The 72,089-nt window shown below is 37.3% G+C and overlaps 3 protein-coding genes across 3 annotated transcripts; 1 reads left to right on the forward strand and 2 right to left on the reverse strand.

The window, feature by feature from the left end:
• Positions 1 to 56: 56 nt before the first annotated feature.
• On the reverse strand, positions 57 to 2,527 carry LOC132607697 (uncharacterized). Its single transcript, XM_060321781.1, has 2 exons — positions 2,189 to 2,527; positions 57 to 62 (listed from the first exon to the last, which is right to left on the reverse strand). The coding sequence occupies exons 1-2, from the start codon at positions 2,525 to 2,527 to the stop codon at positions 57 to 59; spliced, it is 345 nt and encodes a 114-aa protein (XP_060177764.1).
• Positions 2,528 to 20,917: 18,390 nt separating this feature from the next.
• LOC132607698 (uncharacterized mitochondrial protein AtMg00820-like) lies at positions 20,918 to 21,286 on the forward strand. The gene has a single exon (XM_060321782.1). The coding sequence runs from the start codon at positions 20,918 to 20,920 to the stop codon at positions 21,284 to 21,286; it is 369 nt and encodes a 122-aa protein (XP_060177765.1).
• Positions 21,287 to 27,891: 6,605 nt separating this feature from the next.
• On the reverse strand, positions 27,892 to 49,990 carry LOC132607699 (MLO-like protein 3). Its single transcript, XM_060321783.1, has 16 exons — positions 49,562 to 49,990; positions 36,459 to 36,516; positions 35,825 to 36,036; positions 35,628 to 35,744; positions 34,811 to 34,862; positions 34,398 to 34,427; positions 33,116 to 33,204; positions 32,211 to 32,285; positions 31,506 to 31,594; positions 29,816 to 29,865; positions 29,606 to 29,646; positions 29,325 to 29,498; positions 28,943 to 28,978; positions 28,766 to 28,833; positions 28,588 to 28,648; positions 27,892 to 28,223 (listed from the first exon to the last, which is right to left on the reverse strand). The coding sequence occupies exons 1-16, from the start codon at positions 49,706 to 49,708 to the stop codon at positions 28,023 to 28,025; spliced, it is 1,500 nt and encodes a 499-aa protein (XP_060177766.1). The 5' UTR covers positions 49,709 to 49,990; the 3' UTR covers positions 27,892 to 28,022.
• Between the last annotated feature and the right edge of the window lie 22,099 nt (positions 49,991 to 72,089).

Raw genomic sequence — 72,089 nt, forward strand, 5'->3', positions numbered from 1 at the left:
CAAACTATTCAATTTGTAAAAATTTCGACAGAGTTTCCTCTATAATTCTTACTACCTCATCCCTGCACACAGCTCAGAAAACACATCCAATGCCCCACAGAGCAATCACAAATACTAATAATATCTTGCTCAAGTTCTTATATCAATATCTATCCATATTAATAAAACAGGAAACATACCTTTCGAATGAACAACTTCAATTCTCAGAAACTTCCTCGTAGCGGCATAATTAACTGTTTATCCATGATCAAAACATTTGGGTTAGGATCAGGGACATCATATCCTATGATTTAGCTCTATGGCACGATCTAAGATAAAAAAGAAACGCCAATGGTTCCTAAATGCCCTGCAGCCACTTGTTTATAAGTGTGGCGTGCTTCATACCCATAAACAAGACTCTACTGGACACGGCTCGTAGACATTCCCTAGGACGAACTGCTCTAATACCACTTTGTCACACCCCTACCAGGAGTATGAAGGGCTCCGACCCGTAGGCCGGGAACCACCTGACTTATCCGTTACTTTGAACATTATAAACCATAACTCAAAACCACCTGCACGCAGAAAAGGCCCAACATAGGAATACACGATCGTTCAACACATATGTTCATATGCCGACCGATAAGGTCGCCGCAACATAACGTATATCCGAAAGCCGGAAAGGCTAACAGTAAAGTATCAAGGGCTCAAAATAAGGCCGACAAGGCCACCAATATATTATACAACAGTATCTGAACCGGTGGAGCTATGACACAACCAACCGTACACACACGTCTACGAGCCTCTACATAGAATACAAATGATCATAAGGACTATACCAAATAGACAGTAGCTCCGAAATAAGCGGAGTGCTCCTGGGAGTTCGCTAATAGAACACCTACGGGTCTGATCCGTCTCTCTGCCTACCTGCGGGCATGAGCGCAGCGTCCATAAGAAGGGACGTCAGTACGAATAATGTACCGAGTATGTAAGACATGAATAACAACATAATATAGATATGAAAGGTAACATGGAATATGAGAGATAACTTGTTCATCTAGATGCCTCATAAGGCGGTGTCATGCATGCCTAGCCTTTTAAAAAAAATATTTTTATACATATATATAGTTCCATGCCCAGACATTAAGGCTCAGTGTCATATATATATATATAGTATCATGCCCGGCCATTACGCCTCGATGTTATCATCATTAGCCCGCGTCCGGGCCTTCTGCGTCTGGGGCAATATCGCAACATGCCTACTGCAGTGGTGTGCACATCTACGTGCTACGCCTGGCCGACTATAGCACGACGCAGTGTGAGAAAATAGATACATATATATAAAGCATTCGTGAGATCCCAATCAAAAGCCATAACTATATCGGAGTGACGTAAGGTCGGTAGCCTCTGATTATATTATGGATCAATCATCATCGTTTATCCCACCTTGAAGGAACAAGGGTCATAAGGTGAGATTACCAACAATGAAGGAAATAAAGAAATTGCAAAGTAAGCTCAATCACCTCATAATAATATATAGCTCATGTACTTGGAAATTTTTATGAATAAAATCATCTCAAAATATCTTGTCACTGTAGCAGTTACTGTAGCACGCGTTTCTGCTCTGTCATCTTGACTTGTAACATCCATAATTCTCTACTCCGATGTCGTATCAACGAGCGGTTTATTGCGTTGAACAATAGACTCAAAGAACTTCATTTTAGGCTTTTAAAACACCTTAAAACTCCTAATATACTAGGAGATATACCCCTCTAACGTTGACTAAAAATCTGCCCAAAATCCTGCCAACTTTTTCCAAATTTTTGTCTAACTTATTTTCTTCGATTTGCTTGATCCCGAAATCTTCCGAAACTCTCCATACATGATATTTATCACTAATAATACTTGATAATAGTCATGTCCTTTGGTTCCAAGGTTGTCCTTCCCGGTTACGACTTACAAGATCATAATTCATCCTTTACTTAAACAATATACTTAATAATGCTTCGTTCCTCACACTCCAAAGTTGTTTTACCTAGCCATAGCTCGACATACTTACATTAAAATTTAACCAGTCCTTCTCCGAGGTACGGGGTGTAACACTGAAAATGCGAGGTGTAACAATGGTCATCGAGTAATTACTTGTTCTTAAGATTTTTTTTGCTAGCACGAACCCATTCATGTGAGGCCCGCAGGTTCCAGCATGCACTTCTTCAAGCAATCTTGTAGCTTCAACAGAGTCAACACATCTAAGCAATCCCAAATCCAGGGTTCTTTTGTACAGGACATTCTTGTTGAGAAAGAAACCATTTGCCAACTTCCTGATAGTTTTCTTCTGGTTAATAGTGATTTCTTCGGGATATTCTGCTTTCTCTAAGAACATTTTAATGTCAACGTACCAAGGTTTTCCATCAATCTCTGCCTCTACAAAAGCACAGTGAGTCGGTCGATCTTTGATTTCAACTTTGATAGGATCAATGTATCTACTGTCAGGATGCTGAATCAAGGATGTTATTGTTGCCAATGCATCAGCAAACTCATTTTCCATTTGGCTAACTTCCCTATAGGCATAGTCTGGCGAAAGATGTACCTTAGGGGATCCATTCTTGAGATCAAATGAGTCGTGTACGCAGCCATATAATGTCTCAACTTCTGAGACACCCAGGTCAGAGTGCAACGCGTCTTTTCCACCAAGGAATACCTAGATTCACAGGGTGTGAACTTCTTACAGATGTAATAGATGGCTCTCTCTTTCTTGCCTATTTTATCATTTTGTGCCAACATGCATCCAAAAGCATTTTCTGATGCTGACATGTACAACAGCAAAGGACTTCCCAGCCCTGGCTGGACCAAAACGGGTGGATTTGACAGGTATCTTTTGATGGTGTCAAAGGCTTTCTGACAGTCCTCTTTCCATTTAGCTGGAGCATCTTTTTTGAGGAGTTTGAGAATTGGTTCTATAATTACTACGGACTGAGCGATGAAGCATCCAATGTAATTCAACCTTCCCAAGAAACTCATGACCTCTTTCTTTGTTCTTGGCGGTGGGATTTATTGGATTGCTCTGATTTTTGTGGGATCTAACTCAATACCACGACAACGGACTATGAATCCTAGTAATTTTTCAGCAAGCACTCCAAATACGCATTTTGCAGGATTCAACTTCAGATCGTACTTGCGGAGTCTGTCGAAGAATTTTCTTAAGTGCTCGAGATGATCATCACCCACTCGAGACTTGATAACAAAATTATCCACATACACCTCAACCTTTCTATGGATCATATCATGTAAAACGGCGGTCACCCTCATGTAAGTAGTGCCGGCATTCTTGAGCCCAAAAGGCATTACCCGGTAATGATACACTCCCCATGGTATGATGAATTCCGTCTTTTGAGCATCTTATTCATCCATCAGTATCTGATGATAGCCCGCATAACAATCCACAAATGATTGCACCTCATGCTTGGCGCAGTTATCAATAAGTATGTGAATGTTCGGGAGTGGAAAACTATCCTTTGGGCTAGCGCGGTTAAGATCACGATAGTCCACACAAATCCTTATTTTTCCATATTTATTTGGTACCGGGACTATGTTTGGTAAACATGTCGGGTACGGTGTCACTTTCACAACCCCTGACTGAAGCTATTTTTCTACTTCTTCTTTAATTCGAATGCTGACGTCAGGCTTAGGCTGCCTGATTTTCTGTTTTACCGAGGAAAACCCTTCAAGGATTGGCAACCTATGGGCAATAATGTTTGTACTCAAACCCGGCATATTGGCATATGACCAAGCGAAAACATCTTCATATTCTTTCAACAAACTCCGATACCTTTCTTTCTCAGTTTCTACCAAATGCACACTTATTCTAGTTTCCCGAACCAACTTTTTATTTCCTAGATTAACTGCCTATGCTTTCCTCTAGGTTTGGCATTGGGCTTTTCTCGTATTCCTCCTCGACATCTATCAACCCTTCTGGTTCAGCTACCTCTTCTTCTTGATCGTCATTTGTTCGTCGTCATTTTTACTTGTTTCATAACATGTCATGACATTATTTGTGGCCTCGGTATTATTACTGTAAAACAAAATAACACGGTCAGCAAATTAATTATGTATTTATATATAATTATATATACATATACTTATATAGTTAGAGTAGAGTGATTTTGTCTTATTGTAAACTTTGAGGCGTTTTCATTGAAATTTTAAAAGGAATGATACAAACTGTGGTCCTGACTCGGAATTGAACATCAAGCCATTTCCATTTTTAAACAACACGTAATAAGAAAACATGAAAAGGCGACAAACCGAGCCTCAAAGCCGACTTTCACCATTTTTTCTGAAAATGAGCATTCTTTCTACCGCAGAGTGAACAACGGGGTAGAAGTCCATCCACTTGTTGTTTCCCCTGGCTCAGCTTGGCGAATCTCCAATGCTTCAAAGCATTCTTTAATGATGGTTGCGCATTCTTCTTCCCAAAACAACGTCCTTAAACCCTCTTCTGGATCTTTGTTGTTGTGGCTCAATAGGCATGCTGTGAAGGACTAGTATAGATGAGGGAAAGGCTTTCTTATTTTAACGGGACCTCTTGGTCCATATTCTGCTTCTTCCTCTTCTGCCTTGCATGGCTCGTATCCAACCCCAAATCGATATTTCCCATTTTTTATACTCACTAGTTCTTTGATTCCTTGTAAGTACTTTCCCAGACCTTTCCCGGGCTCAAACCCACTCCTTATCATAGTCGTAGCCACCATTTTGTACACTAGTGGCATAGCAATATCTTTATCATCTCCTCTACGATCTTTCATGGCTAGCTCAACAGTGTGAAAATCAGCACCAACTAGTGACCTTTCTATGACTGGCACAGAGTTTTCCGAATAGTTGTGGATACTTCCTTTACCGTGAATCACGACTTCCTGGTCATCCCATATGAATTTGAGAGACTGGTGTAACAAAGATGCTACAACTCCAGCGGTGTGCAACCATGGTCGTCCCAATAATAAGTTGTAGCTTGTTTTGATATCCATGATGATGAACTCCACTACGAACTCTGCGGGACCAATTTGTATGTGCAGATCTATTTCTCCAATTGGATCGCTGGTTGCGCCATCATAATCTTTTGCATTTGTTCGACTCTGGTGGATTTTGCCAGCATCATACCCGAGTTGTTTCAAAGTCATCACAGGGCATACATTCGACCCCGCCCCTCCATCAATCAGCACTTGAGGGATAATCTTGTCGCGGCACTTGACTGTTATGTGTAAGGCCTTGTTGTGGGTCTTACCCACTCTTGGTAATTCGTCATCAGAAAATGATAGCCTATGCGCTTGTACAACATACCCCACTATCTCGGCCAATGTTTCACTTGTAATGTCGGCAAGCACTTGGACTTCATCCAAAGCTTTCATCAAGGCTAAGCGATGTTGAGATGAACTGAGTAATGATGACATCACTGATATCTTTGCAAGAGTCTTATGCAGGAGCTCAAAAATTGAATAATCCTTGACTGGCATTTGCCACCAAAAGCTTTCGGCTTCGCTTGCAGTGATTGGTCTTTTCTGAGGGTTCTCGCGATGTGGCGCTTCGACAATAGGCTCTTCTAGAGCATAACCCCTTCCAGACCTGATCATACCCTAAACTACAGCGGCTACCTCTTTTCCTTTATTTACCATTGTCAGATGCGGTGGTTTGATCACAAAGGGTGCATTCTCAACTGGTCCTGATGTTTTAAGTATGAATGACTTGTTCTGAATTTGAGCGACTGTTGAGGGATATTTAAGCATGAAGGGCTCTTTCTTAGTTGCAATAGATGTCTCATATTTCTTTCCAAAGGGTCTAACACTTCTTCTCGCTCTTGTAAAGACAACGAGGCGACTGTGCTTTCTAACCCTTCAATATTTGGACAAATTATTGCAGGGCTCTCTTCCCATTCATCGCCTCTTCCTATCATGTGAATTTGGTTCCCACCATGTTTCGGAAGAGGATTTGTGTCCACATTTAGAGGTGTTGGTTCCAGGATAAGCTCATGATTTTCAATCATATCTTATAGTTTGAGCTTAGGTTTATGAAGTATTCAGTAGTATGGCCAACTTGGTTAGAATGAAAGGCGCAAGTGAAATCCAACGTGTACCATCGATCTGTGGGATTAGCAAGTTTTAGTTGAACAACACTCATTCGCCCGACGTCTCTTAGTTTGGCAAACAAACTAGCCCTTGATTCTAGTAAAGGAGTGATTACTCTTATAGGTTTCTTTTGGGGTGCCTTATAGTTTGCTGGGGAAGGCTGGTTTTTGAAAGTCTGGTTTTGTGGAGCTTGGTTATTGGGTGATGGCATTTGATAATCTGGTCGTAGAGCTCGGTTGCTAGATGCTGCTATTTGATAATTTGGTTGTAGAGCTTGGTAGCCAGGTTATGCGTAGCACACAGACATTAGGATATATTGGGGTGAAGTGGTTATATAGTTGGTTGGTAGAGGTGATTGGTAGTTATCTTGACTTTTGTGGGTTATCTCATTTTCTCGGCTTTTTGGGTTAGTAGTTCAAGAAACATAGGCTATATCTTCTCTCTTCTTTTTGCCACGTGTGGCGCAAGATGCACCTGATCTGTTTAGTACACTAACAATCCTACCGATCTTGAGGCCATCCTCGATATCTTCCCCAACAGCGACTAAATCTACAAAGGAACTCCCTTTCATAATTATCATTTTGTCAAAAAAATCAGCTTTCTGGTACCGTATAAATGTAGCTACAAGCTCAGCTTCAGTCATGGATGGTTGCACACGTGCTACCTCGTCTCTCTAACGACTGGCATATTCTCTGTAGGTTTCAGTCGATTTCTGACGAATTTTCTCCAGTGAGAAGCGATCAGGCACATTTTCCACATTGAAGCGGAATCTTTCCATGAATGAACTTCCCATCTCTTCCCATGTCTTCCATCAACTGATGTCTTTAGAGATAAAGCATTCCATGGCTGTTCCTGGCAGACTTCGACCGAACAACCTCATAAGCAAAGCTTCGTTTCCACCATTTCTGACCAACTAGTCGAAATAGGCTCTTAATTGGGCTCTGGGATTTCCCGACCTATTGAAATAGTCAAATTTGGGAATTTTGAAGCCTTCTGGAAGACCCAGGTCTGGATGCATGCACAAGTCAGAGTATCTTAGCCCTTCTTTCTTTTTAGATCCATGTTCTAGTTCAGCGATTTTCTTCCCCATTGCCTTCTCGATTTTGTCTATTCTTGCCTCAAAGAGCATTTCCATATTGTCCAGTTCGGGAGAAGAGCCGATATGGGTGACATGGTCATGAAAAGTGACATTTGGTTGTACGGGATGGATCACAGGAGCTCCTGTTGCCCGAGGGACTTGATAAGCATTTGTGTTTGTAGTGTGAGCGGGTGTTTGAAAAGCTGGTGTTTGGTGGGAGGAATTCCCCACATGGGTGGTATTTTGGCGTAGTGGAGTTTGAAAAGTATCCCCAGTCTGGGTCTGTGGGAAATGGTCAGGAATTGGTAAGTCCAGGTTTAGGAAAGCAGGTGGAGGTCTTCTAGCCTCAGCATTAGTAGCATTTTCCTTTTCGGCCCTCAGGCGGGCTGCTTCTTCTCTAGCTTCAGCCAATTGCCTCATTAGCAAGTTAACAACCTCTTCCAAAGGCATTCCAGTTATGTCAGTTGTTGGGGTACCTTCGACTAAAGCAGTTTTGTTTGGTAGCAGAGTCTCAGGCATGTTTTCTTCTTGAGGGTTTAAGGATATTGCGACAGCTTTCGATCGAGTAACTGGTGCCGCGAATCGACCCCTGTCTATAAGGGAAATATCTCAAAAACTCCAAGTTATCGTTAGATTTAAGCACGAAACACAAGATATCACGTTATTTGCAGTTTGTAGCACATAGATTCATATATTTTATTTCAACTCTTGACTGATTCACATTCCAAGGGTATTTTGGTCTTTTTGTGTTTTTGGGGATATTGATTTTTGGTAAGTGGTTTTCATGGTTGATTTGCTTCTACCCATCCTGTACTAAGGGGGGATTTGGATTTTTATTATAAAAGGACTGAGTCTTAAATAGACTGCCTACGTATCCCACCAAAGGGAAATCAGGTCCATCCGTAGTTCAGGCATACACAGAAAAGGTTTTTTTTTCTATGCTACCCAAAACTTAGTTTTCCTACCCTGAACAGGCCTTAAGTAGGCTTCCCACATATCGCCAATCGGACATCAGGTTAGCATGATTCCGTTTACATAAAAAGGGAAAGGGATACTCTATCTTATTGAAGCAGTAAAGGGATACTTATGTTTTTCTACCCAACCATACTGAGCAGGTCTTCATTGTCTTCTTTATCTCCATCTTCTATCCTAGTCTTCCCGCGACAATCCAAACAAAGCCTTCATTCACGAGGCATGCCAATTCACACTTGAAATCCACACATTCTTCAATGTCGTGGCCAGGGCGGCCATGGTGATACACACAAACCCTTTCTCTTAAAGATCCTGGGCGACCCTGATAAGTTTGTGGCACTTCTCTTATCTTCTTCGCGCTACATAGTAGGGAGTGAATCCTGGCATATAACTCCTCGAATTTAGAGAAGTCGCTCCTCCAGAACCTAACCTTTGATATCTTTTCTGGATGATTCCTTCCTTGGTCATGGGTTAGAAAAGAATGGGACCCTATAGTTGGCTAATTCTCCCTTGGTCAATCCATTGGATAAGTTTCGTTCCTCCACACTCATTGTTTGTATGGCCTGACTGACTTCGATGGTAGAGGCATTTTCTGTAAATCATAGAAGGAGCACATAGCGGCAACAAATTTGGGCTTTGTGCATACACTCTAAACTTCCCAAAGTCTCCAAGAGTTCTTGTTTGGACAATTCTACTGGCGCACCCCAATTGTGTGATCTTGTGCCCTTAAGAACAATTGTGCATGAAACTGGAGGTTCCTCTAGCTGCAATTCGTGCGGGTCTCCATAGACTTTCAGATTGGGGATAAGCAGTTTGTCATCTCCATATGGTATAGGGTCAATCCCTTTTTGTTGACTGAGTGGGACATAACTCCCAAGTGGTGCTTCAGGCGCTTTTCCCCGCTTTACCCGATTGGAAGGGTGCTGCTTAGTAATCTCCTCAACACAAGCTAGGAGAGTTTCTGCTTCATTCATTTTCTCATTGGCTGCCTTAGTAGTTTGGACCGCTTCTATCATTCTAGCAGTGGCCAGGGCCATTCTATCGTCCCATTGTCAGTTTTTCTCACTTGTCCCATTCATGTTCACGTCATCACTAACTAGGTTGACGTAAGGAGAAGTTTCACCCATGTTGTCTGAAGTCTCCATTTCCTATTAGCAAATCAAACTTTTAAAAGTGGAGCTAAATTTGTTTTAGGGATGTTTCCTTGGTTTTCCTTTTAGGCAGTGTCCGAAATATGGACCAATCAAGAGTTTTAACAATATATATGATTTTCACACAAAGCAGCTATATCAAGTAAGCATTTAGATAATATATAATTCGTTTTCCTATAACTCGTTGCTCTGAGGCTACTAGCGTATGAAGTAGAATTCTGCCATCTGTAAAATAAATATATTGTTCCCAAAAAAATTTCCAGTGCTTTTCATTAACAGTATCTTCCCAAGTGGGATTACAAGGCTTTTAAAGTAAAATTCTATAATCAAAAGTCCACTCCACGGACAGAAATCTGCTCTCTATCATCTCGCGCCTTCTTGGCCCTTCGAAGGGCGGTCTGAATGGCTACATTGGCTGGCTTCAATGCTATCCCGATCCGCTGACCGCTCTGATCGTCAGGCAATGACGTCCCCGTATCTATGGCCCTTTTAACAAAAGTGTCTAGCCATTCTAAACTCTTCAATGAGGTATCTGCCTCGTCTGTTTTTGCTTGATGATCCATTTCTCTTCCTTCTACTGGTCGTTTCATTCTTCTAACCTGAATTGCATTCACTGCTTCCCTATCCTCTAGAAATTTGTACAGATACGGTCCTGGAGCGACAGTACCAACTATCTCAGTCCTAAGCCACTCGTAGTAGTTTTCGTCATGACTTGGATCGGTTGGATCTCCATCCAACTTATCATCCTTTATCACATTCTTCCAATCTTTCTGAGCATCTTTTATACCTTCGATACGACCCTCTTCATAATCTCGTACAAACTCACCTCTATTACCCAGATTTGGAATAACCTGTCTCATACCAAACTGTCTAAGTACTCTCAATGGTACGTAGGGTCTGATTCCCCTAATGCCCACAAGCGGTAGATATGGACGCCTACGGCTCTTAACACAAACAGTCTTGGGATGAAAATCAGGTACCCTCTACCTAATATGTTCTTCTCTCGGTCTGGAAAAGATGTGAGCCCATCCTCTTTTATCTTGAACCCCAAAAGGCATAGCAGTGACTCCCAAGTCATTCTCTCTCAGGGCCGGATCTAGGCGGGTAGATAAACTGTTCCTATCTAAATACTTAAGTATCCACCATTGGACTAAGAGGTTGCAACCTTGGAAGTAGTAATAATGGTTGCGGCACTTTCCCAAAGCCCGGTATATATCTGATAAGATAATAGGGATGATGTCAAAATATATGGTAAGCTCATTCATTGTAACTCCCCTAAGAACAACATGGGCAACAAAGACAACTCGGGTGTCAATAGCTAGGGAGGCATTTTGTGGAAACACCATGGTTCCCAATAGGCAGGTGATAAAGGCTAGTATTTGATTAGCTTCCCAGGACTGGGGTGAAGAAAACTCAAGAATGTGATTTTCGTACCCGAGCTTGGATGAATACCTCCTGTAAAATCTCTGAAGGCTATAATGGGTCCTTGTGCCTAATCAGCCTTGTCGATAGCAAATATGTCTTTGATTTCTTTTGGGGTTGGTTTGTGAGGGATAAGGATATTTTGAGCTACCTTCTTTCTGGATCTGTTAGCACTTCCTACGCTTTCCAAGACATCTCTAATTTCTTCTAAAGTAGGAGTCATCTCTATTTCTCCAAATCTGAACACCATTCTGTCATTGTCCCAATAACCAGTAACAATCTCTAGCAGACCCGGATCCCCAGTCATATCCATCAACGAAGGTAGATGCCCTATACAACCCTTTATCTTTTTCTTTTGATCATTAGTGAAATCTTCCCACCACATCACTAAACCTGGTGGTGGACCCACAACCATATCAAATTGCATATCAGGAGACATCTACAAGACAGAACACTATTAGTTACGCGCCCCCAGGAACCGTTTTTTAATTCACACATGGCACAATAATGCTTCCAACTAGCAAATAGTGGGATGCAGTGTCTTCAAGTTTTTACACCGTCTGAACACAGTAAGGTGTCTTTCCTGTCCGATTCAGGTAGGTCTGAGATATTCAAACCGGTCTATGGTCAGCATGCGCTATATCAGTAAGGATTTGGCTTCGCTCTACGCTAGTTATTCTAGAGTGTTTTTTCAAGAAAATGACACAAGTTACCCAAGCGGACAAGCAGAGGGCGGGCTCTCTAAGGCTGTGGGATGACCGCATGCCCACTCGACCTTAGAGACCTTCAAAGAATATAGCAAAAGGCTTTTTAGTGAAGGTATAACCACAGCTCATCCCGCGTCGTCACCCTTGGAAAAAATGTAAAATAAATGTCAGGAGTGGAGGAGTATGCATGCATGAATGACAGTTATATTTTGAGGAAATTTAAACACATAAAAAATTTATATCACTTAAACAATTTATATCATACAAGACACACAAATTATTGGAATCTTTATGGTTAGAACCTTAAATTTTCCCTAGCGGAGTCGCCATCTGTCGAGGTTCTATTTTTTCCAATTCCTATTTGCACTTGCCTCATTTTAAAAGGAAAGTGTCCCGGGGAAGTACGGTTGTCAATCATACCGGGAAAAAGGAAAACATATACTTCTACTTGGATGGTACTCTAAACGGATATTATTTTAGAGTCGCCACCTAATTTTTAGGAAATTAAGAAAAACCAGTTCGAAAAGGGTTCATTTAAAACGGTTTTAAAAAGAATCCTAATCTAACCAAAGTTCGCGTAAGGGTTCTGGTGATCCCTCGGGGAAAGTGTTAGGCATCCCGGCATTAAGGATCTGTAAAATACGGTTGACCTACGGGTTCTAATAGTATGCCTTTGTAGATATAAATTGTTTATGGTGAAAAAATTGTTTCAGTTTTATATTTCCATAACAAAAGATTTTAGTCATTCATGCGGAATATATCACGTTTCAAGAAAACAAAAGTGGTAAAATTTTGCCCAAAATTGGGCATTTAGGGTGTCGGACCAGAATACTTAGGCTAATACCCGAAGGCTCTTAACCTAAGTAGGACTCTACGTAAGTCCACCCAAAAATAGTTTGGAAAAATATTTTTTAAGTATAGAAAATAATTTTTAGAAAAATATAATTTTAGGCATACTATTATAGTCCATATATTAATAGTATTCTACATATATAGTTCATTTTTACTCTATCTTTTGCCAAGTTTTAGTCAAGTTTTATTTTTTAGTCTAAGTCTAAATAATGATAATTGGTCCCACAAGTTCTGAACATTAGACCAAATCAGTTCATTCGTCAAAGTTCATAGGTTTCATAAATGTTCAAATCAGTTCACAATTTATAAAATTCGGTCGTTTTAATCCAATTTTCTTGCTAAAACTGTCCGTTATTATTTAAAAGTTGCAGGTTGTATTAATTTCCCAAAATCGATTTTTGCATAGTATAAAAAGTGAGTTTTGGAAACTTTAGGCATGGGATAATCTTTAACGGCTCCAATTTACATAAAAATTGCACCAATAATAATTTAAAGTACATAATAAAATAAAGATAGAGAGATTGGGCCGACCAAGCCCAAAATGAGGGGGTATTTATGCAATTGGGTTCATCTTAAATCCAACGTATGCTCCATTTCGCACCAAGAGAAAGGTTGACTCGATCTATATGCGTTAATGAGCCCCGTTGGGGCCCACCAACAGATTTTAGGTGGACAAAGACATAGAAGGGTACACTTAACATTAGAATACATCAATGGATTAAATTAGGTAAAAGAATTAAAAGGCTACAATAATTATTACAATGCCGAAAAATTAATTACAACACTATTGGGCCAAGCCCCAAATATAATGATCAAAAACATCAGCTAAAAGAGATAATAGGATAACCCAGATGAGATGCAAGCCCTACAGTAATGGTAATGGCCCAAAGGAAATACCTAAAAATTTCTAAGTGTCAAGAGTCATTATACACTTGATATACACCCAGTATATGCCTAATGGAGAGCAAAACCATAATGGCATACCCTCCTTGTATACTCAGTATACACCTTACTTAATCACTTTAGTTTCCAGAATCAAAACTAGAATGAAATCCGCAGGAACTTTGTTTTCTAACCAAGAACTTTTGACTACTAATTGGTTCTAAGGTATAGTAAATTTCCGCTAATCAGTGATCTACAACACCCAAAAGGACTAATTTATTCACTTATACTGCACTTAAGGTCTTAACACTGATGCACACATAGGTCTAGAGGGGTGTCAAGTCACCAAGTTAAGCAAAGCAAAGTGTTTGAAGATTCCAAATGACACCGCAGCCACAACAACAAGAATATAGTCACAAATAGAGGGTTCAAAGTGATAGGGGGAAAGCAATAAAAATGCCAGAAAAGAGCAGAGTAAAGTCATGTCAAACCAAAGCCAGAGAAAACCAGGGCAAGGCATGAATCCTATGCTAGTTCCCAGAAACAAAGTCAACAAATGCACATAAGATTCAGGGCACTTGAACTCTTGAAAGATTAACTAAGTAAGCTACAAATCTTTCATATTCTCATTTTAAACAAATCCTCAACCTAGACAGTCTCAAAACTCACCAACAGGTTCAAGAGGCTTTTTTTTTTTATCTTCATGTACTTAGCAGGATTTAGAAATCTTACGTCACAAGGGTCTCAACTAATCACAAGAATCATTTCAGTAAATAGCCAATCTCATAAAGCATTAACAGGATTCTCAAATAATGGTTTATGCTTAGTCTTATTCAGAATTTGAACACAGAAGTCCAACACAAAAGGTAGAAATCAAGTAGGGATCACACTAGGGTACAAAGAGTAGTCAAGACAGGATCAACAAGTTCACAGAGATCAGGAGGGAGCATGAACCTATCCTAGGTGTAGATATGAGTCAATTAAAGTAACAGCAAGTCACATATAATGGGAGGTTCACATGGAAACAATTACAAGTCCGAAGAGGCTTTAAATTGTGACCATAAAGGGTCATAATACTATCCCAAGCACAAAACATCACACTTAGTCTAAACAAAGCAAGAAAGAGTAGGAATCACGTACATGTATGTCTGTGGAATTCCCAAACAAGTAACAAAGCAGGTATAAGCAAACAAGTACTTTGTTTATTTTTTAAAGCAACTTTTAGTCTCAGTTTTAGCATGATACTAAGTTCAATAAAATTCAAATCTTAATCAAACTCATAGCGCAGTTTCAGAAGGGAAGTTTAGCCAAGGATCAAGTCTCAAAGAAATCAAACACACAGAGGGGAAAGAGAAATAACATGAGATGCTATTAAGTTCAAAAAAAAATTATACTTTCTAGGTTCAGTTAGTCTTCTTACATTTCTACTTATCCAACCAACAAGAGCACATTAAATCTACTTATTCATCCCTCAAATTCCAAGTAAAGACATAAAACAGTTTTCATGATAATCTAGATGAATGACTAGTAAAAAAAAAAAAGAACAAGTTATTGTCACAAGAAATAGATCTACACACAATAGTTTAAGAGGTTGATCAAGTGAAAACACTTTCATAGATTCCAATTAATTTCAAGTATAAACCTAATGAAAGAAAATAGAAATTCCAAAACAGAAAGCTACATCTAGATGATCATGGAAAAGTATTCTTATAACATAACAGCTTCCTTCAAAAAGAAAGGGACAGAATTAAGCTATCTCCTATTAGCTTTCTTAATTAGTCAAACTTATCAGTCCAAACAAGATTCAAAGAGAGTTCGAAACAGTATCATAGAGGTTTAAAGGCGAGATCACACACTAGATAAAACTGAGAAAAGCAGCCAAGCTAAACAACAAAGGTAGTTTCACCTTTCCAAAATGCTTACAGTTCTCTTTTCAAGCTCTTGCAATCAATTTTCCAGAACAGCAATAAGTTTCCAGTCTTGACTTAGCATCTCTTATAGGGGCAACCTAAAGACCAAAGAGGGATTCAAACTCCAACTCCAAGTAAATACATCCCGTTTTATCTTCAAAAACCTCTTTCTAATACTTTCTTTTTTATATATATCTACGTATATTGACTGAATATCTATAGGATTTATAGTATTTTTCCCCGGAATGTTTTTTGCATATATAGTGTGTATATATTGTGTATATAATTTGGTATAGCTCTTAGGTTTTACGCTTATGCTCTTAGATTTCAGAAAAAATGGAAGACCCCTCTCTTCATCTCTCCACTCTCTATTTATAGATTTGTTTTAGGGAATTCTAGGAATGGAAATGGACACCTAGCCCTAGATTTTCCCCCCAAAACCCCCATATTTATGTATCTCCAAAAAATTCGAATTTCCAACAGATAAGACCACAAAAAAATGACAAGTAATTGTACCCTATAATCCACGAAATTCAATAAAAATCAGAAATACTAGGATAGTACGAATACAGCAAATTTTGTACCATTTTAACGGTACAATTGTACCAAATGGTACTATGAAGATAAAATCCCCAAATTTACACCTTAACCGTGAAGCATCTAGGAAATTCCCCCTAGATTCCTTATTTTAAATGCACATGGTACAAAAGATGGCCTACAGTTCAAGGCCCTGCCCATGGCAACCATGTACACATAAGGAATCCGAGTAAAAACCTAGTAATTCAATTTAAGCATAAAAAAATAAATTCGAATGAAAATAAACCTGAAAATCATGAGTATTCATGATTGGGCATAAAACCCCTCAAGAATTTGGCCAGAAATGGCCGAAAATCACCGTGAAACACCACCAGGGGCGGCAAAACCCTAGCCCTAACAAAATCTCCATTGACGAAGAGAGAGACAGAGTAAAACAAATTGAGACTGCGAGGGGGGGGGGGGGCTAAAGTTTATCTTATTAAACTTCCCCTACCCTTTTTAATAACACCCCCCCCCCCCCTCCCCTTCCCTCAATTTAAAATAAATAAAGAGTAAACATTATGGATACACATATAACTAAATAAAATACTTATTTAGGCTAATTAAATTTAGAACCCGTTAATTTAAAATATTAGCTTCAAAACAAGCCTAATATTGATATAGTTCCGAGGAATATTTAAAAATGTGAAAAAATGCAATCAACATGAGCGGTAATCTATACGTCATCTTAATTAACAATTTTCTCGTATTAGACGGAGCGGGATATGTATTTATTTTTAAATGACTAGTAATTTTCTTACAATTGTCAATTTTTACAGAATAATAATTAAATGTCGATTTTTGCAATTTTCTCGGGATTTTGAAATTTTAATTTTTTGAGGATGCATCCTTGCTCCATCTTTGACTAGGGAATTTTGAAAAAATTAAAATACGCTTCTTATGAGGCTAAAATTAGGTGTTAATATGGAGCTCATCGTACCAATCCACGAGACTCTACTAGACATGCTCTTGTATTATAGACCGGGTAACCTAGGGCTCTGATACCAACTTATCACGACCCATTTTGACATAAGTCATGCGGGCACTTACCTTTCCCATCTTAGTAAGCGAACCTTCAACCCAACGATAAATAAAGACCTGAATAAATAATCTATCAAGCGGAAAAGAATAAATACGTAAGTCTCACAATATTATATAATAGAATAGTGCAGAATAAGAAATACCCCCAGGGTCTAGTCTAAGTCATACAAGAGCTTTTAATGAAAATTATACAAATCCAGAATAATAATACATAGATGTCTATATCTTAGAATAACAAAATAAGACATATAATGGGAAGAGACTTCAAGGCAGTGAACGTCTGTGCTCACCCTGGGAACTCGCAATAGTGATGAAGATGATAATCAGCCACGAGAGATGGACGCAGAACCAACCTGATACTTTGCATTCATAAAGGAATGCAGCAAGTGCAGGTCAGTACAATACAACGGTACTGGTAGGCATCATCGGCCGACTAAGCATAGCTAACACAATATAGATAATAAAGCAAGATAGGCAGATGAACCAACAAGTATAAGTCACATATAATAGAAGCCAAGTATGCGTCAACGCCTAAGTAGAGCATCTAACCCCAAATGTGCCAAGTCTCAATACATCAAGTCTGAATCCAACATCACAAGTACAACATCAAATCATCTCTAAATCAAGACGTGATGCAATGCAATAATATATGGATTCAATGCAATGCCATGCAAATGTTGTGTACACATGTACTCCGGACAGAAATATCGACATCTCAGTAGCACAACCCAAAGTGACTCGCGAAGTCTAAGTGCCACTCGTCCAGGATCTTTGCCCAATAGACAGACGAGACCTCACATCTTTACCCATGGGGAGTTCTCACCGGCACCACTCTAGAGGACCCACGGAGTCCATGCACTCACTCAATCCACGATTCCGGAACTAACATCGGATATCGGACTCTCACGTCACTCTCATTTATAATCCTAGCCCAGCTCATCACAGTGTTTCATCATTTACCAACAGTGTCTCAACAGTATATCATGAAGAATGAGACTGCATGCAATGCATGTATCAACATCAATAATCATGTTCAATATCACAAGTACCAACAATGGCACGCCAACAATATATCAATATCGCAAGTACCAACAATGGGTACGCCAACAATATCATAATCAATATGGGAAAAGAGATTCCAATATCTACCATCAACACATGGCTTCAAGCCAACATAATAGAACAATCAATCACAACACAATGGGATGGCCAGCCCAAATCACGCAACAGGGCCCAACCTAACACGATATCCAACCCAACTTCATACCCGAAGGTTTACATGTTTTCCCCAATGATATAATCTAAATATATGCTTCGCTATACGAAGTCTCACCAAGGGTAAGCCATAACCTACTTGAATGGCTAAACAGCAAACACCAACAAATTACTCTTTCGCCTTCCCCTTCCGCTGAGCCTCAAGATCAATAAAGTCTAGGCATATTCGAAATCTAGATTAGAAATCATGAAGAACGATACTAATATTGCTATCTTTTAATTTAGGTCAAATCCAATCTTAGAATTTAGGAAAACGGGGCCCATAAGGTCAAAATGGGAAATTCGGGAGCAAAATATCAAATTAAGCACTAGGTGATCATAACCCAACCACTAATTGATGATTTAACTCATGGATTAGCCTAATTTCTAAATGGAAGCAAAACCCCCAAATTTGGGTATATACCCTAACTCTTTGATTCAAGAATTCAATTCTAATAATGGAAAATATAAGATTAACAATCTTAGATTCATCAAAATCTAGCATAAACCCCATCAATTTCACCATTAATAAGCTTAGATAGAACATTCATTATCTTCACTTTTATCTTCTATTACTAAGGGATTATTAAAGGAAGGAGGAATCTATGATGATTAGGATTAATGAAATAGTAAAAGGATTAAGGGAATTTACCACCAAGAATCTTCACTAAAAATCTCCAAGAGTAGATCCTAAGAGTTCTATTTCATAATGGCAATAGATGATAGACTAAGGGCTTATTTAAACACACTTAATGAAGTAACAGGCCCGTTATCACCACGACGGTAATGGGATCGCAATGGCGGCGCCGAAACAGTTCCCAACAGACCGCCCCAGCAGTTTCGGCCAAAATATACTTGGTCGCCCTAGCGGTCACTCCATCGCATCGGCGATGCCATTGGGACGGCACTGGTGCCGCCATTACGAGCACCAGGTACCAGAAATCCCACAAGATTTTTCTAAGTCTAGTACGAAATCCCAAACCACTCCGAAGGCTATCTGCTCATAAACCACCTACACAGACCCACACAAAAATACGCTACGAATGCACTCGTGGCCTCGGAATTTCCAACGGAAGTCTCATTGACCGAGTCTACCCCCGATACCTCATTTTCAATTTCCCAACCCAAGTCCCAAAATGCATTCGAGTGCATTGGGAACTAAACCAGATATACACATAAGTTATAAACGATCATTCGGACCTCTCAAAATTGACGAAATTCCAAAAAAGGTTCGTTTACCCAAAAAGTCAACTTTGGGTCAACTCTTTTTCACTTAAGCACAAAAAGTCACCGAATCAAATCTAGACTCCTCGGGAAGTGTGTCAACAGTCTCCTCATGCCAATAGTGAGCTAATAAATGCTCGAAAAGGGGCAAAAATGCCAGAAAGACTATCACGACCAAACGGGTCGTTACATTTCTGTCTTGCAGGAACAACCCAAGGAGACCTTTAAAAAGGTTATATGGGTAATTGATAGTGGGTGTTCCAGACACATGACTGGAATAATGGAAAATTTTAAATCTGTGAAAAAGATAGATGGAGGCCAAATCAAAGTTGGTGACAATGCAAAAGGAGATGTTGTTGGGGTTGGATGCATCACACTGAACCCCTCATATGACTTAGTGGATGTATACTTGATGAATGGACTCAAGTATAAACTTTTAAGCATCAGTCAACTATGCGATGCAGGTTTCAAAGTACTATTTGATGCTATCAAGTGCATTCTGAGTCACGCTGCAGGAATCCTTAGCATCTTCAATGAAAGGGTAGATAATATGTATGCTCTGAGTAATGTTGATTTTCCTATTCTTACTTGTCTTGCATCTATAGCTAATGATCCATGGCTTTGGCATAGAAAACTAGGACACGCTAGCATGCACATTCTTGAAACACTTTTTAAACTCGATTTAGTTCTTGGTCTTCCTAAACTAAATTTTTCAAAATATCATATATGTGATGTATGTCAATTAGGAAAACAAACTCATACTTCTTTTAAGCCCAAGGATAATGCCAGTACCACCAAGCCTCTTCAATTATTGCATATGGAGCTGTTTGGACCTACTAGAACTGCTAGCATAGGTTGTAAGAAGTATGGATTTGTTACTGTAGATGATTTCTCTAGATTTACATTTTTATTTTTTTAACTCACAAAGACGAAACTTTTGCTCAGTTTGAAATTTTCTGTAAAAAATACAGAGAGAAAAAGGATATTTCATCTCTACCATTCACAGTGATCATGGAAAAGAATTTAAGAACAGGTCATTTGAAGAATTTTGTGCCAGACAAAGATACACTCAGACCTTCTTATCCCCAAGATCTCCTCAACAGAACTGAGTTGCAGAAAGAAAGAATCGATCTCTGCAAGACACTGTACGAACAATGCTCCTAGAACAAGGACTACCAAATCAATTCTGGGCTGAAGCTATAAGTATCGCGTGTCACATTTTGAATAGGTTTCTGATAAGGCCAATGCTAAAGAAAACGCCATATGAGCTACGGAAAGGAAAGCGTCCTAACATAAGCTACTTTCATCCCTTTGGATACAAGTGCTTCATTCACAACAATGGTAAGGACAATCTCAGTTAATTTGATCCTCGCAGTGATGAAGGTATTTTTATGGGATATTCACCCATGAGTAGATCGTTTAGAGTTTACAATAAACGAAACTTATCTATTGAAGAAGTGGTGTTGTATTTATTGATACTAACCCCAGTGTCCAAAATACCAGCTTTACTAATGATGATGCAGGATAAAAGATTGACTTAACAAAGTTGACTACCGAGAGCGTGACAGAATCTACAAAATAAAATAATGAGTCAAAGGATAAATTAGTTAAAGATAATACTAAACAATCGACTCAAGAGGAAAAGAATGCAGATATTATTTCGGGGTCTCAAGTAGTAAACATCCCAATAGAATGGCGAGGTGAAGCAAGCTCCCCAAATGAGTACATTCTTGGAGATCTAAAAGCAAAAATGCAGACTAGATCATCTCTGAAACAAATATCGGCATTCACACTTGTATCAAAGCTTGAGCCCAAGAAAGTTGATGAAGCGCTAAATGATGAATCTTGGACTAAAGCTATGCAGGACGAACTTGATCAGTTCGAAAGAAATCAGGTATGGAAACTTGCTCCCAGACCCAAATATGTTTCTGTTATTGGAACAAAATGGATTTTTCGGAACAAAATGAACGAATCTGGACAAATCGTTATAAACAAAGCAAGACTGGTAGCTGAAGGTTACTCTCAGCAAAAAGATATTGATTATAATGAGAATTTTGCTCCCGTGGCAAGGCTAGAATCCATACGTATTCTCTTGGCATATGCACCTTTCAAACTGTAATGACCCGTTTCGTCGTTACTGTAAAAAATTTCGAAATACCCCTAAACGTGTCCTCCTAGACCCTTCCTTTCGGTAAAATATTTTTGACGGACATATAACCTGGTGGTACCCATTGCATGGAAGAGAACCAAGCATCGAAATTCAATTCAAGGACCCATCTAGACCGCCCTAACGCCCACCTGAGCGCTACAGTGGTGGCGCTCTAGCGGCAGTGGCCCTGTTGAAGCGGTAGGTTGAGGTAGCATTGTTCCGCTGCAGCGTCCCTGAAAGCGCTGCAGTGCTGCCGCCGAAGCGATTGGTCAACCGCTGAAGCAGTACACGCAGTGAAAATTCCCTATTTAAGAAATCATTTCGGGAATTGCCCTAATTTTTTAGTACCCCAATTTCCAGCCGCCCAGTTTGGGAGAAAACCAGAAAAACCTAACATCTAGTCTTGATAGACCCTTCTAATGCCTTCAATTTCACCTTCCATTTAGTAAAATTACTCCTAACCATTTAATTCTTATTACCTAGAGAAGCATCAAGTGGGTGTTCAAGTAATCTAGAGTTGGAAAGATGAAAGGTTAACAACATTTCCACATATCCCCTCTAAACAAACCTTCTGTATTCTTCATCTAGAACAAATTTATAACCTAGATCTCTATATTTCTTCACCTTAAAAATAAGTTCTTCCATGGATTTGGAAATGGCACTTTCTCAAATAAGCTTGAAATTGGAAAATCACCTAGCCTTGTCATGGATGGAATCTAGAAGTGGGTTCAGATCCAAAACCTTCCTTTGTAAATCCAAAGTCTCTTATGAAGGTTATAATGGGTATTTCTATTCTTGGGCCTCACGGTTGTCTCCAAGCTTTGCGTGTGGGTTACGATATGGTGACCAAGTTAAAGGATCAACGGATGTTCGTGGCACCCTCTCGGCTATGAGGTAGGTTATGGATTCCCTTCGGTAGACTCCGATTAGTTTCCCATATCGTTGTGTTAGAAGAAACGGAGATTGCATGTGTAGAAAATCGGAGATTTGGGATGGAATTATAGGATGGTATTGTTGTGTGACTTGTTTGTTTGGGCTTGTGGCCTATAGATTCCTTAGGTGTAGATGTGGTTTTCTTGATTATCGGTGGATTTATGTGACTTGGGAGTAGCGGACGAAACCTATTTTGTGTCTAATGATGAAAACTTCCTGTAATACGTGAATTACTTATGTTATGTTATTAATGGTGAATCTAGCTGCCAAACGAGAGAATAAAATATACCCACGGCTGTGATTGAGTTCTAATTAAGTTGTGACGAACGACTTCGAGTGTAGGGTGAGATTTTTGTCCTAAGCTAATAGGCTGAGTTAAGGAATTGGTAATGATGTATATCAACTGATTGATCTGTTATGTGTAGGGACTAGCCACCCCGTTGTGTTGTGTTGACCGCTTTATTGTGTGGGCTTGAAGCTATGAGTTGTTGGTAGATGTTAGATCATGTTATTCCTCTTGATTTGGATATATTATTGGCATATCCACTATTGGTATTGTGATTTAGATATACTGTTAGCATGCCCACTGTGGGTATTGTGATATGATATGTTGTTGGCGTACCCCATTATTGGTACCTGTGATATTGAACTTGGTTGTTGATGTTGATACACGCATTGCACACATTCTCACTCAGTCATGATGCATGGCTGATACCCGGTGATAATCCAATATCATTGATTGAGTGAAACTGGTATTTTGATAAACTCTTTTACTTGAGTTATTGTGAGAAGGCCGATGTCCGAAGATCAATTCCGGAATCGTTGATTGTATGAAACCGATATTTTGATAAACTCTTTTTACTTGAGTGATTAGGAGAAGGTCGATGTCCGAAGATCAATTCTGAAATCGTTGATTGAGTGAAATAGGTATTTGATGAACTCTTGAGTGATTGTGAAATGGCCGATGTCCAATGATCCATTCCGACATCGTCGTTGCATGGTCGATTCTGATGATATTTTCAAAATCGTTGTTAGTGCATGGACTCCGCTGGTCCCCCAGAGTGGTGCCGGTGAGAACCCCCCGTGGGCAAAGATCTGGGGTCCTGTCTGTCTGTTGGGCAAACATCCGGGATGGGTGGCACTTAGACTTCGTGAGTCACGCTGGGTTTTTCTACAGAGATGTTGATATTTCCATCCGGAGTACGTGTGTACATCTCATTTGAACAGCATTGCATTGCACTCATACACTATTGCATTGCATTGCATTATGGATTGATTCTGAGATGTTTTGGTGACTATACTTGTGATGTTAGCTTTGGGCGTGATTTATGTATACTTGGCACCTTTTGGGGATTAGATGTGTTTCTTAGGCCAGGACGGGTGTTGGGGTCTTGATTTGTTGTTGAACTTGTGAAGTAGCCATAGATCGTCCGGAATATTAGTTACATGTTTAGTCTCTATGTGTCGTAGGATCATGGGTGTTCTAAGATGAGTTGACCGCTAGATTAATACGAATGACTAAATGACTTGCGAATTGTGAGTCTGACTGGTGATTATTGGTGTGAAGTTAAGGATTGAGGGTATTGTTGTACATTGTGTGGTAGATGGACGTATGAATTGGTTGAGTTGTTATCATGCTTGTCTGTGAATTCTATTACCAATATGTGTTACTAACCGTTGTCGGCCTTTTATATAAAACAAAATAAAAGATTTTATTTTCGTCTTTTCTTACCTTAGACAATTTTACACGAAATATGCTTCTCATTTTTATCTTTTAAAACTTCATCGTTTCCCATACCCTAAAATCTCCCTGCCTTCATCATTACACCTAGTCCCTAGGATTGAAGAGACATAACTCTTCAGTCACGTCCTTTCATTTTTTTTATTACCCCTTCCACTTCTTAAAAACTCTACTTAACCCCTCTCTTTCTCACTTCTCTTTCCGCACCCTCTCCTCACTTCATTCTCTCAAAAACCCTCTCTTTCTTTTCTAATCTATCTCTCCCACAATGGTTCAAGTAAAAAGGGAAATTTCAAATTATCGTCGATCAAGTCGGCTACTCCAAACCATCTCTGAAGAGCATGTAGATCTCACAGAGTCCTCCGACGATGATATCATTGGGACTTATTCCAATAATAAATTAAGCATCTCTGCAAGTGCTAAGGAGAATGCATCCAAAAAGACCAAAATAGAGAACCCCGATATTTTTGCACCCGAGGACATGCAACACTTTTGGGGGTTTGCTGAAAAGACTCGTTACAATCTCTTCAAAAAGCGTCGCATTGCAACTGGTAGAATCATCAATCTTGAACAAATTAAGGACATGCATTTCAATGTAAGTTCATTCATCAAAGCCCAAAAATTGCCCCTTGTGTTTCTGCTCTGTGAAAATGAAGTTTTTGAGGAACCTGTTAGTATGTTTTATGCAAATATTCATATGTCAAATATAGTGGAGAACTTGAAATTCTCGTCATGGGAACAGGGTTTGTGATTTATGAATTTCTGTTTGAAAAAAGTTTTTGGAGTTAAGTTTTCTGGAAAAATTGAGCAAGAAAATGGCTGGCCTAAGAATTTTGAAGTCTCTCCTGAGGAAGCTCGTGCTTTTATATTTGAACCTGGCTCTGATTCGTTTGATTTTGGTCCATCAAACCTGTGTTTTATCAATTGCATTCTTGCTCACATTACTGCTACCACTCTATTACCCTGAGTTGGCTCCTTAAGCAATATTACTAATAGGGACGTGTATATGGTATACTATCTACTTAAGAAACACAAAATCAATTGGGTTTTATGGTTTAAAGAATACATGTTTGAAAGTGATGAAGACCCCTCCCCTACTGCTAGCCTTCCTTACAGTATGATTATCTCTCGCATTCTAAAAGACTAGTTTGTGGATCTCATTGACTATCCTACGCAAGAGGTAAACTCCACCTATAATAATCGTGCATTTGCTAGCATGAATTTTGTGCTCTCTAACAATGAATGGACCAAGAAAGATGTATTCAAGGTGAAGTTGAACCAGGTCATGCTCCACCTCTCCCATATGTGGCACAGGAAATTCCTGAGATGAAGCAGCATTTGGGTGTTATGGAAGAAAGCCTCTAGAAGATTCAGAGCTCTCTTGAGAAGGTGATAAGTACCACCAAAGAGGTTGTTAGTGATATTAGTAAGCTGCGGGTTAGCATGGAAGGACTGAAGAAGGATGGTATCAGGACTGTGAACAGGCTGATTGAGTGAGTCGACTCCTTGTCCAGAAACGCCACTACACCCAACACTGATCTCGCTGTGGCCATTCAGAATGCCTATTCAACCCTTTCCAGAAAGGTTGAAACATCTTACAACTCCTTCTCTGATCGCATCATTAATACCCTCAAATACTTTTAGAAGCGGTCATCTTAAGATTGTTGTTGTGCCTACCTGTTGGACAATATATTTTTTATTGTTTTGTGTTGTTCACTGCTGAGGACTTGGTATATCCTCAAAAACTATGATTTGGTTTCTTGGGGATGCTTATGTTCCCCTGACTAGGACAACTTAACTAGTGTGCTGCTTTATGCTATATTATTGTCTGTCTCTGTGTTATGTGACTTTGTATGTTTGTTTGTTTGTTTGTTTATGATAATGCCAAAGGGGGGGGGGGGTGGGGGGGGGGGGAGTACAACCAGCATTAGAAAGCAATCATCACTTGCTCAGGGGGGGGGGGCATTAAAAGAATGCAACAAAAGAATCATTGGAAAGAAACCACCATATGCCCTGGGGGAGCATCAGAACTTTCCATCATATGCTCTGGGGGGGGGGGGGGGGGGGGGGCATCTCCAGTTTAACAGGGAAGTAAACCGTCATATTCCTTTTTGGTTGTCATCATCAAAAAGGGGGAGATTGTTAGCTTTTGCTATATTAATTTATAATATTGGTAGTATTTTAATTATGACATTCTTTACATGTAGGAAAATTCAAAAAGGAAGAAGAAGTCTTCATATGGAAAGAAGTAAGACTCATCACAATCGTAGAACACGAGTCAACTACAAAAGGAAACAAGATTGGTTGAGCCCCACACCAGAAGAAGAAGAAGAGTGCTAGAATCTCTCCACTAAGAAAGAAGACTAATCAAGTCTAGTTGATATCTCTCCACAAGGAAAGAAGACTAATCAAGTCCAGCTGAAAGATGCAAAGCAATAAATCAAATCTCTTCACAAGGAAAGAAGATAATCAAGTTCAGTAAAGGATACAAACCAATCAAGTAAATTTGTACACCGTCTACAGAAAAGGAAAAGAAGTAAAGTACTGTTCAGTGAGCTGAGTCAAGACTACAAAGGAACAAAGAATAAAGATCAATCAGTGGATACCCACAAGATCCCTGATTGAGACAAACTCCCTTGGGTTACCTTAGAGCAAGCAAATTAGAACCAATCAATGGAATGCTTGATTCATTATCATCTGTCAAGATCGCAAAGCAGGACTACTCACAAGTATAGATACAACCCTCACAAGCCGAAGACACTTACAACTTCACTTGGGCAAAAACAACTACTTAATCTTCATCTTGTAAAAGCACTATAGTTAGTCGAGTGTTACGTGTTTAGAAAAGAAAAGAGAGAATAGTTAGCTATACAGGTAGAGGCTGTCATTAGAAGAAAAGTTGGAAACTATCAAAGTTAGAGTCACGATTCACATTGAACCATCTCTGTAATCAAGTTACAAGGGGCTAGATTAGGCACCACACCGGTGATCCGAACCAGTATAAAAACTCACTGTGTTCATTTAGTTTTTGCATTACCTTACTTATCGAACACTGATCACTAAACAAACAGTTTACTTTAGACTAGAACTATCTATCTCTGGTATCAGACTGAGAATTGCAGGAAAGTCAACTATGTCGCATTAGCAGTCGACTTATATACTACTAGCATAATTTACAATTCACCCCCGCCCCCCTCCCCCTTGTGTTTCAATCATCTAGTCAACAACAGGTCAGCTAAGAACCCGGATGAAGATTGAAGGACAACCCCGAAAGTCTATTCTGAGTTCAAGCTCATTTATGATTTCGCCATACCAGAGATAGATAGTTCCAGTCTGAAGTAAACTGTTTGTTTAGTGATCAGTGTTCGAATAGGATAAGCTCCACACGTCAACAGACTCTGAAATATCTGAGATTCCCTGCGGCTGTTACAAATCACATGCATGACGTATGAAATATGTTGATAATGCTCATGATGGATGGGCGTGATATTAGAAACATTTACTTAGTGTTGTAGTACTGTAAATGCTACCCTGTTTCCTCATTACATCTCATCTGAATTCTGCTCTCTTATCACTTATACACTCAAGTTATCATAGTTGCTCAATTAGCAACATTGTTCATCAATTCAATCATGAGTTCTTCGATAAGAATTCTCTCCTCTTTGTTTACTATTATTTCATTATTCAAATCGAAGGACTAATTATCTATGAGTTAATTCATTTGCATGTGGCCCAAAATTATAAATTCAATTGTTAATCTTTAATCTAGATTTTATGTTAAACACCCTGAACAGACAATAATCAATTTCTAGATTCAATTTTTTTAAAATTCAAATTCAAATTAAATATGTAAATAAATTAATAAAACTAAAGGTAAACAATTTTGACATTAAATTAGGCCCAAGTACAAAATATCAAGTCCTCCTTTCTGTATTCTATTAATGATAACTTGTATTCTCTTCTCTTTTAAAAAACTAACTACTAGATTGATTTTGATGGACTATTGTTACTTCTACTGGTTCTTCATGTTCTTCAGGAGATCTCCTGAATTTCATGAGCATTAGTACTAAACTCAACTAAAGTTGTCATTCTCTGGTGAGAGGTGAATTCTATTTCTGGTTGCTGCAGCTTATTCTTTTGCTTCTTTTTCTTCCTCTTCACTTCTGTGTGCCATTGCTTTATGACTTGCATTATGCGTTCTTCCAACAATGCTCTTTTGAAATGTGAACCCATCTGAAACAAAAAAAAAAAAAAAAAAAAAAAAAAAAAAACAACAACACGGCGTTTCTTAGAGTTTAACTTCTATGTACTAACAATCAAAAGAACATTTACATTATCAGTTCATTGATAATTAACCGTTCATATGAGTAGTCTCTGTCAATAGACCCATCATAAAATGGAAAAGAAATACATTTGTGATGCAAGTTAATCAACGTTGCACGAATAAAAGTTATCATAAAGTTTCGTTGTTGTTCCATCGATTAACCTATCATTCAATTAAATTAATTCCTAAATTTATTATTTTCCCTTAATTAAATAAAATAGGTTTGTAAAGTGAATCAAATCGTTATAGAAGTATGTTTTTGGGAGTACAAACCTGCGTAACGAGGGCATAGAGAGGCAAAGTAATGTAACTACAAAGTACTTGAACCATCAGCCTGCATGGTCCATATGCAAAGAAATTATAATTTTATTTAGACAAAATTAAATACAAAAATGTTAAGAAACAAATTTATTCTAATAAAGAAATTAAGGAGGATGGAATTATGACTTACGCCAAAACCACCCTGATAACAATGATCTCCACATGCTCATGATAACATGATCTTATTCCAAATTGCCACTGAAATATTTAATTTTACATAAAAATAAAAAAAAATAAAAACAAACAAAAAAAAAGACGTGCGTAAGCTAAATAAGAGAGTTTGGCCAAAATTAGGATAGAGATTTACCGTCACCCAAATAAAGAAGGCCAGCTCAAATGCATTCTACAATCAAGTCATGAAACACAAAGAAAATAGATATTACTATGAGTTAATTGTTAAGGAGATAAAAAAGGAAAAATTTGTGCTTTAATTTGCACATAAGCCTAGCGACGACTTTAACTTTTTTACATTGATAATATCAAAAAATATTTACGATCATCTAAAAGATAACTACCTACATATGAGTTCATAGGAAGTCAAGTTTATATATAATTGAAGAAATACAAGAAGTTATCAGCTACAACATATTAAAATACACTAACTCTTTATACTAACATGTTAACTCCATAAAACCTATATATAGTTGATTAAGTTACATAAAAATGAATTGAAAGGAGAAATTGCTTACTATGAAAAGGGTATAGGGGAGAAGTGTCAAAACAAATTGAGGTTGATTAAACCAAAAAAGATTATCATTAGGTTGGACTACTGGGGATCCTATGATGACAGTGTCTTGAGTTTCGAGTTGAAGGGCCATTTGAGCTACAATTGTCTCCAGCTTAGTCCCAATCACCAACACTGTCTATAAAATCAACCATTAACAAATTTTCATGAATTGCAAGTATTAATGAAGTTTTTGAGTGACTATTAAAACTAAAGCAAATTAAGAGCAAGTTTATGTATTCTTACAAGGAGTGAGAGAAATGATACCCAAAGATAGATGTTCCAACCTGTTTGAATTGAGACAAAGTTCAGCTGGAAGAACCAATTATTTGTGATAGTTCAACTTATGCCTAAATGGTGAGACATAAAATATACATGCTCTCTAAGTGTTTGTAATTTTTAGATTAGATAATCACACACTTTTAACGCTAAATAAGAAGATGTAGACAAACGTACCATGAACGTCAACCAGCAAGAAGATGACCATCACTAACCACATGAAAGGGCTGTTTTAACAAAGAATAGGGTACTGATAAATTTGATGACATAAATTATTCCGTATATAAAAAGATTCATATAATTGAACCCGACAAACTTGCTTTTGATTGAGACATAGTTGTTGCGTTATAAATCATATCTTATACACATCATTGTTTTAAAAGGCAGTGTCGAGCCTCGGGGCAGAGCAGTGGCAAAACGCCTTGGGGCTAACGTGCGGGGCTTAGTTTCTATAAGGCTTACGCCCTAAGCGCCCAACCGTACGCCCTAAACGCGCCTAACGCCCAACGCCCAGGACTCGCCTAACAGTTCTTACACAAATTATATTTTAAATTCCTTAATTAAAATCATTCACCCTCATAATTGTTTAACAAAATAATGCTACTTAATAGTTTTTCATCTATAGAAATAGAAGATTGGGTGTAACTCATATAACAAGTTGTAGTATTGGATATTTACTATTTGAGAACGTCGTGAGGGTGAATATCACTTAATTGTTTTAAAAAAAAACACATAGCGGAATTGTACATTTTCACTTGTCATTGATCATAAGTCCTATGTATCAGAATTATCATATAATTTTATTTTTTGTTCCTGAAGAAGTTATGTTTTAATTGTAATATTGATAAATTTTATTGATTATTTGCTTATAGGGAGATAAAATGAATAGTATGATAGTAATAGTGTTTTAAGAAACTGTGTTTTTTTCCGTGTTTGAAAGTTAAAATGTTAGAATTGTTTTGCATTTCATAATAACTTTTATTTCATTGTATTGATACTAAAAATTAAATACCCATGGGGCTTACGCTCCGTGCCTCGAGGCTTACGCCTCGTCGAGGCGTATGTAAAACGCCCCGCCTTACGCCCCCGCCTTTTAAAACACTGATACACATAAAGGCGTATTCCAAATGAGAAGTATTTTCACCCTACATGGTTGATTATCGTAATGGTTTTGTGCGGATCAAGCCTATTGCAAGTAATCCAATTGTACAATAGAAGTGCACTAGGGATGTTCATTATAAATGTTAGCACTTAACTCACTCAGACAATAATTGTTATTGTGAAATTTCATTTGTTATGTGATTAGACGATGTTGAGTATATAATTAAATAAATAAAAATGTGCAATCTCACTTGAGAAGCATAAAGTTAATAAATGAGAAGTATTTTCCTTCTACATGGTTAATTAACATAATAGTAATTTTATATAGGCTAAGCCTACTGCAAGCAATCCAATTTTACAAGAAGTGGCACTAGTGGAGTCATGATAAGTGTTAGCAGTTACTATCTCACTTGAACGATGATTGTTTCACCAAATCTCACTTGTTATGTGATTAGATGACCTATGAAATACTGTCAACGCTTCTGTCGTTCCACGTCTGTAACAGTGCCTAGATTTTTTTCCCAGCAGTCTTCGCTAAATTGTGTGGCAATCTATTATGTATTTGTTGTATATAAAGAGATTCTAAGGATCGGAGTAGGTTATTATATAAGTTCAGTGCATAAATTGAATTTCAAATTTTACGAGCTAAACAATTACTACGTATGTCATATCGAATTTAAAAGATTTGGAGTCGAGTACAATTATTTTAAAGTCCTTCAATTAGTACGTAGTTATATTAAATTACTATCTCTAAATAGGGGAATACCTGATGCCAACTTTGACTTTGAAATCATCATCCAAAGATCGTTCAATGTACTTCTGAAAATTGAAGGCGTTGTTTGAAGATAAATGAGCCTGTACATTTTGATTGCGTAAAATAAAAGGAAAATACAATAATAGTGAGACAGTACGTTTTATAATTTGTTAATTGGTTACACTCAAATCATTTAAATATTACTACTATATCCAATCCAAATTATTTGTCATTTAATATTTTCGTACACTATTAATTAAGATAGATACAATATTTAATATCTGCACTATCACCTTAGTTTACTAGACCTTGAGGGATTGACTAGTTACCTTCTCTTTTTGTGGCAGTCCATCTACGTTTTGTCTGTTTCCTATAAGGCCTAGTTTTTCTAGCCTTTCTGAATCACCTATTTTTGAAAATTATTCTTGAATATTTCGCTTTATATACACGGAGACCGAATTGCCTAAATCACGAATATTATATATTGTGTTACATTTACTTCATATAGATGAAAGTCTAGAGAACAATTTTTCTACATACCCTTTAATTATCTTAAACATCTCACTTAGTTAATACCGTATCAATTGAAACAATATGGATGAAAATAATAAATGACTTACAATTCTTTTAGAATGTTTTACATTTTAAATAATTTTAATTTATCAAAACGATTAAATATTTGAAACCGGAGAATGGGAAGAAGAAACGAATACTCACCGTAATGAAGCCATGGCGTAATGTAAGATAGTCAACTTTTGCTACAGAATGGAAGAACTGCCGAAAGAAACATTTCTGTCTCATTTGCAAAAAGAGTATTAATAGTAAATAGCAAAAGAAACAGTCCTTAAATATTTTTTTAGCAACTTTAGTTTTTAAGTTTGTCAAAAGTGAGAACTTTTGGTCTCAATCAAGTATTTCACAAATATTGTCTGTTAGATTGACAAGAATTGTGAAAAAATAATTTAGCTTGAACTCACATTTGGAGGTGTTATTTTGTCGTTTCTATTATTTTTTGTCTATTTTATGAAGTCTACTGCAGATTTTGTGGTGTAACTTGTATCATTTGTCTGTGTAATTCGGTGTCTAGTGTTGTTTTTGTGTTGTAATTTCTAGAATTTGATGAGACTTTCATGGTATTTCTGGTTAGTTTTTTTTTCTTGCTATTCTTCTATCTAACAGAGCTTGTTCAAATATTTGACAAAAATCAAAATTGTTCACTTTTGGCAAATTAAAGGTCAAAACTGTTCAGTAGTACTCCCTCTTTCCCAAAAAAATTGTCCTCCTTTCCATTTTAGTATGTCCCAAAAAGATTGTCCCCTTTCTATATTTAGAAAAAATTTAATTTTATGAGATGATTTACCACCACATAAATATTTAAGGCTTGTTTTGGACCACACATTTCAAAAGTCTTTCTTTATTTCTTAAACTTTGTGCCAAATCAAAAGAGGACAATCTTTTTGGGACGGAGGGAGTATATTTGAAGGACCACTTTGAATATTCCCCATACATAAGGTACCATTTTTGTCATTTTATCGTCCAAATCTGAAAGATTAATACTCAAAAAAGGTTTCTCCTCTTGCCCAATAAAAATGCCAAAAAGAGAAAAGAAAAGTTATACTTACAATCCAGAGCTGACTAGGGGTAGTTGTAAACTTGTTCATGTGGCGTCGACCAAATGTTGTTTCTCTTGTAAATCTGAATCGACTAGGATCTAATAGGTGGATACATTTGATTATAAATGTAGTGAAATTAGAATTCAATAATATAAATCAGATATGGATATAGCCACAACGAGAGTAGCTTTCTATTTTCAAACTTTAGAATACGATATATTTTGACTTAAATTTTCCGAAAATGGTCGATTGTCAAATCACTCCTGACATTTTGTTCTGACATTCAAATAAGATTGTTCAAATTTTGCAGCTTCACCTGATAAACACATACTATGACATCAAGCAATCACTCCGCCCTCATTCATCCCATTTTACTTTTATATAACAAATAATAGAATACTAGCGTCAAACACACCTAGTATATATTTTGGAGTTTTCAAACCTAAATTCTTCAACTTTCTTGGAATTAAAATTTACATATATATTTGCAAATTACGTATAAAATATTAAAAGTTGTAGTAATTGTTTATAATTCAAATATTTAAAAGAATTGAAAAATAATATAATGAAAATTATTTAATTTTTTAAATAATAATTGCGTCAAACCACAGGGATGGCAAGATGTTTGACAAATATGTGCATCGTTAGATGTTTTGATAAAGGGAAGTCTTCATATAGGCGTGTAATATATAGGAGTACTAGTAAATATAAGTCCTTGAACTCATTTCTTAATCCTTTCCGTATACTTAAATTTTTGTATGGGTTGTTCCGGAGAGTTTAAGTTTACCATTAACAGTGTAAAAAATATCTTTTCAATCAAATTAACATCTTAATTACTGTAATATATATATATATATATATATATATATATATATATATATATATATATATATATATATAGAGAGAGAGAGAGAGAGAGAGAGAGAGAGAGAGAGAGAGAGAGTATGAATAGTAATTGGTAACATAAAATGTCTCGTGGATATAGATTACAAAAACATAAGAATTGTCCATAAAATTCGTTGTTAATTAATCTATCTCTGAAGTGCATAGCTAATTGGATTTTTGATAATCCGTCCTTAATCCTTCATTAAATATAATTAGCAACAGAATTTTATTGCTTAGTGACAAAAGTTATCCGTGCTAATTCTTATTTGTTTTAATATATCAGTTAAATTGCAATTATTTTGTTAAGAAAAAATAAAAAGTATACCATTATCATGGATAAATTTAAACTCTTTTCAAAATTTTCGATCTTGATCTCACGTAGTATCAGCAAGTACAAGGTGCATACCATTGGCTGCCATATATTCAATCGTTTCACCTATTAATTAAATTAATCAGAAGAAGATTTATAGAAAAATGTAAATCAAAGTTTAAGAAAGTAGTTACTACTGTTAGTAATTATCAAACTATTTTTAAAATGATTTGACAGCTGAAGCGATCTACTGGTCCAGACAATTCTAAGCATCGACCCATCAACTAGGCCAATTTTTCGTGTTATTTTTAATTTTTCTGCTCAGTGTTCGGTATCTTAATATGCGTCCCGATCAATTCAGAGTTGTATAAGACCCATTTAAGAGGAACGCACTCCCTAATAGATTTTTTTTCATGTAATAATGGGCGAATGAATATTATTCATGGCACCGCAACCCTTAATGATAATTCTCGTGTTATGCACTTCCCTGGGTCTAAGAAAACACCGACGTTTTCTAATCATGGCTATTGCTACATCAAATGCCACAAATATTTCTTCCCCCTTCCAAAAAAATTAAAAAAAGAAAAAGTAGAAAAAAATAAATTGCAAAGCTCGATGGTCAAAACATCTAATTCTTGGACACTAGGGCAGAGCTAGCATATTCCTGGGGTTCGATCGAATCCAGTAACTTTGGTCTAAATCCCATATTTATCTTGAAAAACTTATTGAATATGTATAAATTGTTAATTTAGAAACCAGTAACTTAAACGAATTAGAATCCCGAACCCACTAACTTCGAATCCTGACTCTGCCTCTGCTTGAACATTGGTTTCTCAAATTTTTGAAATACGATTAAAATATTTTTTTTAAATGTAAAAGTTCTTAAGTCACAGTTTTAATAATAATAGGTGTTTAAAACATGTAGTGATTTATTTTTAACTTTCCAAATAAAATAGGATACCAAAATAAAGTACTGAGGCAGGGGTGCACATATTTCTAAAATCGTGGAGTTTTTATTATTTACTCTCTCCATCTCAAATTATTTATCGCTCTTTCGTTTTACACACATATTAATTAGGAGAGTTATTTGACTGACTTTACCGCGTTATTTATGTCTAAGTTATAATCTCTTTCCATTAAATGTTTACTTTGATTATGTCTCATTTCAATTAATGACAAAATTCTACTAAGGCTAAAATGAGGGGAAAAAATAATTATTTGTGTCTTGAACTTCTAGAACGATAAATAATTTGAGATAATTATTTTTAGTAACCATAATAGATAATTTGAGACGGAGGGAGTAAGATTTAGGAGTAGCGTGCGTACCTTGGCTCTACCTAAAGCCATTGTGACAACACTGTACACAATCTGCATGATTGCTAGTACAAATATGAAGTTGTTTAGCTGATTGATTCCACTTTGTGACATGAAAGAAGTCATCGCCTGGAACAAAATTAAGAGACAAATTATTAAAAACAATAAAGAAAGAAAACAAATATAGTATCATTTTATTTTCTTCATACTCTGGAGCCACAGTGATCCACAGAGTTTTCAACAGATGGCAATTCCTTTGAATTTGAGAAGTGTTCGAATCCTTTGATGGTTTTTGTAGAATCCAGTACAGCACGATTACAAGGAAGCATGGAGTTTGACATTCTATTTGGTATGCATATTTTGGATATTGGCCTTTGTATCACTGCTAATAATAGCGACAAAAATCCTAGTTGCATCAGTACTGCATATACAAAACAAATAAATAGTCAAGATTTAACTTTTATGCATTAATTATTTAAAACTTTTTATATTATAAATGTACGTAATTTAAGAAATAACTACATGTATCATTTAGGGATGAACAATGCAAGTGACGTATTTAGCAGAACTTACTAACTTTGATTGATCAAACCCAATATTTGGGTCAAGAAAAAATCATTTGACATGTATAAATAATCTATTCAGAACCCAATAAGCCAAACGAATATATTCCTATGTAATCTTGACTATTTATTTGTTTGCTAAATAGCGGTAATTACCTGAAAAATAAAATATGTAATCTACTACAATAGGTTAAAATATCGTGATGGTGCCTCTCAAAGTTAGTCAATTTGCTAAATTTCTGGAGTAGGTGAGGAGATGTAAAAGGATATGAGAAGACACCTGATTTGAGTTTCTCCACAGCTTCAAACAAAGCGGTCTTCCTATGTTTTTTGAGCCACTGCATGAATATTTCAAATGAACCAATAAAACTCATATATTCCAACTCAGTGGCGGAGCCGCTCATGGCCAAGGTGGTCACTCCTGCACACCCTTGGTTAGAAAATGGTACTAGTATACAACAACATACCTAGTGAAATCCCACAATGTGAGTCTGGGGAGGGTAAAGTGTACGCAGACCTTACTCCTCTCTCGGAAGATAGGGAGGTTGTATATGAAGTAAATATTATAGTTAACTGGATATAAATTAAATTTTGAACACCCTTAAAATAATTGAGATATATAGCTTAGAGGTAAAGGGTGTTCAATTTTACCTAAAAGTTACGATTTAAAGCTCGCGTCAAACGCTGGTCATCTTCTTTTTTTAAAAGAAAACATACAAACATTGTCTGGAGCTACTGTCTTGATTTGTATTTGCACTTATTTTCTTTCATGTTCCGACTAAACTTATTTGTATTTGAATTATGATTTTGCATTTGGTTTATTCCTATGTTGGTTTGGAGTTACGTTGGACTCATTTGTTGAAGTTTCTTTAGTCTTTTTTCTTTCCTTCCTATTTCCTAGAAAAGAAGAAGACGACGAGATCTAATAGCAAGTTAGCTACCACTTATTTTGTTCTCTTTTCTTTTTTAATTGCTTCTGTGAACATTTTAATTATCCAACTTTGTTTTCTTTCTTTCTTTCTTTTCAAATAAAATTAATTAGTCGTTATTTCTCGCTTTATAACATTCTCGGAATGCCCTTTGTTGTTTTCCACTTGTGGGATTACGTACATTGGGTATGTTGTTGTTTGTTATTGCTGTCATTTGATACTGTAATCACCGTAAGAGTTTTCTATCAATAAAATTTATCAAGAATAACTTGCGAAATCAAATGGACCATAAATTTTGAGTGTGCAGTGATGATGTTAAAAAAAAAATTGTTGCACTCATTCATCGAAAAAAAAATTATATACTTGTCAACATTTGAACAACCTTACTAAAAGTTTTGGCTCCGCCACTGCTCCAACTTGGTATAAGTTTTAAATAAAAACTATGTTGCTCGGGCTCTTCAAAAATATTATTTAGTGTGTATAGATCCTTAGAAAATTATATATTTTTAGAAGATCTAACACGGAAGCACAAACATTTTTAAAGGATCCGAGCAACATAAAATAAAATAAAATGAGGTCGCTTACATGACAAAGACGAAGGTGGGGCCTTTTAATTATAGGTGACAAATGGGTTTTAAAATTGAGTTGGGGTAACTCTACTTTTTTTAATTGAGTAAAGGTGATAAACTTTGGATTAGTGATTAGAGAGTTTTGACTCACCCCAAAGTTATATTTTTAACACTTTGACCCCAAGCTTTAGTTTTTACACTTTGGCCCCAAGTTTTATTTTTAACACTTTCACCCAACCCATATAAACCCTACACAGCCAAAAAAAACGCGCCAAATTTTCTGTTTGTCTGCGCCGTTTCCACCATTTTTTACTCTTCTTTTTTGCTTCGTTTCTTCTTCTTGCTTGCTTCTTCTTCTTATTATGCTGCTCATTTCTTCTTCTTCTTCTTCTTCTTCTTCTTCTTGACTGGATTTTGCTCAAGAAAGAAAAAAACAAGACCACCTGATTTTGCAATTTTTTGACTGGATTTCATTCGTGTAGCACTGGGAATTACTTCATAACTCATTCCATTGTTCTGCTTTCTTCTTCTTCTTCTTCTTCTTCTTCTTCTTCTTCTTCTTCTTCGTCCGCCATTGTTGCTCAAGAAATAAAAAACTGTGACCACCCGATTTTGCAATTTTTTGACTGGATTTTGTTAGTGTAGCACTGGCAATTACTTCATAAGTGTTTTCCGCTCATTTGGTAAGTACAACAATGTTGTTTTATTTCAATTTTTCACCTGGGTATAAATCTATTGATTTTCCAACAACTTACAGTAGTTGTTGTAGTTGTTGCAACATATAATGTGGTTGTTGCAACTTCTACAATAGATTATGAAGTTGTTGTAATTGTTAAATAAATAACCTGCAACAACTGCGTGAGTTGTTGCAACAGGTATTCCACTTGTTGCAACAACTCAACGATCTGTTGGAGTCAGCTTCAGTTTTTGTCTGAAACAGAGCCCAAAAACTTGAAGCCGCTTCCAACAGATTATTGACTTGCTGCAACAAGTTGTATAGTTGTTGCAACAGGTGTTCCACTTGTTGCAACAACTCAACTATCTGTTGGAGTCAGCTTCAGTTTTTGTCTGAAACAGAACCCAAAAAACTGAAGCCGTTTCCAACAGAATATTGACTTGCTACAACAAGTTGTATAGTTGTTGCAACAGGTGTTCCACTTGTTGCAACAACTCAACTATCTGTTGGAGTCAGCTTCAATTTTTGTCTGAAACGTAACCTAAAAAACTGAAGCTACTTCCAACAGATTATTGACTTGCTGCAACAAGTTGTATAGTTGTTGCAACAGGTGTTCCACTTGTTGCAACAACTCAACTATCTGCTAGAGTCAGCTTCAGTTTTTGTTTGAAATAGAACCCAAAAAACTGAAGCTGCTTCCAACAGATTATTGACTTGCTGCAACAAGTTGTATAGTTGTTGCAACAGGTGTTCCACTTGTTGCAACAACTTAACTATCTGTTGGAGTCAGCTTCAGTTTTTGTCTGAAACAGAACCCAAAAAACTGAAGCTGACTCCAACAGATTAGTGACTTGTTGCAACAATTTTATTACTTATTGCAACAAGTAGTTTACTTGTTCCAACAAGTCAATAATATGTTGGAACAACTGCTGCAGCTGTTTCATTTTGTTATAGATTGGTATGTACTCTCATGACCAATTTTTTGTTAAACAAAATATCTTCAGGTACCTCGAACACTTCTAATGGGGGACTCAATAACAATAGGGGTTGATTGCCATGGTGAATGGATCGAGAAGAACAATCGATATATTTGGCGATGGAAGGGTAGTGACACATTAGAGACGATAGCGATGACTGTCCAAAGAGATGTTATGTTCGATGATTTTGTGAACCTAATCATCACCTATTGCGAATTAACTTGTGAACCAAATGATCTTACCATCACTTACATGCACAGCTTTTTTGAAAATCAGAGGGTCCTGCCATTTAAGATAACTGATCAGGTTCGTTTGCGTGCTTATTTGAATGATGTAGCTAGGCCCATTTTAAGGGTATACGTTGTTGGAAGCCCGATAGAGAACCAAAATTTATCTCAAGACCAACAAGATGTGTTAAATGATGAATTAGATGGGGTGGATGTGGATATCCCAGATAATGGAAGTGGGGCTGACCCGATTCCTATACCCGAAGTTGCGAGCAATACATTGGGCACTACACAATCAATACAATCTAGCCATGTTCAAGATGATGAAACAGGTTTTTATAAAGGAATGTCATTCAAGAACAAGGAAGAACTAGCCACTTGGTTGAAACTTGCTTGCTTGAAGAAAGATTTTAGAATCAAGAAGGTGATTAATTCGCGTACTGTGTATTGCTTCAGATGTGTACATCCAGAGTGCAAGTGGTGGCTTAGGGCTGTGAAGCTTTTAAGTTCTGACAGATTTTGTATCAAAACTTACATAAAGCATCACACATGTGGTTCTGAGCACATTATGAGCCATAATCCACACGCTACTGCGAAAGTCATTGGTGAATAAGTTTCCTTACGGTAAAGGCCCATCTACAAAAGATATGAGTCAATCAATCGGTACAGATTTGGGTTGTAAGGTAAGTTATTGGAAGGTCTGGAAGGGCATGGATATTGCAAAGGCTTTGACAAGGGGGACACATGAGCATGGGTATGCGGTGCTTGATGCGTACCGTTATATGATTCGTTCTGCAAATCCAGGAAGTAAAACGACATTGAAGGTTGATGAAAATGGGAAGTTCAAGTACTTTTTTGTAGCCTATAAGGCTTGGATGCTTGGTTTTGCGCAAATGAAAAAATTCATAGCTGTCGATGGGACATTTTTGAGGAGCAAGTACGAAGGAGTGTTGTTGTCAGCAGTTGCACAAGATGCGGAGAATCATATTTTTCCAGTGGCATTTTGTGTGGTGGACAAGGAGTGTGATGCTTCATACAAATATTTTTTTGAACAAATGAGAAGCTATATAGAGGATACCCCTGAGTTGTGCATAATTTCTGATAGACATCCAAGTATCAAAAAGGCGGTTTCAATTGTCTTCCCTATATGTCATTATGGTTTTTGCATGAGGCACCTAGGGGAAAATCTGAGAACCACCTTTCACAATGGGGCGGTCGTATCTATATTTTATAAAGCAGCAAAAGCTTACAATATTGATGTCTTCAATGACCATTTCAATCAAATCAGAGATTTGGTTCCTGGGCCGCCGAACATCTTGAACGTGCTGGATTCCACAGATGGAGCAGGGCATTCTGCCCCGGAAATAGGTATTTTCACATTTCTGTTTCCAACAAGTAACGTATCTGCTGCAACTAATAGGTAACTTGTTGCGGCAGATATTGTACTTGTTGTGATTTTTGACACAGCTGAGCCTCAGCCACATGTTCCAACACTAATATGTTTGTTTTGTCAGGTATGATTTTATGACGACAAACGCTGCTGAGTCGGTGAACTCAATGTTCAATGTTGAAAGAGAATTTCCCATTACTGCTCTATTTGATTCCATAAACAGGAGGTTTACTGAGAAATTTCATGAGAGGTGTATGGAGTTCATCGACTCACCAACCATCTTTGTTCCCTTAATGGAAAAAAAAATATCAAAATTTGTCAACTTGGGTAATAAGTTATTGAACCATCAAATTGCCAACTACAAGTTCAGCGTCATCGGCAACGGTTCAGTTGCAACAGTCGATCTGCAAAGAAGATCTTGTACTTGTAGAGTTTTTGACCTGGACAAAATACCTTGCCCACATGCTATGGCAGCGCTTCGAGTCCAATATGGTGAAGACTTTGGAAGGCGGATTTATGACTACTCATCTCTATATTACAGGGTGGAGAATTACATAATTGCATACTGTGAGGAAATGAATCCTGTGCCTTCTGAAGAATCTTGGAAAGTTCCTATGGAGATTTTAGAGAGATAAATACCTCCTTCACATGTTGATCCGAGCAAACCGGGAAGAAGACGGACAAAGAGGAGGCATGGAATCGGGGAATCACTTGCAACGAGGAAAAACAAATGCTCTATATGCAAAACAGCTGGCCATAAAAAAACTACATGCCCAAACCGAATTGTTCCCTACTTGTTAAATTTGCAATGTCTTGTAATAATAATTACTATTGTTTGTGTTTGTGAAATTGGGCTTTATGACATTTTTATGTTGTTTTTGTTAGTAAAATTAGTTTAAATGATATGTTGATCTTGCTCAAATCACCAATGTATGTTCTGTGGTTTTGCAATTTCTGAACAGTTTTCACCAAGTAAAAATTCTGTTGCAACAGCTGTGTAACTTGTTGGGATTTTGCCAACCAGATTATGTACTTATTGTAGCAACTAACTTAACTTGGTTTTCCAACAAGTGACATGACTTGTTATAGTAAGTTCCTATAGTGTTTTGAGTTTTTAGAACAAATGGAATGAGTTGTTGCAGAAAGTCCTTATCTTGTTTCATCAAACAAATAGAATGAGTTGTTTCATCCAACAAGTGATATGACTTGTTCAACAGCTATGTTACCTGCTGCAACAGATTATGTACTTGTTGCAACAGGTTAAACAACTGCTGCAACAGATTATGTACTTGTTGCAACAAGTTATGCAACTGCTGCAACAGATTATGCAATTGTTGCAGCAGATTATGTAATTGCTGCAACAGATTATGCAATTGCTGCAGCAGATTATGTAATTGCTACAACAGATCATGAAATTGCTGCAACAACTAGGATATAAGTCACATATGTTTAGTTATTAACAGAGGGAACCAATGATATTTAGTGTCAAACAAAGGGATTCAATGATAATTAGTGATCAATATATTTATCTACTAACATCCTTAATGGATTAGACGGTAATTTCATTGATTTGATGGGAAATTCTAAGTGTATACTTCCCAAATCGAGCGATCGTTGGTGTAATTTGATGAGAACTACTTGATTCACCCATATTTAGGTGTAAACAACGAAAACTAATGATATTTATTGTTTACTAAATGTTCCTAACCAATTTGATGGTATTCTGAGTCAGGACATATGATCAACTAAGCGTATACTTCCCAAATCGAGCGATCGTTGGTGTAATTTGATGAGAACTACTTGATTTACCCATATTTAGGTGTAAACAACGAAAATCCAATGTTATTTATTGTTTACTAAATGTTCCTAACCAATTTGATGGTATTCTGAGTCATGACATATGATCAACTAAGCGTATACTTCCCAAATCGAGCGATCGTTGGTGTAATTTGATGAGAACTACTTGATTTACCCATATTTAGGTGCAAACAACGAAAATCCAATGATATTTATTGTTTACTAAATGTTCCTAACCAATTTGATGGTATTCTGAGTCAGGACATATGATCAACTAAGCGTATACTTCCCAAATCGAGCGATCGTTGGTGTAATTTGATGAGAACTAATTGATTCACCCATATTTAGGTGTAAACAACGAAAACCAATGATACTTATTGTTTACTAGATGTGAAGCTTTTAAACAGGTTACTCATCCGTTACAACAGATAATGCACTTGTTGCAACATATTAGTAACTTGTTGCAACAACTAACCCATCTGTTGCAACGGATTACAAACTTGTTGCAACAGATGGGTTAGTTGTTGCAATTTCTTCAACAATTGAAAGATTTGTTGCAACAACTGACTCATCTGTTGCAACAGATCACAAACTTGTTGCAACAGATTATCAACTTGTTGCAACTTCTAAAACAGTAGTTAGATTTATCGCAACAACTAACCCATATGTTGCAACAATTGAACCATCTGTTGCAACAAATTTACATCTTGTTGCAACAACTGACGCATCTGTTGCAACAGATCACAAACTTGTTGCAACAGATTATCAACTTGTTGCAACTTCTTCAACATCAGTTAGATTTGTCGCAACAACTGACCCATATGTTGCAACAACTGAACCATCTGTTGCAACAAATTTACATCTTGTTGCAACAACTGACTCATCTGTTGCAACAGATCACAAACTTGTTGCAACAGATTATCAACTTGTTGCAACTTCTTTAACATCAATTAGATTTGTCGCAACAACTGACTCATATGTTGCAACAACTGAACCATCTGTTGCAACAAATTACAAACTTGTTGCAACAACTTACTCATCTGTTGCAACAGATTACAAACTTGTTGCAACAGATGGGTTAGTCGTTGCAACTTCTTCAACATCAGTTAGATTTGTCGCAACAACTGACCCATATGTTGCAACAACTTAACCATCTGTTGCAACAAATTACAAACTTGTTGCAACAACTTACTTATCCGTTGCAACATATTAAAAATTTGTTGCAACAGATGGGTCAGTTGTTGCAACTTCTTCAACAGCTATTAGATTTTGTGACTTGTTTAAAACTACTGAAACCACTAAACATAATGTATTGAACACAACATAAATAATGAACACCTAATATATACTTAACAAAATGCCTTAAAAAAGTACTGAACACCTAATATATACTTAAATTACATAATGTCATAAAAACAAACTCCTAATATATACTTAAATTGTTCAACAGGCCACATTTTGGCTCCAAAAAACGCAAAATCAATGAACTGTTTATCAACCCATCTTAGGGCTCCAACACCTTTTCAATGACACCTAATGCCCATCTCCATTGCATTCTCCCTACAGAGTTGTCGCCGATTAGACTTTCGGGTTTTGTCACAGTTGTGCCGGTAAGCAAAGCCTCCATAAAAGCAATTGACCACGAACCACATGCCTTACCAGTGACATTACGAGGGAGATTCTGTAGCCTATTGAATTCCCACGATTCATTGAGTAACTTTGCGGGCAAGTGTGCGAACATTCCACTCTGTTGCAATAACTTGGGCCACAATTCCATTACCGGCTCCATGAAACAAAAGAAATCAGATTCTTCATAGACAGGAACGTTGCAGTCATACACATTTACCACTCCCTCTTCAATCATGAACTCGAGAGTGACAAAATGTGTGGCATTAATATTCATCACTGTTAAAACCCTTTTTGCACCAGCCCACGAACAGCCTCCCGGGTAGGGTCTGACACCCCTACAATAATCGACCATATCATCATCCCACTTGAATTCAGCAAGTCTAACCTTCAGAGACACGACATTTGGAACTGTACTCTCTTTTGTCAATTCTGCGTATCTCTTGGACATGTTGTTGTAAAAGTTGAGGTCCAGGATTATGTCAGTGGAATCATAGTACTCGGGGAAATTGATTTTCCTCATACGCATTAGAAGCAGGACTTCATCTACATACTAAAGTAAAAGTAGTAAAACAGTTAGTTATTTGGTGCAACAGATTCAACAGATTATCTACTTGTTGCAACAGCTAGTTAACTTGGTGCAGCAGATTCAACAAAATAAAGGAACTGTTGCAACAGCTAGTTAACTTGTTGCAACAGATTATCTACTTGTTACAACAGCTAGTTAACTTGTTGCAGCAGATTATCTCCTTGTTGCAACAACTAGTTAACTTGTTGCAGCAGATTATCTACTTGTTGCAACAATTAGTTAACTTGTTGCAGCAGATTATCTACTTGTTGCAACAGCTAGTTAACTTGTTGCAACAGATTATCTACTTGTTGCAACAACATACTGAATTAGATAGATATATACAAGTGTTGAAACTTACCCAACCCTCCCACCAAATTTTCATGCTTGTCAGAGCCTTGAAGTCTGCTGCTCCAAATTCATGCATTGAGTACATGGTTCTCCCACTCTTTTTGGACTTTATTGCAGTCTCAACCTTTTTCTTTCTTTGGGCATGTACAGGCTTGAAAATGTCCACCTTTTTTAGCACTTTTGGCCCAACATCAAGAAGAGGAGTCTCAATTGACTTACTAAGAGTAGCAACAGATCTTCTTGATCTAACTGATGCAAGTGCCTTGGCAATTGCTTTGCCCCTCCTCCGAGCATGAACAGGAGTATAAGGTGAGGAAAGATTCTTTGATGGTTTGATACCCCTCTTGGATATCAACCTCTACATAGAAGTGTTTGTGGCTTCTTGGGCCTGCACCAATTCCTCCACCTTTCTAATCAAATTATCCATTTTATCCTTGCAAGTGGTGCACTCACAAGCACATGAGGGCACCTTAGAAGTATCGGCACCAACATCAACAAATCTTCTACCACTCAATCCACCACTACTAAAATTACCACCAAATCCGGAAAAATCACTCAATCCAGGAACTGGGGTAAATCCACCAATATTAGCATCATCATCTCTTAATTTTTCCCCAGCAATACTTGCTGGGACATCATCACCACCACCACCAACAGCATCAACAGGCTGAACACCACCACCAACAACATTAACAACAACATCACCACCAGCACCAACAACAACATGACCACCAGCAACATGACCATCACCACCAGCTACAACATCATCAACCCTAGTGATGGCTGTCACTCCAGCCAATTCCCCCTTGAACCCATCAATCAGTCTGTCAGGCACAGATTCTATGGGCACAAAGGTGACAAGGCATGGCATCTCCAACTCTCTTATTGTTGGGACAAGCCATGGGTTCACAACCTACAACAAAAAAGTAGATATATCATAATGGTGCTAAATCATAAAAAGCAAAACCTATTTAAAACAAGTTAACAGGTTGTTGCAAAAGGTTACACATCTGTTGGGCAATGTCCAACAGATAGGTAACTTGTTGCAGCAGGTATCTCATCTGTTGGAAAATGTCCAACATATGGGTAACTTGTTGCAGCAGGTTGCTCATCTGTTGGATATTATACAACAGATTAGTAATTTGTTGCAACAGATTATTGTACTTGTTGTAAAAACTTATTGTAACAGATTCAGAAGTTATCAAATTAGTAAATAAAGTGATATGTTGCAACAGTTGTGGTACTTGTTGGAAATTATCCAACAGATTGTCAACTTGTTGCAGCAGATTTATCATCTGTTGGACATTTTCCAACAGATGGGTAACTTGTTTCAGCAAGTTACTCATCTGTTGTAAAAAAACTAGTTGCATGTTATAACAGATTCATCTGTTGGGTAACTTGTTGCAACAAGTTAATTATCTGTTGGACATTGTCCAACAGATGCATAACTTGTTGCAACAGATGAATGTGTTGTTGCAACAGATTATAAAAGCTGTTGCAACACCTAGTCATCTGTTGTGTTCTAATGCTTACAGCTTCCTTAGGGGGGTTGAAAAGGTCAACACTCAATTTTTTGTTGTTCCTGGCAGTGAGCCATCTAAGAATTCTTGGATAGGAAACTTCTTTGGAGTATTCCTTGACTTGATGCCTGAGGTGAGGAATGACTTCAAATGCCCAAGCCTAGAAAAAAAAGATGCCATAAAAAATTAAAATAGTAATTGAAATAATAATAAAAAAAAGGGTAAAACATTAAAGAAAATTTACCATGAAAGCCCAAGGGAAGCCATATAAGTTTTGTGTCTTCCCCGTTGGCTTCAAATCCTTCATCAAATATTCAACAGTCAAGCTAAATCTTTGAAAACCCCAGGCATAGTTGTTGAAGGCGTCATAGTCCTCAACAAGTTTAATCAATCCAAGTGGTATGTTGTAGTTTACGTCTCTTGCCCAAAGAACACTATGCACAAACCAAACTAAGCACAGTGCCTCCTTGTGCTTTTTTGAGAAAAGTTTGGACTCCAAGTCTTGCAATAATTTCTTTTGAGTGTAGCTTTTTCCCACTAAGTTTACCAAAGAGACATTATTCTTATCTTTGGAAGCCTTTACTTTCTTGTCTGCCTTGGGCGTCCGAGCTAGCTTGGTTAATACAACAGTAGGAAGAGGCTCACAAGGATAACATCTCAATCCGGTAACTATGGCAAACTCCTTCATGCCAAAGCAAACCGGCATGCCACAATAATTGATCCAAATCTCATCCTTTCTATCACAAATAATCTTACGCTTCAAAAGCTCAGAAACCATTGTCATTTGAAATCGGGCACTGGTATCTTCAGGCAAATCTAAATAGAGCCCAAAGCAGCTAGCCCTAAAGAAATTCTCCAACCCCTGCTGCCGGAGAATGCCCCTGAAGGTGTCAAAGCCCTTGCCCATGGTTGATCTAACCACAAAATCACCAGACAAATCCTTATTTCCATTCAGCGGCATCGTCACGCCGTACTTTTTAATACTGAAACTCTTGACGACCTCCTCAATCGAAGGTCTATTGGGATCTGTGGCAATACTAGAAGACTCAACAAGATTGGCATCCATAGTATGTTTCCTTTTTCTTCTTAACTCAGCCAAGATCCGATCTGTTGATTCTTCTTCTTCTCATTACCATTTTCAGTTTCTGCATCTTCTTCACCTCCTGCATCCCCTTCAGCTCCTTCATCCCCTTCATCTCCTTCTTCTTCACTTACTTCTTTTTCATCTCCTTCTTCTTCATCTCCTTCAGCATTTTCTTCATTTTCTTTATCTCCTTCAGCAGATTTTTCATCATCTTTTTCACTTTCTTCTCTAGTTTCGTCACTTTGTTCGTTTTTATCACTTTCTTCTTCATGCCCAATAGAGGTTTCCTGGGTTTCCTCTCTTTCTGAAGCCCAGTTTCACTAACTCTTTCCTCATTTGTTGATTGACAAATAGCAGTCACAAGTTTATCTAATGGTGTTTGCACCTTAGCTCTTTTACTACTTTCTGCCTCAGTTGGTTTCTCTCATTTTCTTTTAACTGGAGCCATTTTATCTACACACAAAAAACAATTTTAATTAGTTAGTGTAACATTCAAAGTAAAAAGGGAAAAGGAATATGTTGCAACAAGTAATCAGTTGTTGCAACAGATTAATAATATGTTTCAACAAAATACGAAGCTGTTGCAACAACTTATTACTTGTTGCAGCAAAATCTTATTCTGTTGGAAATAGAAAAACAGTTGCAACAGCTTAGCAACTGTTTTGATTTTTTTATAATAGCTTGTTAATATGCTACAACAACTGCTTCAGTTGCTGCAAAAACCTCAACAATTGTTTTGATTTTATCCAGCAGCTGTTGGATAAAATCAAAACTTTTCCTAAACCATAGCATGACAGCAACAACAACAGCAAAAACATCTAAATTTAACTATAAAACATCTATATTTCACTACAAACACACAACCATCACAAATCTCACTCACAACTTAAACAAAATACACCAAAACCATGCAACCTCAGCAGATGTTTGCAACTATCAAACAAGTGCGGAATTTGCTGCAACAAGTAACCTCAATTGTTAGAAAACATCAACAAAATTGCAAGCCTTTTTTTTCGAAATAACAAGGAGAAAAAGAACAAAAACAGCACCAAAAATCATAATTTCACAACCACAACCACTATTTACAAACTCACAAACCCCAACAAGTGCAACAAATACACGAAACTACAACAAAACAAACAACATTCAAGAAAAACCCATGCTCTTCTTCATCTTCTCTAACCAAAATCATCATTTTCACACTCTGATTTCAAAACCCTAACTTTTGAACCAAGTGAAAAAAAAAAAGTTTACCTGAGAATGAATAGACAAGCAGCAGCAATGGAGAGAGAGAGAGAAATGAGCAGCAGCAGCAGCAATGGAGAGAGAGGAACGAGCAACAACAATGGTGGTCACCGATCGCTGGTTTTTTACAGCAGCAACGTAGAGAGAGAGAGAGAGAGATGAACTGAAGAGAAGAACTGCTCTTTTTTGTTTTTGAAATAAAATGAAGTAGTTGGGGTCGTGGGGGAAGTGGGTTGGAAGGAGTTTTTGTATAATGTGTGTGGGTTGAAAGAAGTTTTTGTATAATGTGTATGAGCTTTTGTGTATTTTGTAAAAGATTATAAGTTTTAAATATTATAATTCAGTCTCAATTTTAGTTAATCACATTTTTAAGACAAGTTTGATCTTGGCTGGTCAAACTTGTCACCATTTCTAATTATGAGACTTTTTGGTCACCATAAATTAAATCTTCCAAGTGTTCAATGAAAATCCCAAGGAAAATAAAGATGAAGCAGACAGTAGCCAGAGCCCAAGTTGGAGCGTCTAAAAGAGTGCGAGAAGGACTCGAAGTGGATCCTCCTCCTCCAGCCATATTTTCCGACGAAGAAAATCCTATCTTCGGTTTATTAGGTTAAAGAGATTGAACGAATCACAAAGGGGCCGAGTAGAAGAGAAAAGGCGGCCAAGTCTAGTTTCACCAAAAAAATGATATTGAGATGTTTGCAATTATTATCACAAGAAAGTTGTCCCCAATCTTACAAAGGGGTCTGACACTTCATTCGTAGCTTCTTAGGCTTCTAATTGAATTTAATGACCCTGCTGTTGCTGACCTATAGCTCGCAGAAGCTAAGTATTTTGTCTGTTGAACGTGAATTATCTTACATATGGTATATTGGAAATTTCTTATATATATTACATATATATATCGTGGTACTTCTCATTTAAATTTTTTTGAATGATGTTTGATAGGTTACTATTCTACTTCCTCTTGAGAAAAAAGTTATTTGGCGTAGGCCTTTTCTTCCTGAAAATATGTTATTTCTCCATTTTAATTTATGTGACACTTTTCATTTTTTAAAAATCAATTTAATTATTTTTTTAAGCAAATTAAATTAAATCAACTTAATATTATAAACTAAAATTTGAATATTCAAAAATTACATGACAAATACTATAAGGTGCAATTTTGTCTCATGTCAATATGATAAAAAGATAACTTTAATACGAAAGTAGATGCATCGCCAGTGGAGGTCTTATTAAGGCTTTCTTTTGACTCGGTTATCACATAAGATCACTGTCCCAGATAAAGGGCATTTGAAGTAGCTTGTTTTGCTGACTTTTAACTTGTGGGGAGTTGATTGACAAATAATATAACGGAAAAGAATCAAAACTACCTCTGAACTTTGAAAAATAATTTATTCATACCCTTCGTTATACTTTAGGGCCAATTATACTCTTACCGTTATACTATGGGGTCAATTATATCCTTATGTCTAACAATTGCCACGTGGCATCATCCCAGCCCTTCAAAATTATTTTCCCCTCAAATAATTTTTGTACCCACTAAAATAACTCAACCCGATCCGAATTTTTTTTTTCCAGCCAAATTGATACGGACCCAACCCAATACCCCTTGACTGGAAAGAAAAACAAATTCGGGTCGGGTTGAATTATTTTAGTGGGTAAAAAATTATTTGAGGGGAAAATAATTATTCCTTGGCTTACTTTGAAGACTATGAAGGAATTGTAGCAGTCATAGTAGTATGGCTGACTTGCCCAAGTATTGACCATGTAAATTCTACTCCTAGTAATTTAATAAGGAAATTATACCGAACGATTGTGAAAATAGGTGATCTTGAACTTTTGATGACTCTCGCTTGTCTTATAGACAAATCTTTAACATTGAAAGTCGTAGCTTATTGAACTTAATCTTTTTACTTTAGTACTATACATTATAACTTTCAATATATGCGTGGTAAATTGATTTGTAATTTTAGATATTTAAAGCATTACAATTTATTTAACATTTTCAGGTGGTATTCATTTTCAATTTTCATTCAAATATTTCTTTTCATATATAACTAACCTTTAGGAGCAATTAATCATCCATTTGAGCTGCCGCGAGTTGAATGTATTCATCCTCAAAAAAATATGCAAGTAAAATAATATGGTTGGCTAAGTTCGAACCTAGGTGGGGCAGGGGCAAAGCTCACACCAATAACCACTCCAGCCACAGCCGCTTGATGTATTTTGGTGTAGCTATGATGGTAATTTATAAAATCACTGTAGCTACTAAATATAAATAAATTAAAAGATAGTTATTATCAATAATTATCTCTTAGAGGTAGCTATGCCAAGTAATTATTCTCTTTTAGATTCAAGGGATACTTACTTAATACACAAACCCTAACCGCACATTAACATATTTTGGGTCAAAGAATACTGCACCGTTTTCGTCTTATTAATTCGCTTATTTCTTTCTCTTGAATTTCATTGTCCTAATCTTCACATTTGGCTACAATAAATTACTAAGCTCTAGTTCCATATTTACATCACTAAATAAGACCTAACTTAAATAACTAATCATGTTTATTATACTCTAAGTAATACCACCTTCCTTAATTAAGAAATTGTGAAATCGCATTTCAATTGAAGAAACACTTACTTTTTTAAAAAAAAAACAAGAAGTTGTAAACCGACACGCAGTTTTTCAAAATTTTGTTTTATGCTACTTTAAAAGTCAGTCACAGACAACGACTTTAAACCGACGATAAGAAAAAGTGATACAATAAAATTTTATTCCAAAACTTCGTTTTAAAACATTAGAAGACCGAGATTATAACTTTTATAGAATACGAAATTAAAAAAATATGTACGGTTAAACTCATTTAGAAACGTAAAGTAAATTTACTCTAGTCCACACTAATAAAATAATAATTGATCATTCTAGCAGGAACAAAACTTTTAAAAGTCTACATTTCTTTATAAAATTAAAGATGATTTGAATCTCCAGGTCGTCATTGCCTTGCTAACTTTGATGTTGGTTGCCGGATTGGGGATGATAAACAAATTTAGTCCTTTTTTTTTTCTTTTCAAAAAAGCCATCATTATTATTATATATTTAAAGTTCAAAAAGTGAACACGTAGAGAAGGGAAACATAAAATCTAACCATTCCATTTACATAGTTTGAGTTAAATCTAGACTGTTTAACTGATTTTTTTATAGTTACAAAGCTAACCAAAACTAAAAGGGATTAAAATGAGGAGAAACTGTTAGCTTTCTGATCCTCATGTATCAAAATATGCACAAAAACATGGCTAATTACAATAATCAGAATTAGTGCTGCTTTTTGCTTGTTTAATTCTAAAACTTGGAAGAAGCTGTGCTTTTTTCAATCTAAAACCCCCTCTAGTCTTTGGAGGAATTTCCAAAAATAAAGACTATAGTTGAATATTTATGGCCCGTTTGGTCATAAATACAAAAAAAAAATCACTTTTTTTGGAATTTTTGAAGTTGGAGTTGTGTTTGTCATAGTTTTTGAAATTGTAGTTTTTGGTCAAATGTAGTGTACAAAAGTGATAAAAGTGAAAATTTTAAAAAACAAGTTTTTCTTGTCTTTAGTATTCCGGAATACAACTCCGGAAAAAAGTGAATAATTTTTATGGCCAAACGCCCACTTAGTTAGTGCATCTACAGTCTCATTCCCTTCCCTATAACAATGGTCTTTGTTTAGTATAAAACTGGATTATTATGTCTATCAGTTAAATTATTTAAAACGATGTTACCAGCAACGTAATTAAAATGGATATTGTTAATCCTTGATAATAGGAAAGTAATGATATGGATGTTATGAAATCAACTAAATACCAACAAGGGTTGTAGTGTAGTGGCTGGTACTACTCCATCCTTAACCAAGAGGTCTCGAGTTCGAGCCCCCTTAGCTTACGGAGTCACCCTTGTTAGGGAGTGCTTTGCCCCCCAATGTGGGACTACCCGGCACGAATCCGGATTAGTCGGGCCCCAATGCGGGTACCGGACATCGGATGGAAAACCAAAAAAAAAAAAATCAACTAAATAACACAATCAAGTTAAAAATAATCAGAAATAGAAGAGATAAAGAGCATGTTTGGATGGGCTTAAAATAAGCAGCTTATATGCTGAAAACAGCTTATAAGCAAAAAAAAAAAAAAAAGTTAGTAAGCTAAGTCAAATGGGCTCAATTATTTTTTTGGGCTTATTTTATGCACAAAATGGCTTTAAGCTGGCCAGCCAAACACTCAAAAAAGCTAAAAACAGCTTATAAGCAACTTATAAGCCAATCCAAACGGGCTCAAAGAGAATTTTATTGAGCTCTCTTCAATTTTTTATTATTTCAAAGCGAACCACCTAGATATTCATCTCATATCAAGCACAAAAGGGCAACATTCACCGGATCACGAGGGCTTTGCAAGGGGCTTATCACTCAAGATCTTCTTCTTCTTTGTATATTTATGTATATCTTCCCTCAATTTCAATTTATTTGTCTTAGTTTGACTTGATACGGAGCTTAAGAAAATAAAGAAGACTTTTAAAGCTCATGGTCTTAAGTTATAGATGTGTGTAATGTACCAAAATGCTCTTTTAATCTTGTGGTCATGAATGTGCCATGTAGAACGTTGGATGTAAAGAGCTACTAAATATAGAAAGTGACATTCTTTTTAAACATAAGAAAGGGAAAAGTAATTACGACAAATAAATTGAAATGGAGAGAGCATTTTGTATAACCATCTATATCTATGTACACATAATAATTACACATGATTATACATGGATATATACAAATAGATATATGCAATTATGAAATACTCCATCCGTTTCAATTTGTTGTCTTACTTTCCTCTTTAGTCAGTTTAAAATAGAATGTCTTTTTTCCTTTTTTGGCAGCTATTTAATTTCAACGTTCCACATGACATGTTTAAGACCACATGATTAAATGACATTTTGGTACATTTTAGATATCTTCATTTTATGACCACAAGATACAAAAGTCTTTTAGGGTGGATCATTTTGTGTGTTCATTTTTAATGACCACAAGATACAAAAGTCTTCTTTACTTTCTTAAACTTCACGCCAAGTCAAACCAGACAAACAAATTGAAATAGAAAGAGTATATAATGGTAGTGAACATTTGAATTTTATGTCATGAGGTAGTCTATACTCATTGTATAACAACGTATAAGCAATGTATAATGAGTATAACAGTGTATACAAGGTGTTCAGCAGTGCAATTTTAAGTTTTCATCTTCTGATTTCATGTATCGTTTCACAAATATTATTAAAGAAAAAAAAAACCCTTGAATAGTGTGAGTGCTTCTTAATTACTCTTAAGTGAGATTTGATTTGGTATTCTTGTCCAAAAGTTTGTGTAGTTATGTGTATTCTTTGCGCGCTTAAAAATAGTAGCTTTCAATTTATAAATTACGATAAAACATGGAGTATTTCCTTGTGTGTCTACAAGCACCAACAACAATTAAATATTTTGTTTTCTAGGATAATTTACTTTTGGAAAGAAAAAAAATGCACCTATCATGCGATTTAGAAATTTAGACCATTCAAATGCCTTATACATGCAATGGTACAACCGGACAAGGATGATCTGTACATGAATTGACAATAATATCATACAAGCAAAAATTATGACGGGTTAATCCACTATGAAGCATATATTTGTCTGAATTATTCTTCAGCTAAACATAAAAACAAAAATATTATTTTAAATTTGTGAAAATAATTTAATGAGTGCTTATGTTTCACAACGATGATAAAACGCAAAGTCAAACAATCACCAATGTTTGGTTGGATTACCACATCAACTTTATATTGTACTTTAAAGGGGATATCAATGTTGATAATAAAATGTAATGACCTGTTCAGTCGTTTTGAGAACCGATGCTTTGTTTTGCATGTCATCTATTCCAGAAGCTCCATAATAAGTACTTTGACTTGCTTGCCAAATTTGAAGTCAAATGGATATCATTTGATTCACTTTAGGAGAAGGTTTCACTTTGAAAATTTCGGCATTCAATTATTTGGATAAATTGTTTATTTTGGGAAAATTGTTATACTTTGGAAATTTCGTGTCGTTTGCATTATGAGTAAACCTAACGCAAGACTAAAGTGGACATGAAGACCTTACCAGGTTAAGGAGGGTATTTGATAATTTTAAGAGTGTACTTTAAGGTTTCGGGGTTAAATGAATCGCCAGAAGTAAGTTCGTTGAGGGATTGAAAACTTGAGTGATGTTTTGGGAGGATTTCATGTTATTTGAGTTATACATTACTTAGCATTACCTTGAGGGGGAGTCATAGGGCTCCTTATATAGTTAATGATGTTTAATACAAGTGCCAAGAAGGTTCCATAAGGATTGAAGATCAAACGAATAGAAAAGAACGCATTTTTGCGAAATCAGGAAAATTGGGCAATATGCGGCTGCATACTCAGTATGATGTACAGTATATTGGCAGCAAACTCACCCATTTTGACGTGCACACTGCCTCAGCACCATCCTCACTATGCTGAGTGAGATGCGGTCGCCTACAGAGGATGCTAGGCCACATCTCAGTCGCAAACTCAAGTCGGTGGATGATTTTAAAAACTTTTTAAGTCCCAAAAGATCCCATTTCATATCCACCTCCCACACTTATTTCCCCACACTATTAGAGAGTTCTTGAAGGTTCCACAATGCTCCAAAATCTTCCACGCCATTAAAGAGGAGATCAAACATCAAAAACTCCAAGATAGTCCAAGAAAGATGATTGTTCTTGTTTCTATTCGATGTTGTGATGAACGTGATCTTGGAAGGATTTGATTGAGGTGAATTTCTTCTATTATAAGGTATGTTCTTCATATTATTTATATGATTAGGTCGATTTATAGGTTTAGCAAGTCTTGGAGAGGAAAGAATCATAGAAGAGAAGTCACAAAGTGTTGAATTGAGTTGATGACTATGATGTGAACTTGAAAGGGGATTTTGGATGGATTTAAGATTAAATTGAATATAATTCCATGATTATGGTATAGTTTATGTCATTATTGTTGTTTGGGAGTTGTTCTAGAGTTTGGTGGAAGTCGATAAAATAGGAGAAGTGCTGGCCAAATTCCGCTAGCTCGCTAATTACTCTAGCTTGGACTTAAGAGTATTTTTAAGACTTAACCCTAGTATGAATCTTCTTGAGTGTAGATTTGCAGGCTTGGGAGGATAACGTTAAGTAATTAAGAAAATGTAAAGGTATGTTAAGGCTAACCCTTGCTTTCTTAAGGCATGATTCCTTTGTCGTGAACCTATACCTGATGTCCATAATAATCCTATTCCTAGAAATGCTAGAAGCTCATAATTCTCAAGGTTCTCATGATATTGTTGACAAATGTTCTCTATGATGATGATTCCATTTCTAAAGATACCAAAGCTTATAGCTCTTAATGTTCTCATAATATTATTGAGTTGTTCCATGATTATTGATTTTACTTATTATTGTTGATCTCATCTTATGGTATTTGTTCTTTCAAGGTGAGATATAGTGATGATGATGATTCAATAATAGAAATTGGGGGTTTATCAACCTTACGTCACTCTGATAGAGTTGTAGCGTTTAATTTGGGCTCTCATGCATGCTTTATATATGCGTATCTATTTTCTCACACCGAACCACGCTATAGTCGGTCGGGTACGACATGTAAATGTGCACACCACTGCAGTGGATACGTTATGATGATGCCCGAATGCAGGATAATATGATATATAGATCGGGCTGCACGTTCCACAGCACTAACATTTATGGATCGGGCTGCGCGTTCCGCAACACTAACACTTATATTATGTATGTATGAAAATGTTTTTTTTTTTTAAAAGCTAAGCATGCATGATATCCTTCTTGAAGGGTAATCATATGTACAGGTTACTTCTTCTACCCCATGTTGCTTCCATATTTTTATTATGTTATTATTCATGCCTTATATACTCTGTACACTATTCATACTAATGTCTTTTTGCTTGTGGACGCTGTGTTCATGCCTGCAGGTAGGCAAGGTCACGGATCAGATCCCTAGGTTCTTCATTAGCAATCGCTCAGGAGCGCTCCATTTGCTTCAGAGCTGCAGTCTAGTGGTACTATTCTTTTGTGTACATATTTGGGCACGACGAGGTTCTGTCCCGTGTTTATAATGTTATGCACTCCTTGTAGAAGCTCGTAGACAGATGTATATAGTCAGATGCTCTATAACCTCACCGGTTCATATTTTTGTACATCATTTTTGGCAGCCTTGTCAGCTTATACATATGGGCATAGTTGATGATATTTATATAGACGTGCATATGTTCGATGGAACTTGTGTCTCTTCAGTTGTGGTAGTTATGAGTTAGCCATGTAGCTCACCTAGATATGATTCTGAAAAGTACGTTAAGAGGTGTCAGGTAGGTTATCTCCGGGTGCCCGTCATGGCACTCCGGTTGGGTCGTGATAAAAGTGGTATCAGAGTAGTTTGTCCTAGGGTGTGTCTATGAGTCGTGTCCAGTAGAATCTTGTTTATGGGTGTGAAGCACGCCACACTTATAAACAGGATGTTACGGGGCATTTAGAAATGATTGACCTTCCTTTTTCATCTTCGATCGTGCGATAGAGCCATGTTATAAGGACTTTTTTTCCTGACCATGTGTTATGATTTCAGCGATGCCTATGAAGAGAAAAGTTACAGTAGTCTAGAAGGGCAAGTTGGCGGCAAGTAGGAAGATTGAACGGGTACCGCCTACAAATATAGAGGAGGGTGAGTCTCAGAACGAGGTTCCATCTTGGCACTCTCACACTCCGCCCGCTCCAGAGGAGCATGGAGGAGCCTCAGCTCTAGCTCCAGCACCCCCAGTCTCTCTATTGGATGCCTTAGGCCAAGAGATGAGGGAGACCATTCAAATTCTGACCCAGTTAGTAGCTTCTCAAGCTCAGCGGCAAGGTACAGATTATGGAGATAGAGCTGTCAGTGCCAGAGTCCGTGAGTTTATTAACTCAGACCCTCCAGAATTCTTTAGGTCAAAGCCAGACTAGGACTCGCAGAACTTCATAAATGAGATGTTGAGGACATTACGGGTAATGCATGCTTCAGATGTTGAGTCGGTAGATTTGGCCTCCTATAGATTGCGAGATGTGGCTGTTCATTAGTAAAGTACCTGGGTGTCTTCTAGAGGGGCGAATGCACCCCTACCGGTATGGCAGGAGTTTGTAGATGCATTTCTCTGACACTATTTGCTGCCGGAGGTTCGACATGCCAGAGCTGATAAGTTCCTGAACCTCAGACAGAGGAACGTAAGTGCTCGAGAGTATAGCCTTCGTTTTAATTCCTTGGCTCGGTACGCTCCAGCTATGGTTGCTGATATCAGAGATCGAGTTCACCAGTTTATGAACAGATTGGGACCCGATTTGATTGATAATTACTTGACAGCTTCACTTCAGGAAGGTATGGATATTTCTCGTATCCAGGCCCATGCCCAGAATTTGGAAGGATGACAGCAACAGCGGAAGAGTGAGCGTGATTATGATAGGGGTTGTAGTAAGAGGGCCAGATCCTCAGGTCCTATTAGTGAGTTTAGAGAGGTTCAGAGATAGCAGCATTCTAGGCACTCGGGGCAGTCAGCAGCTAGTACACCTCCGCAGTTTGCCAGCAGGAGATTTGACCGTCCTATTTATTTCGGACCAGGCCGGGGTTCCAAAGCTTTGGGTTATGAGTATAGGGGTGATTCTGACCACATGATACCACCTTTACCATGATTCACCCAGTGTGGCAAGCTGTATATTGGACAGTGTCGTTTAGATATGGATGCTTATTATGCCTGCGGTCAGCCAGGCCATATGATACACGATTGTCCATCGAGAGTTGGTAGAGGTATGATCCAGCCCACGGGATTAGCAGCTCGTTCTTCATCATCGGAATGCCCTTTGGGGTAGAGTTCACAGACACTAGTAAGTCGTGGTAGAGGCAAAGGGGGAGTATCCAGTTCGAACGGTCATCAGAACTGCATCTCTGCATTAGTTGGGTGATCGGATCTCGAGTCTTCACCTGATGTGGTTACAGGTATATTGTCAGTTTCTTCTCATGACGTGTATGCATTGATTGATCTAGGTTATACATTGTCATATGTTACTCCTTATATTGTCGGTCGCTTTGGGGTGAAACCTGAGTCGATTAAACCTTTTGTAGTGTCAACACCTGTTGATGACCCGATAATAGCTAGACGGGTATATAAAAATTATGTGGTTGTAGTCTGTGACTGTCATACCATGGCTGATTTAATTGAGTTGAATATGGTAGATTTTGGTGTCATCATAGGTATGGATTGGTTGACTTCTTGTTATGCCAATGTTGATTGTAGGACAAAAATGGTTTGTTTCTAGTTTCTAGGAGAACCAGTTTTAGAGTGGAAGGGTAGAGTGGAAGGGTAATACATCGTCCCCGATAGGTAGGTTTATTTCCTATCTCAAGGCAAGGAAGATGATTGCTAAAGACTGTATCATTTAGTCCGAGTTCAAGATACAAAAGTAAAGAAGCCGACTATTTAATCTGTTCCAGTAGTTAATGAGTTTCCAGATGTATTTTCGGATGAGCTTTTAAGTCTTCCACTAGAACGGGAGATTGATTTTGCCATTGATGTGTTACCAAATACTAAACCAATATCTATTCTGTCGACTCTTTTTTATTTTGGAAGGTTTAAATAAGTGTCTGTAGATGCAAAGTTCCTTCTTATAGAATGGCTTCTGCAGAATTGAAAGAATTGAAAGAGCAACTGAAAGATTTGCTTGAGAAAGGCTTTATTAGGCCTAGCTTGTCGCTGTGGGGAGCACCTGTGTTATTTGTAAGAAAGCAAATGGCTCTTTGTAAATGTTTATTGATTACAAACAACTAAATAAGGTGAAAATAAAGAATAAATATCCGCTCCTAAGAATTGATGATTTATTTGATCAACTGCAGGGTGCTAAGTGGTTTTCGAAAATACATCTAAGATCAGGGTACCACCAAGTGAGAGTCAGAGAGAAGGATATTCTGAAGATGGCCTTCAGGACCAGGTATGGTCATTTCGAATTTCGGGTAATGTCATTCGGGTTGACTAATACACAGGCGGTATTCATGGATTTGATGAATAGTGTATTCATGCCTTTCCTAGATTAGTTTGTGATTGTGTTCATCGATGACATCCTAGTATATTCTCGATCTGTAGCAGAGCATGCGGATTATTTACGTACTGTTCTTAGGATTCTTTAGGCTCGGAAGTTATATGCAAAGTTTTCTAAATGTAAGTTTTGGTTGAATACTATGACTTTTCAAGGACACATTATTTCAGCTCATGGCATTTGGGTAAATACCCAGAAGATTGAAGCTGTGAAGACTTGGCCAAGGCCTAGAACACCTACTAAAGTTCATAGTTTTCTGGGTCTGGCAGGTTATTACAGAAGATTTGTAGAGGGATTTTCTGTTATTTCTGTACCACTGACGAAGTTGACCCCGAAATCAGCTAAATTTCAATGGACGGATGCTTGTGAGCGTAGTTTTCAGCAGCTAAATAACAGATTGACCTCAGCCCGATTCTGACGCTTCCAGAAGGATCAGAAGGCTATGTTATTTATTGTGATGCCTTAGGCGTTGGGCTAGGTCGTGTGTTCATGTAGCATGGTAAAGTCATTGCTTATGCTTCGAGGCAGTTGCGGAAATATAAGTAGAATTATCCGACCTATGATCTAAAGTTAGCTGCGGTAATTCATGCATTGAATATGTGGAGACATTATTTGTGTGGCGTTCATGTTGATATTCATATAGATCATAAGAGCCTCCAGTATATTTTCAAGCAGAAGGAGTTAAATTTGCGGCAAAGGCGATGGTTGGAACTATTGAAAATTATGACGTTAGCATCTTATATCATCCGAAGAAAGCGAACGTCGTCACCGATGCTCTCAGTCGTAGATCCCATGGGTAGCTTATGTCACGACCCAACCCCGTAGGCCGTGACTAGTGCCCGTGCTGGACACCCAAACCAGCAGACTAGCAGATTAGCAGATTATATAAATATAAAAGTCAGTCGACGTTACTAGTGTCACAGAGGAACATATATAGCACATGGAAGCCGATAAGGCTATCACAAATCATAGCAACCCAAAACATATACAGAACCCACATGTATGTCTACAGACCTCTACAGAACATAACAGAATCATAAGACGGGACAGGGCCCCGTCGTACCCCTGAATAACGTACATATATAAAATAGCAGAAGACTGTACCAACATATAGGCTCTAGACAAAAGAGCATTCCCAAAATAGCAGAATAGATGTCCTAGGCAGGCGGGTCAGGAAATCTGTCGTCTGTACCTGCGCGGCATGAAAACGCAGCCCTCGAAGGAAGGGGGTCAGTACGAAATATGTACTGAGTATGTAAAGCACGGAACGTAGTAAACAAAGTCATAATCGAAGCAGAAGATACAGAAAATGAACTGAATATCCAGATTAGCAAAATGCTGATCATATAGCATAAATAATATTCGCTGGAAACATATGTCGTACCTGGTCCCATTACGGAACAAGATCATAACCGAAACAGAACTTACAGAGAAGTGAGTGTAACATCCGAAGTATCAAATGCATATTTTCGAAACATGAGGAGTGTGTACAGAAACATACACCATATCATATCCGACCCCTGCCAAGGGACTCGGCAAACAGAACGTGGCCACCCCCCGACGCTGGTGCCACCACACATAAGGAGCAGAATAGGGGATAACCCCGTAACATAACATATCATATCAGATCATATCATATCAGAATGTGTGTACATGGCACAGCATACTCCACAACCCATGTACATGTATACCTGCCCCCTCACATCGAGGCGCGGCGAACAATGCAGTGAAATACGCGTGATAACATATCCTGGCCCTGGCTCAGTGAAGGAAACGTTGAGGCATCCACGAATGGAGTAGTGAGAAACTAATGCAAAATAAAATATAACACATTTACGGAGACTCAGTAGCATAATTCAGATGACAAACCATATGACAGAAGCGGAGCAGTAATCATAGTGTATGCATTTCGGATATCCCAATAGCATATGTCAAAATAAGCTTTTTATAATCATTTTCATGTTTCAAAATACATTATGGGGCTTATCAAAATAATTCAAACGAATGTCATATATTTCCAGAGACTCAATAAGACCTATCGGATGACAAATCGAAATAATGAAATCGGACAGAATCATACTGAGTGTATTTCGGATGTCATAATGGATTACGGAGAAATAACCTTTCTAGGATCGTTTCCATGTTCCAAAATAGTTTATAAGACTTAAGGGAGAATTTAAAACAATTTTTATTTAGTAGTTAGAAGAGTAGTTAAAATATTTCCTTTAGAACCGCTCGAAGACAAATCATAGATACAAAAGGGTAAAATCGGAAATAGTGGTCCACCTCGGGACAACCGAAGCGAAGGGCTCAAATTATGTATATTATGCCTATGGAATCATCTATAGAGGTCCTAGGGACATTCCATAACTTTCTAGACAATTTGTAAAAGTTTACATAATTCTTTCAACCAAAATATCCTTAAAGGATTCAATTCCATTGAATGATAAAGGGATATTTTCACATGCGGATTCCGATGAACAGAGTACTTTCCGAGGCTCAAATCCGATCCTAGTACACCTAGGACATGCCAAAAGAAGAATCGGGATAGCTTTACATACCTTTTTCGCCCTTTACGCTAGTCCAAATGCAATTCCCGTTTCGCCAAAAATCTGTAATTGGTCACTTTTACCAATTATCAATTTCAAATTTTTAAGAATTCAATCTTAATTCATACTTGTCTACAGAAATTTGGGCAGCACCTCCCCTATACATATAGCATCCCCGAGAATTTAACTCGGCCAAAACAATCAACAACAACCCAACAACAACACCAACAACAACAACAATCACTACACAACACAATATAGTATAACTAGTCTTCTTTCCGACATAATGCAAGAACTTTCATTCCGACTTTCCATTTCCAAACGAATCTCAATGTTTTCATATTCATTATTAATCTAGATTATCACAATATAATTTGGAAGCATTTCATATCATTTCCACAAAATATTCACAAGATATACAAAATATACAAACTTTCCACCAAAGTCATAATTCATCCAAAACTTCTAATATTCAACCTACATATCCATAACATATTTCCATCTTTCAATTTCATCAACCATAATCATAATTCACATCTTAACAACTTCATTTCCATAATATCACAAAATCATTCTAAAGTGACATAATCTTGTACATTCCAACTTCAACCAAAATTCATTCAACTTTCATTCCCAATATAATTTTCACCATAACCACAACTAGAATACAACATAAAATTCAACTCATATATGTATACAACATATATACACCCATGGCTACATCTATATATACATACCCACTTTGCAAACTTCCTTATTTCCATAATTTCTACTCATTTCCACATACCACAACATAAACAAACCTTCATAACATAAGAAAAAGGAATTGATTCTTACCTTTTTCTACAAACTCCTTCACTTGAACAAGTTGCCAACTTGAAGAAATAAGTGCTCCTTCTTCCAAAACAATTACACCAAGTTGTAAAGGACCCTTAAATTAGTAGGAATACCACAAGAAAATAATTTTTGGAGGAAGATTTTGAGGGTTGAATTTTCTATGGCCAAACCCGAAATGGTCCTTTTTTTTGCTCTTGTTTTGTTTGTTCTTTCTCCTTCTAAGTTTCTTGAATCATCTAAGGGATAATGATCCCTTTATAATTAATTTGCCACATGAAAATTAATTAATTTGGTGGGCTTGGACCAGGTATGGCCGGCCACCCTCTCACCTTGGGCCTAAATTTTTCTTTTCATTTTTTTGGGCCAACTCGGTTGGTCCCGAGTTGGGCCTAGCCCACTGACCGTTCGACCTTAAAACGTCCATATCTCCTTGTGCCAACGGCACCTTGGAACCCACGACCTATGGATGGAAAGCTAATTCAATTATCTACAACTTCTATTTCTTGGCACTTTTCCAAATTCCAAACTTATAATACCGTTTTTGCCCCTCCAAGTCAGGTCATCCGAAAACGTTTTCTTAAAAATATTCGTTTGGAGGACTTCCACTTTGATTTGGACCCAGGGTACTTCATGAGTTGTGTTTAACTTCACATATGTGATTCATATAATTTGTCACATGTCCCAAAAAAAAAATCTTGATGTGTGGGCCCCACCTCAACTTACAATTAATCCGACGTTCAAAATACGGGATGTAACAGCTTATGTGATGTCCAACTAGAGAAGAGGGAGATAGCTTGTGAGCTTCAGCAGTTAGCTAGCTTGGGAGTTCAATTAATGGACTTGGGCAATACGGGAGTTACTATCCAGAATTCAGCTATTTCGTCTTTAGTAATGGAGGTGACAGAGCGCCAATATGAGGATCCCGTATTAATTCATCGCAGAGATACACTTCCTCTAAAGAAAAAGTCACCATTTGAGATTGTTGCAGATGGACTTATCAGATATCGAGGCAGATTATGTATTCTTGATGTTGCAGGGTTACGTCGCCAGATTTTGGGGGAAACCCATTGTTCCCATTATTCTATTCATCCGGGAGAAATGAAGATATATCATGATATTAAGTCAATTTATTAGTGGGATGGAATGAAGAAAGACATAGCAGAGTTCGTAGCTCAATGTCCTAACTATCAGCAGGTAAAGATCGAGCATCAGAAGCCTGGGGGATTATTGCAAGATATGAAAATTCTGAATTGGAAATGGAAAGTAATTAATATGGATTTCATTACAGACTTACCTCGTTCTCAATGTAAGTATGATTCTACATGGGTAATTGTGGATAGACTCATAAAGTCAGCTCATTTTCTGCTTGTCAGAACTACATACTCAGCTGAATATTATGCAAATCTTTATATCAAGGAGATAGTATGACTCCATGATGTCCCAGTATCCATTATCTCTGATAGGGGAGCGCAGTTTACAACTAATTTTTGGAAGTCTTTCCAAGAGGGTTTGGGGACTCAGGTGAGTCTTAGTACAACATTTCACCCCCAGACCGACGGACAAGCTGAGTGTACTATTTAGCCCCTCGAAGATATGTTAAGGGCGTGTGTGATAGACTTTGGAGGTAGTTGGGATGATCACTCACCACTCATTGAGTTTGCATACAACAATAGTTATCATTCCAACATCCAGATGGCCCCGTATGAGGCTTTATACGGGCAAAAGTATAAATCACCAATTGGATGGTTCGAAGTAAGGGAGACCAAATTAATAGGGCTCGATTTGATCCAACAAGAGGTTAAGAAGGTCAAGCTTATTCAGAACTGATTATTGACAACCCAAAGTCGACAGAAGTCTTATGCAGACAATCACTAACGAGACCTAGAATTTCAAGTTGATAACTGGGTATTCTTCAAGGTGTCGCCGATGAAAGGTCTCATGAGATTTGGTAAAAATGGTAAGGTTAGTCCTCGGTATATTGGGCATTGCAAGGTTGTACGCAAAGTGGGTTAGGTAGCTTATGAGTTAGACCTACCTTTAGACTTGGAGTCAGTCCATTCGGTTTTCCATGTATCAATGCTTCGCAAGTGTATTGGAGATCCTTCCAGAGTTGTACCCGTAGATGATGTCCAAGTTACTGAGCAATTGTCCTACGAAGAAGTTCCCATTGCTATTCTAGATAGACAAGTTCGAAGATTAAGAACTAAACATATAGCTTCAGTTAAAGTTCTATGGAGAAACAACAATAGGGAAAAAATGACTTGGGAAGCCGAGGAAGATATGAAGTCCAGGTATCCACATTTGTTGCCACTTCCAGAGGAGGTTTAGACAGAGCCACCATTGTCTTCAGGTGCGTAATGCTTTCTTTTTATGATTTCTTGGTCGTTTGGGCCATTATTGTTATTGTTGTTGTAGCCCTATGAGGCGTTGTATATTTTGGGTTATTGTGACAAGATGGTAAAGGCATATTTACAGAGGAAACTCTGGATTTTTTTTTTTGTAGAATCCCTAAGGGTCTAACATTTGAGGACGAATGTTCTTAAGGGGGAAGGAATGTTACACATTGGAAATTTCATTTTGTTTGCATTATAAGTAAGCCTAACACAATAATAAAGTGGACATGAAGCCCTTACAAGGTTAAGGAGGGTATTTGATAATTTTAAGAGTGTACTTTAAGCTTTCAGGGTTAAATGAACCGTCGAAAGTAAGTTGATTGAGGGATTGGAAACTTGAGTGATGTTTTGGGAGGATTTCGTGTAATTTGAGTTATACATTACTCAGAATTACCTTGAGGGGGATTCATAGGGCTCCTTATATAGTTAATGAAGTTTTACACAAGTTCCAAGAAGGTTCCATAAGGATTGGAGATCAAACGAATCGAAAAGAACGCATTTTTGCGAAATCAGGAAAATTGGGCAATATGCGGCCGCATACTCAGTATGATGTGTAGTATATTGGCTGCAAACTCACCCTTTTGAGGTGCACACTGCCTCAACACCATCCTCACTATGCTGAGTGAGATGCGGTCGCATATTGAGCATGCTAGGCGTCATCTCTGCCGCAAACTCAAGTCAGTGGATGATTTTAAAACCTTTTTAAGTCCCAAAAGATCCCATTTTCATATCCACCTCCCACACTTATTTCTCTAGACTAGTAGAAAGTTATTGAGATTTCTTGATGGTTCCACAATGCTCTAAAATTCTCCACACCATTAAAGAGGAGATCAAACATCAAAAACTCCAAGATAGTCCAAGGAAGATAATTGTTCTTGTTTATCTTCGATGTTGTGATGAACTGGATCTTGGAAGGAGTTGTGTGTGGTGAAGTTATTCTATTATGGGGTATGCTCTTCATCTTATTTATATGATTAGGTCGATTTAAAGGTTTAGTAAGTCTTGGAAAGGAAAGAATCATAGAAGAGAAGTCATAAAGTGTTGAATTGAGTTGATGACTATGATGTGAACTTGAATGGGGATTTTGGATGGATTTAAGATTAAATTGAATATAATTCCTTGATTATGGTATTGCTGATGTCATTATTTCTATTTGGGAGTTGTTCTAGAGTTTGGTGGAAGTCGATAAAATAGGGAAAGTGCTGCCCAAATTCCACTAGCTCACTAATTACTCTAGCTTGGACTTAAGAGTTTTTTTTAAGACTTAAACTTAGTATGAATCTTCTTGAATGTAGATTTGCGGGCTTGGGAGGAGAACTTTAAGTAATTAAGGAGACATAAAGGTATGTTAAGGCTAACCTTTCTTTCTTAAGGCCTGATTCCTTTGTCGTGAACCTATACCTGATGTCCATAATAATCCTATAACTAGAAATGCTAGAAGCTCATAATTCTCAAGGTTCTCATAATATTGTTGACAAATGTTATCCATGATGATGATGATGATTCTATTTCTAAAGATACCAAAGCTTATAGCTCTTAATGTTCTCATGATATTATTGGATTGTTCCATGATTATTGATTTTACTCATTATTGTTGATCTCATCTTATGGTATTTATTCTTTCAAGGTGAGATATAGCGATGATGATGATTAAATAACAGAAATCGGGGTTTATCAACCTTACATCACTCCGATAGAGTTGTAACATTTTATTGGGCTCTCATGCATGCTTTATATATATGTAGCTATTTTCTCGAACTGAGCGGCGCTATAGTCGGTCGGGTACGGCACGTAAATGTGCACACCACTACAGTGGATACGTTATGATGATGCCCGAATGCGGGATAATATAATATATGGATCGGGTTGCATGTTCCGCAGCACTAACATTTATGGATTGGGATACGCAATCCGCAGCACTAACACTTATATTATGTATGTATGAAAATGTTTTTTTAAAATTAAAAAAAAAAACAAAAAACTAAGTATGCATGATATCCGTCTTGAAGGGTAATCATATGTACAGGTTACTTCTTCTATCCCATGTTTCTTCCATATTTTCATTATGTTGTTATTCATGCCTTACATACTCAGTACACTATTCGTACTAACATCTTTTTTCTTGTGGATGCTGCGTTCATGCCTGCAGGTAGGCAAGGTGATGGATCAGATCCCTAGGTTCTTCATCAGCAATCCCTCAGGAGCGCTTTATTTGCTTCGGAGCTGCAGTCTAGTGGTACTATTCTTTAGTGTACATATTTGGGCACGACGAGGTTCTGTCCCGTCTTTAGGATGTTATGCACTCTTTGTAGAAGCTCGTAGATAGATGTATAAAGTCAGATGCTCTATAACCTCACCGGTTCATATTTAGTACATCATTTTTGGCAGCCTTGTTAGCTTGTACATATGGGCATAGTTGATGATATTTATATAGACGTGCATATATTCGATGGAACTTGTTTCTCTTCAGTTGTGGTAATTATGAGTTAGCCATGTGGTTCACCTAGATATGATTCTGAAAAGTATTTTAAGAGGTGCTCGGTAGGTTATCTCCGAGTGCCCATCATGGCCCTCCAGTTGGGTCGTGATAAAAGTGGTATCAGAGCAGTTCGTCCTAGCGTGTGTTTGTGAGTCATGTCCAGTAGTGTATTGTTAATGAGTGTTAAGCGCACAACACTTATAAACAGGATGTTGCGGGGCATTTAGGAATGATTGATCTTCCTTTTTCATCTTAGATCGTGCGATAGAGCCATGTTATAAGGAATCTTCTTTCCTGACCGGGTGTTATGATTTCAGTGATGCATGTGAAGCGAAAATGTACAGCAGTCTGGAAGGGTAAGTCAGCGGCAGGTAGGAAAACTGAACGGGTACCGCCTACAATGATGCCCGGATGCTGGATAATATGATATATGGATCGGGCTGCATGTTCCGTAGCACTAACATTTATTGCTCGAGCTGCACGTTCTGCAGCACTAACACTTCTATTATGTAAGTATAAAAATGTTTTTTTTTAAAAAAAAGAAAAAAAAAAGCTAAGCATGCTTGATATCCGTCCTGAAGGGCAATCATATGTATAGGTTACTTCTTCTAGCCCATGTTTCTTCGATATTTTCATTGTGTTATTATTCATGCCTTATATCCTCAGTGCACTATTCATACCGATGTTTTTTTGCTTATGGACGCTACGTTCATGCCCGCAGGTAAGCGAGGAGATGGATCAGATCCCTAGCTGCTTCATCTACGATCGCTCAGGAGCTCTCCATTTTCTTTGGAGATGCAGTCTAGTGGTACTATTCTTTTGTGTACATATTCGGGCACGGCAGGGTCCTGTCCCATCTTTATGATGTTAAGCACTCCTTCTAGAGTCTCGTAGACAGATGTATATAGTTAGATGCTTTATAACCTCACCGGTTCATTATTTTGTACATCATTTTTGGTAGCCTTGTTGGCTTGTACATATGGGTATAGTTGATTATATTTATATAGACGTGCATATGTTCGATGAAACTTGTGTCTCTTCAGTTATGGTAATTATGAGCTAGCCATGTGGCTTACCTAGATATGATTCTAAGAAGTATTTTAAGAGGCGCGCGGTAGGTTAGCTTCGGGTGCCCGTCATGGCGCTCCGGTTGGGTTGTGAAAAAAACGCGATCTGATTGCTGATATGAAGATTATGTTAGCTTTGAAATGTTATTTATGGCTTGTAGAAATTGACAGAGCTAATTTTAGAGTTCATTTGGTTGGTTTTTGATAATTAAGTCGGTTTTAGCATTAAAAAATACCTATTTATGGTGAAAAGAGGGTTACGGGAGGAAATAAGACAGGGTTTCGAAATTTGTTAGTTTTGTTATCTTTGTATTGATGTTCATGACTTACGAAAATGAATGACCCACTTCCCAAAGCTTACGGGTGAGTTTTGGATAAGGAAAAAGATATTTTAGAAATTCTTAAGTTAAGAAATGAAGAAGTTTGACCAAAGTCAAAATCGGGGTAAATGAGTCTTTTTTGAAGTTTCGTTAATCCCATTAGGTCCAGAATGAGATTTATGACTTAGTTGAGTAGTTGGGTCGGTTCCCGAGATGTTCGAGTATGATTTAAGTGGTTGGTTGAGAGCTAGCTTTTGAGAGGATTTGGAGTTGACCACAGTCAAGATCGGGTCAAAACGGCCTTGTTTGGATATTTTGAGAGCTCGAGCAGGTTCGTATGATGATTTTGAACTTGTCCACAAATTTTGGTTTGATTCCGATGAATTTTGGATGGGTTGGGGTCGTATGGTGTTTGTTTTCGGTTTCGATGTTGTTTTGAGCAAAAAGGGTAAAATTTTTGAATTGTGTTTCGATTGAATTGCTTGACTAGTATCAGAATTTCGGAACTATAGTAAGAAGAATCGTTGAGTTTTGCCATCGTATGAGGGAGATATGACCATTTTTCTAAAATTTGCTAGTGATGGTTTTGTGGTGTGTTATGTAAAAAAATAAAAATAAATTGGTGTTCGTGATCACGACATGTGGCATCGCGATTGCAAAGAAGGAAAATGCTCAAAGAATGGTTAAATCAAACAGTCCGAAATATTTAGTATTTTGAGTTCTAGAGCTCCGTTTAAGGTGATATTCGTGGCGTTGTTCTCATCTCAACTAGGGGTTAAGTATCTAATCTTTATTTTGGTGTTTCCCCATGATTAATTCAGTTGATTATGTTTTTATCCTTGTTTGATTGGGGAAAATTGGAGTTTTAAATCCAAAATTTGAAAAGTGGTAAACCATGGATTTGAGGATCAAGATTAAGGCTTTATGAATGGGTTTTTTGAATGTAGACTAATTGAACAATGGGTAAACCAATTTTAAAATAAAATTCTAATTTAGTCCTTTCGGGTTCAGGGTTACCTTTTTGGTTCCGAATCAAAGTATAGCAATACGGGTTTCATTGGACTCGTTTAAACTCGTAAAATACTATTTTAACTATATTGGACCTGATTTTGCAATGAAATTATAATTTTACCCTTTGGGGTTCGGAATTGGCTTTTTGAGTGACTTTTGTCACACCCCAGTCCTGATAGGACATGATGGGCAGCCGACCCTTTACTTAGAGCCGATCAAACCCGCTGGTTCTCGTTATATTCATAATCTCACTGGACTCTTAAATCACAAAATGAAATGCATAATGAAAGCTTTTCAAAATCATTCTTCTCGTCTTTCTCAAATCAAGTAAAATCTGTAACCATATGAAATTTGTAACATAATACGTAATGATACACGGGCTTGCAGAGCCGCTTGCAAGACTGACATGCTATATACGTGACTCTGTCTGCAAAGTCTCTAACATAAATCAATATACCATAACATAGATACTCTGACTCGGCAACACTCCGGAAGGAAATGGAGCTCGCCAATCCAGCTGGAACATCTTCTAGCAATATGCTCTACTCATCTGTATACACCTGTGTGGCATGAAACGCAGCGTCCACAAGAAGAGACGTCAGTATGAGCAATGTACTGAGTATGTAAAGCATGAACAGTGACATAGTAAGAAATACCGAACATGGAAAGTAATATAATGGACGTATGGGGATAAAGTAATATAAAAGAGATCAACCTGTGCCTCTGAATACCCTTTTAAGGCGAATGTCGTGCATGCTTAGCTTTTTAAGAACTTTTCCATACATATCCATATATAACATACATACATATGAATTCACATACACTTACACTTACTATACATACATATGTCATATCCGTACTCGGCCCTTACGGGACTCGATGTTATCTTGCCCGGCCATATAGGCGCGGTGTTATCTTTCCCGGCCATATAGACGCGGTGTTATCTTGCCCGGCCTTATAGACGCGGTGTTATCTTGCCCGGCCATATAGGCGCGGTGTTATCTTGCCCGGCCATATAGGCGCGGTGTTATCTTGCCCGGCCATATAGGCGCGGTGTTATCTTGCCCGCCATATAGGCGCGGTGTTATCTTGCCCGGCCATATAGGCGCGGTTTTATCTTGCCC

The sequence above is a fragment of the Lycium barbarum genome, chromosome 8 (genome assembly GCF_019175385.1).
Source record: "Lycium barbarum isolate Lr01 chromosome 8, ASM1917538v2, whole genome shotgun sequence".
Classification (NCBI taxonomy): Eukaryota; Viridiplantae; Streptophyta; class Magnoliopsida; order Solanales; family Solanaceae; genus Lycium; species Lycium barbarum.

Coding starts and splice junctions, on each gene's coding strand:
- LOC132607697 (XM_060321781.1), bottom strand. CDS start 2,527: ATGGAAAATGAGTTTGCTGATGCATTGGCAACAATAACATCCTTGATT.
- LOC132607698 (XM_060321782.1), top strand. CDS start 20,918: ATGCAGACTAGATCATCTCTGAAACAAATATCGGCATTCACACTTGTA.
- LOC132607699 (XM_060321783.1), bottom strand. CDS start 49,708: ATGGCTGGAGGAGGAGGATCCACTTCGAGTCCTTCTCGCACTCTTTTA. Junction 36,517..49,561: donor TAATTTATGGTGACCAAAAA/GTCTCATAATTA, acceptor ATATTCATGCAG/TGGCTCAAAAAACATAGGAA. Junction 34,428..34,810: donor AATAGCCATGATTAGAAAAC/GTCGGTGTTTTC, acceptor TTTAATTAATAG/GTGAAACGATTGAATATATG.